Source organism: Panthera onca, chromosome B1 (assembly GCF_046562875.1).
Source record: "Panthera onca isolate mPanOnc1 chromosome B1, mPanOnc1 haplotype 2, whole genome shotgun sequence".
Lineage (NCBI taxonomy): Eukaryota > Metazoa > Chordata > Mammalia > Carnivora > Felidae > Panthera > Panthera onca.
Genome location: NC_138342.1, coordinates 207,428,441 through 207,500,529, shown reverse-complemented (window position 1 = coordinate 207,500,529; position 72,089 = coordinate 207,428,441). Strand labels below are relative to the sequence as shown.

Genomic DNA, 72,089 nt, shown 5'->3' with positions numbered 1-72,089 from the left:
AGGGCAGAGGGAGAGAGGGAGAACCTCAAGCAGGCTCCAAGCTCAGTGCCAAGCTTGATGCAGGACTCAGTCCCACAACTCTGGGATCATGACCTGAACTGAAGTCAAGCGTCAGATGCTCAACTGACTAAGCCACCCAGGCTCCCCTCTTATGAGTCTTAATAGCAATTGTTATTATGTGTTTGGGCCTAAGTTTTTGCTAAAACGTGATACTGATACTTCAGGAAAGATTTCCATACAAATATTTGCTTCAGGCACAACCAAAATACCCGTGGGCTATTGACTAAATTTGGCCCCTGGATGTGTTTCGTTTCCTCCATAAACTGAGTCAACATTTAAAATTATGACACTCATGCAGAAATCTGGATTTCAGACTTTTCTTATAGAATCATACCTGGTACTTTGAGCCCATACTATTGTTTGGTATGCATTCCAGCGGCTGACCTTTTTATATGAGGTGTGTGTGTCTCCAGTTTGCTACTGTCCCCACTTAGGTTCTTCACTTACTCGAGTCACCTACTTTGCCTCCATAAGCATTATGTTTACAATTACTGTTTTATTTTATATATATATATATATATATATATATACACACACACACACACACACACACACACACATATATTTATACACACACATATATACATATATACACACACACACACACACACACATATATATATATATATATATATATATATATATATATATATATATGACTGTGCTAATCATATCTCTTTTGGACACAAAGAAACCTTGATAATTTTTTTAAAGTTAATTTTGACAAAGAGAGAGAGAGAGAATCCCTAGGAGGCACTGGGTTTGAACTCATGAATCATGAGACCATGACTTGAGCTAAAGTCAAGAGTCAGATGCTTAACTGACTGAGCTACCCAGGCGCCTCTGTTTTACGGTCTATTTTGATAAAGATTTCAAGGTTTTCAAGGCAATCCATATTAATTTATAATATATATTTTGTATTTTATGTTAATGTCTTCGGAATAGGATTGAATTTTCCAAGTTAGACTTTCTAAGTTGTTTTTGTATTGTATTCATTTTTTTAATGTTTATTGATTTTTGAAGGAGAGAGAGCACGTGCATGAGTGGGGGAGGGGCAGAGAGAAAGGGAGACACAGAATCCCAAGCAGGCTCCAGGCTGAACTGTCAGCATAGAGCCCAATGCAGAGCTTGAACTCACAAACCATGACATCATGACCTGAACCGAAGTCGGCCTTTTAACTGACTGAGCCATCCAGGTGCCCCACAAGTTAGTTTGAAAACAAGACACTTTTTCTTTCTGTGTACTATAAATAATCGTATTCCTGGGGTGCCTGGGTGGCTCAGTCAGTTGAGCGTCTGACTTTGGCTCAGGTCATGATCTCGCTGTCTTTGAGCTTGAGCCCCTTGTGGGGTTCTGTGCTGACAGCTCAGAGACTGTAGCCTGCTTCGGATTCTGTGTCTCCCTCTCTCTCTGCCCCTTGCCCGCTCATGCTCTGTCTCTCTCTGTCAAAAATAAACATTAAAAGAAACAACATTTGAATAATCGTATTCCTATTGGAATATTTGCAAACCGTATTAGATTAATCATGGTTACAGTTGAATAGGTTATGCCTATTGCAAACAATATTCTCTTTCTCTTCAGAATTGTTCCCTAAAAATGCAAATAATGTAGTCACTTTCATTATGCTAAAAATGATCTGTATAAATCAGTGTTTGAATTTTTATTGATAAGCCATTATATTTTTATTTCCGATTTATAGTTTCCCTAAAATATAAAGTAGCTATTCCAGTGGAAACTGGAATACAACTAGAATACAAACAATTTTTTTAGAAGTAGATACGTATTAGGGTCCCAGGATTATTATAATTGACAATAAAATTTCATATGGAGCTTCCTAACAGTTAAGATAAAAATTTAGCATTTTATAATAGGAGAAAGCCCATGGGCTATTTAATATTAAGTAATCAAAGTTCATTTGAAGCTTAACTCTTGGAGTTCTGAGCCCATCTCCTTAGTGACCCATTTGGAGCAGTGATGCCTTATGTTTACATCTCGGATGTCAGTGGATCCTGATACCACTGACAGAAGACAAGCAAGTTTTATTACTTGGGGAAAAGTTTCACCTTTTCGGAAAGCTCTCCAAACTATATCCCGGAAACTCTGATTCCTCAAATGTGAATGTTTGCCACAAAAAGGATTGTCAAATGGGGACTGAGCAGTTTTAAATGGATTTCTGTAATGCCAGACATATAATGCAGCTTTATAATATTTCTCAAACATAGATGATCATGAAATCTTTCCATTGGGACATAGTACTTACCTTCTGGCAAAGTAGGTATTCTTTGGAAGATAATTTAAGAAACACTACTCCAGAGATCATCATTTAGGTTATTAATTCAGTAAAAGTACTTAAAGCATATACTGCTGTGTTTTGGAGTTTGGAGATACAGAGATAAGAAATAGCCCCTGCTCTCAAGAAGCTCTTGGTTTAGATAGGGAACAATAACTACAATATACCATGGTAAGTACTGTGATAGAAGCAACGATCTTGGAACCAGTGAGTGTTTGAAGTGATTTTGGGAGAATGACTTCATATAATCTGTTGAAGAAGGTGGAGAAGGGCTATTTTATTAAAAAGAATTTTTAATGTGTATTTCTTTTTGAGAGAGAGAGAGAAAGAGCGAGGGGAGAGAGAGAGAGAGAGAGAGAGAGAGAGAGAGTGAGAGAGAGAATCTGGAACAGTCTCCAGGCTGTGCGCTGCCAGCATAGAGCACAATGCAGGGATCGAACTCACAAACCCTGAGCTCATGACCTGAGCTGCAATTGGTCACTTAACCAACTGAGCCACCCAGGTGCCCCAGTGGAGGAGGGCTATTTTAAAGAGAAGCAGCAGCAGGTGAAAGCACAGTGGTGGGAAGGAAGAGGCCATTTTTTATTTACTTTTTGTATTATATGTTTCAGTTTAGAGGATCTTTTGTATGTTTTAAAATTCCGTATGGAAAGGTGTAATTTTGTAAATTCTAAATTGTTTTTGCTTTTTTACAGGATAACATCACACCACTTCTAGTTGCCATAAATGAAAACAAACAGCAAATAGTGGAAGTTTTAGTAGAAAAGGCAGCAAATATACATGCAGAGGATAAATTAAAAAGGTGCAGTAGTTTTCTTTTCAACCTTAGTATGGTTCTAGAGTGGTAATAATTATTCAAGTCAGGAAGATTAACTTCAGAAGAAGAATATTAATTTATAATTATATAGTGAAAAATGTCAACACATCACCAGTTAGGCAGAAAGCAATTATTCTGACTGGGCAACATGAAGAACAGGGTATAGCAGAATTCATATGCCTTGATGATGTTGACTCGTGTCATTTGCAGTGTTTATTTTTAAGTAGGTTCCATGTTCGCCGTGGAGTCCAAAGCTGGGCCTGAACTCATGACTCTGAGATCAAGACCCGACCTGAGGTCAAGCGTCTGATGCTTAACCAAATGAGTCACCCAGTTGCTCCTGCAATGGTTTTTTTTTTGTTGTTGTTTGTTTTGTTTTGTTTTGTTTTTTCTGCCACATGATTTTGTGTTAACTAAAGGGATTTCATTTTAGTTTTATAAAGGATGGACTCTCAGCTCTTAATTTACTTAATGGCACAATATTGGCCTTCTTAACCCATTTATGGTATTTTTTAAACTTCTACTTCATAGAGGGACCTGGATGGCTCAGTTGGTTAAGCATCCGACTTTGGCTCAGGTGATCATCTCATGGTTCGTGGATTGAACCCCACATCAGGCTCTGTGCTAACAGTGTAGAGCCTGCTTCGGATTCTCAATCTCTGTCTCTCTGTCTCTCTCTGTCTCTGTCTCTCTCTGTCTCTGCCCCTTGCCCACACTCTCGTGTGCACTCTCTCTCTTTCTCAAAATAAATCGTAAATAAACTAAAAAAAAAAAAAAAGAACTTCTATTTCATATACATTTTTCCTTCAAAGATGTATATTGGGGTGCCTGGGTGTCTCAGTTGGTTACGTCTATGACTTTGGCTGTGATCATGATGTCATGGTTCGTGGGTTCGAGCCCCACGCCGGGCTCTGTGCTGACACCTCGGAGCCTGGAGTTGCTTTGGATTCTGTGTATCCCGCTCTCTCTCCCTCTCCTTGCTTGAGCTCTGTCTCTCAAAAGCAAATAAATGTTAAAAAAAAAAAGATGCATCTTAAACATAAATAGGAGTTGTTGTGTCTTTTGGATGACACTTTTCTTTAAATTGCTTTTTTTTTCTTTTTTGAGTAAAACTGATGTCGTTAGGTGATCTCTAAGTGATGATTAATTACTATTACCAAGTCTCATCAGGTTTTATCCTTTTTCATGTCCAGTATATGTATTTTTGATTTTATTTTCAATTGGTAGGAGTAGAAAAATGAAAGATAACTTTAACTGTATAGACTTTTCCTTTAACGAGGATAAGTTATAGGTGGGTGATAAAGAAGGAAGAGATGTGCTTTAGATTCACACAAGACTAGGTTGATTCATAGCTTTCCTACTGGCTAAGTGTTGTGACCTTGGGAGTGTTACGTATCATCACTAAATATGTTTCCTGATATGAAAAGGAGGATAATAATATATCCTTCAAGGGTGGTTGTGCGTAAATCATATTTTATATACATAGCATTTAATTTAGTGCCTACCATATGCTTATCAGCATCGTTAACTATAATTATGCCTATTTTGTTAGCATTCGCATTAAAATATTATCATTTCAAGCCTGCAGATAGTTTTTATACTTACTTGACCTCTAGATGGCTTTGAAGTGCACTGTATCAGATGAAGAAGACATGGGGAATTATTTTTTTTTAAATCTTTACCTATTCAGATAAGTGACCTAGCATAGTTTCTTGTTTATCAAACGACTCTAAATTAGCAACTCTATAATACATTACCCAGGTGGGACAAGAAGCTTCCTTTTTGTCCCTTCATTTTAGTCTTGGAGATCATTTACACAGATGAACACTGAAACATGTAAATGGTCGATTCTGAACAGATAGGCAAGATATTAACCTGATAAAGTATATCAAATTAGCTGTTTAAATAACTCTAAATTCCTAAGAGTGAAGTTATCTCTGTTATTTTAGAACAGCCTTCATGCTTGCTGTAAATTATAACTCAACAAATGTAGTCAGGCTTCTTCTTCAGCAAGGTATTGACCCCTTTCCTCAAGATGTATATGGATGGGCTGCAGATGAATATGCTTATATTAAGGGTTTTAATCTGTAAGTGTTTGTACTAAAATGCTAGTTATTACTAAACTGAGGCTTAAAATAATTTAACTGTTAACTTCGTATGTAACAGATGGGATTTCGTAGTTTGGTCAGGCAGTTTTGGAATGGCAGTCGGTTAGTCCACAACATTAGCCAGAAATCAAGCAAAGGACTAGACTAGTTGGAAGTAGGAATGTGTGCAGGATTCTTTATCTCAGGACTTTTGAGACCTTTATCCTCCAGGAGCCTAACCTTATCCATTTCATTTCAAGTATAACCCCTCTGCATGGGACACAAATAATGTTACATCTGTGTTTTCTAACTAGTAACTTGGGTCTTGAAATGTTCAGTTTTGTAGAAGACCCTCTACTTTCCTTTGAGGGCTATCTCCTGTACTCTGTCCCTTGAATTTTCCAAGAACCTAAGGAGCACCCTAAGACCAAAGAGACAGTCCTCTTTCACAAGTCATTTGGAGGGGAAAAAAGGACATCCTGATCATTCTACAGTTTCCTTTGATTCTGTTGCTGTGGCATTGCTGTTGAAACTGGTGCTGCAGTCTGGTCGTGATTGACCTTTACTCCCAGTATTCCCTTGCTGATCCAGTTTTCAGTCTTCATGGTGTTCCACACTTAAATTTCAAAGCTACAAAGTTTCTTTGTTCACTGCACATGTACAAATGCTCAGCAGCTATCCCAAAGCACCAGCACCCTGTTTGGGCAGCTGGGCCTCCTGGCTTTTGCCATACACCCCTGTCCCTCCACACTCAAAGACCTTATGTGGAACCCATATCTTAGCCTAGACTTTCCTTATGAGTTACCCTTTGAGGATCTTGTTTGTCTTTTTTTTTTTTTTTTTTTTTTTTTTTTTTGCCAGAAGATGTTAGTTGGGACCATTCTAAGCTGTCAGAGAGGTTCAAATGATGCTGCAGGAAGAGATCGGACTTCCCTTTCTCCTTTGTTACCAGATCTGTACCCCTGCCTTTTTTTTAAGTAGGCTCCATGCCCAGCGTGGAGTCCAACATGGGTCTTGAACTCACGAGCCTGAGATCAAGACCCAAGCTGAGATCAAGAGTTGGATGCCCAACGGACTGAGCCTCCCAGGTGCCTCTGGACCACTGCTTTAAATCCTGTGGAGCATCTTTTCTGAAGTCAGGGAAGGTCTTATCTTGCCCTTCCCAGAGTAATGAGCATCACCTAAGAGGCCATGGCCTGAGAGGCCATGTTTTGGGTATAATATCTCATTAAATCCTCTTATCAACCTTGTAAAATAAGGCAGTAATTTCCCTTGTTTTATAGAGGGAGATTTTGAGCCAAAGAGAAGTGGCTTCTCCAAGAACAAATAGCTATAGGTTATAGAGCTAGAACTTCTGAGTTCCAAACACTTTCCATTCTGTCAAGCGAATTCTAATTATTCTCATTTCTATTTGATGTGTATTTACTTTTGATAGAGGGAGACGGAGTACGAGCTGGGGTGGGGGTGGTTGCAGAGAGAGAGGGAGACACAGAATCCGAAGCAGGCTCCAGGCTCTGAGCTATCAGCACAGAGCCCGACGTGGGGCTCAAAGCCATAAACCGTGAGATCATGACCTGAGCTAAAGTTGGACGCTTAACTACCCAGGTGCCCCTGGCAAGCTAGTTCTAATTTACTAAGCTAGAATGCCCTCAATTCATGACTGGTTCATCTTCCTGTTTTTTTCTTCTTTAAGTACAGACTTAATGAAAAGCTTCTAGAACGTATAAATTTGAAGTATATGGGGTAATTCAAGTTTTGATATTTGCTCTGTTATTATTTGAAATACTCTAAGAATTTGATGTATTTGGTAAATGTTTTTCATATCAGCGTTAAAATAGTAATATTATTTATCACCCTTTTTTATACATAGCAGTTAGAAAATAATTTGCCGACATAAAGAAGAAATCATGCTTAAAAATTCTTTGCAAAACAGCAATGCTGGTAAGACTTTACATAGTGAATTGCTCTTGGTGGTCCTAACATAAGTAAAGTCAGAGTAAGGGTGTTTTGATAATGAAAGAACAATGAAGAAAAGAACACCAATGTGTAAATTGCATGCATATTTTTTCTTTCTTAATTTCTTTCTTTATAGTCTAATGTTCAGAATTATTTATGAAATTAACTGTAGGTAATTGAAAATATGAGGCAGTATTATCTGAAAAGAAATTCATTATTTTAGTCATGACCCCTAAAATACCATGTGACATCTTTGTGTAATAAATATGAAAATGCTTTGTTAACTGTTTATTTAATTTTGAGAGAGAGAGAGAGAGAGAGAGAGAGAGCAGGAGAGGGACAGAGGAAGGTAGGCAGAGGACCCAAAGCAGGCTCCACCACTGACAGCAGAGAGCCCAATGTGAGGCTTGAACTCGTGAGCTGCGAGATCACGACCTGAGCCAAGGTCAGATGCTTCACCAACTGAGCCATCCAGGCGCCCAGAGGAAAAAAAGATTTTTAAGTTAGTATGTTTTATGTTTCCTCCATAAGCATATTATAACAGATTGCACTTGTTATAAAAATGGATCTTGTATAAAATGTTTACAAATGGATTATATTTAGAAAATATTGTTACCTAGTGATTTGTCTCATTAAAAAATGAACCAGCCCTAAAACTGGGAATTCTACAGTACTTTCCTGGTACCATAAAAAATTGGCAAATAATAACTACAAATCTTAGCTAGTGTGCAGCACTGCCAATGAGATTGTTTTTTACAGATAGCTTCCAGGAGTGCCGAAGAAAAGCAATGCCTTGTTGAGAGGCATATGTTATTACACATATTGTATCAACAAGGTCTCACCATTATCAACTTCACTCCTCATAAATCAAGACAGAATGAGAGGGGCGCTTGGGTGGCTGCGTCAGATAAGTGTCCAACTCTTGATTTCAGCTCAGGTCATCATCATCTCACAGTTGGTGAGTTGGAGTCCTGTGTCAGACTTCTCTGTCGGGCTCGTTGCTGACAGTTCAGAGCCTGTGTGGCATTTTCCTTTTTCTTTCTCTCTCTGCCCCTCCCCTGTACATGCATGCTCTGTATCTCTCAAAAAAATAAACATTTAAAAACAACAACAACAACAAATCCAGGATGAGATATGTTGACTTCATTAGAACAATGTTTTCTTCTGTTTGTTGGAGAATTGTCATGACACTGTAATTTTGTTAGAATAAGATAATCTGTTGCCATCAGTCAAAATTTTATCTTCATAAGTATTCAAATAGGGCAACTTGGGCTCCAGAAATTATAATAACAGCACAAAGATGTTTCACAATCACACACACACACACAAATGCTACTGTTTCTCCCTAGTTGTGGCACCTAGTGCACTGTACAATCTGAAAAGTAGGAAGAAAACTTTAACTTGGAAGACTGTTACCAAAGGACTTCTGTAGGTTAGTTTTGGAAGTTACAGGAAAGGCAAAGATAGAACAGACAGCGTTTTGATCATTAAAGTGCTCATAACAGAATAGAGCTGTCCCTGCGGTTTTTGAAACAGAAAAGTTTCTGTAGTTTTTAAAAATAATTTTCAAAGGAATTAATTTTTATTCATGTCCATTTGTTCACTTCACATGTAACTCTTAAGTGCCTGTTAGCTACTAAGTGTTATCCTGTTGTAGAATACAAACATTCAAAAACCAGTCTCTGCACCCCAGGACTTTGTTGTTACCACTGCCATTTGTATTATTTACTCTATTTAGTGCTTACTAGGTGCCAGAGTCTCGTAGAGCTTATAATTATCATTGTTATTTTGTATTGGCATTTGTTCCAGTTACCATAAGTTCACGGTGAAGAATCCGATTTTTCAAAGACGGGGTAGAATCTACAGTAAGCGTGCAGAGTGAGGAGTTCAGTTTGCCAGATAGAGAGGCAGAAGGACCAACATTTGTATGTTTGACACTGTTTGTAAACTGTCACTATTACGTGCTTGGCGGAGTACACAGCAGTGCAGAGGCGAAGGTGTACGAGTGAACTTAGCAGGATTTATGAGCAGTTGGGTTTTGCTGGTAGAAAACGTGTGCTATGGGAATGGTTGGGAATGAGGTGAATACCTAGGTAAGACAAGCTTATGGAAGTTTGTTCGTGCTATAGAAAGGAGTAGATCTTACCCGATAGGCCTTGGGAAATTTCTTCAATAGAATGCTTTTAGTGGCAAATAATAGGTGACTTCTACAGTAACTAAAACAGTAGGAACCAGAAATGTTTTGATGGTTCACTGATGTCATCAGGATGCCAGTCGTCTCTTGTTCGTTTTTGGAGTTGGTGGTATTTTTATTTCTCCTTTCCGGGGTGGCGGATTAGCAACAGCTCCAGGTATCATATTCTCACATGGCAACATCCAGTGGGTGGGAAGGACTGCTTTCCTTTAGGTGTTTCTTTTCGCTAGGAAGAGGCTTGCAGTAGACTTCCTCTAACATTGTAAAGACTAGGTTATGTCACATACTCATTCCTAAACTGGTCCCTGGTAAATCAGGTACTGTGATTAGCTTAGAATAATCTTTTCTCTTTTTGGAGCCAGGGTGAGGCCACCTTCTTTGTGTATGGAGACAGTAAATATCCAAATAAAGTTGTGATTCTCTAGCAAGAATGAAGAATACGGAATGGCTCTTAGGGAGGGAGCCAGCAGTATTTGATGCAGAGATTTTGGAGAATGAAGCAGAAGACTACTAAGATTAGATTTGAGTGGACACTCTGGTTATGGCATAAAATACAGATCACCAAGCCTTTTTCCTAAAGAGTCAGTGAATATTTTAGGTGATGTGGTCTCTTAGCTCTGCTGAGAGTATGAAAGCAGCCATAGCAATATGTAAGTGAAGACATGGGACTATGCCCCAATAAAACATTATTTACAGAACCAGATGGCAGGTTGGATTTGGCCTGTGGCCATAGTTTGCTGAACCCTCGTAAGGAGGATAGGTTATAGGAAACCACATAAAGAGACTGGGAGACAAAGGAAGCTCTTGTTTTCTTAGCCTAGTAATAGTCCTTTGTGAAACTTTCAGCTGTGTGGATTGAAAACGTCAGGGGGTTCAATTTATTCCATTAATTTCTTCTCCTAAGCCTTGTGTGTTTCTCATTTGTTTTGGTTAATTTTTTTGTTCATTTTAGAAATAACAATAATATTTGGTGGATTTTATTTTTCCCTGCGAAAATCATCAGTTAAGAACTCATGTTTGACTAGGGCAGTGGCAGGGGAAAGATAAAGCAGAGACCAAAACAGTATAGTTATTATGAATTTGTGATTCCTGAATATAAAAAGTTAGGGGGTGAGAGAGAACTCTCAGAAGATTCAGAGGTTTCCAGGTTGTGCCTCTGCATTTAAATTGGACATGAAGAATGAGTAGGACTTATCAGATGAACAGAGGAGAGCAGCAGGAATGAGGACACATTAATTATGACTTTTTGATTATTTCGGCAGTAACTGCCTTTAGTAGGTGAACTATATTTTTAATTTTCTAAGAAATTAAGGAAACGAAACAAACAGAAAACTATAATCAGTAGTATGTTTTTAAACTGGGTCTGATAGTTCTGTTTTTTCTAGAACTATCCCTGTTACTTCTTTTGATTCCGTTCTGCCAGAAAAATGAACTAAGTCCTAGTTAGTTGGAGTAAATTAAATGATTTTTCATATTTGAGAGGAACTTGTATATGGTAGAACATAGTGGCAACCAGCAGGATTCTCTTTTTTTGTTGTTGTTTCTGTGTAAAATAAGAATGATGCTTGTTTCACACTTTCTGACATCATGATTTCATCTATTCCTTTTAAACATTTCTTCAAATGGATATGTAGGAATGTAGGAATTTTCAAAGAAAATACCAAGAAAAAGAGTTTCCAGGGAAGGTATTCTGTGACATAATCTTCTGACTGTTAACCATGTGTAAGACATCAACCCAAATAATAAAAATTTCATATAACGCAGTTGTGCTAGAGCCACCCCAACGACACCCAGATTTGATTATTGACTAGAAGAGCTCACAGACCGTAGCATATAGTTGTACTCTTGCGTGTGGTTTGGTATGGGGACAGGCTAGAAAGGCCAATCAGAACAGAGAAAAGGTGCATGGGGTGAAGGCCAGAGGAGACCAAGCACACGCTTCCAGGAATCTTTTTCTATGGAGTGAGCAGGATGTGCTAAATTCCTCCAACATCATATTAGGACAGCACAAGTGAAATGTCTGCCAGTACGAAGCTTATGGATACTCAGTGCCTGAGGTTTCATCAAATGTTTATCACACAGGCATCTTCTCCTTAGCATGTCCCAAAATTCCAGGTTTCCAGAAGGAAATCAATTGTACGGCCTTAAGCACAATGATTGTACCAGCACTTAGGCAGAGTAAGCCACTCTTAACCAGCTAGGGAATGGTGGGAACCCTCCTTAAATCCAAGATCCCAGGGAACAACCAAGGGCCAGTCATTCAAGTAGGATGTTCTGAGGGTAGCCATCTTTGGCCTGCTGGATGAAACCTGTTCTGTATAGGAATTATAGCCCTGACGTCATTTTTGGTGGTGTCTTCAAATTTTATTTTACTAGCTAGTAATATGATGGTTACTATGGTACTGGTTTCAGTTTCATCATCCATATGAAGTAGGTATTTGTACAAAAATTACTAGGGCAATATTAGGTCATTATAATCTTTTTTTTAAGTGACTAAACTTTCATTATGATTCTCAGATACGATAAGCATAATGATTTTTGATTTAAAATTAGAATAAAATCTCTTGATTATATGCAAACCCAGGTTTGATTCCTATAGTGCTGAATCCCTGTTTATAGTTATAAGATATTTGATCATATTCACTAATTGTTTTCTTGCCTAAGTATACGAATAACTTTTGTATTTTTGTATTTTGCTTCATGTATTTTCATATACTTGCATATGGAAAACAGTTCCCCTATTTTGTTCCTTTGATCTCTATCTTAATTTTCAAGGTGACTGTATCACACGTTAATATATGGTAAGGGTAGCTTCAGTGGATACCGTGTTTTTTTGTTTTTGTATTTTACATTTAATGAGCCTTATTTTTTACAGCAGTTTTAAGTTCACAGCAAAATATAATAGAAAGTACAGAGAGTCTCTATATACCATACCATGCTCCCGTACACAGCTAACCTCCCCTGTTGTCAACATCTTGCATGACAGTGGTCCAATTTAATAGTATATTTTTTTCAGTTCCTTTGTCTAATTTTGAGCGAGAGAACATGCATGTGTGTGAGCAGCAAAGGGGCAGAGAGAGAGGGGAGAAAGGATCCTGTGATGTCAGCACAGAGCCTGATGCAGGACTTGATCCCATGAACTGTGAGATCATGACCTGAGCTCAGATCCAGAGTTGGACGCTGAACCAACTGAGCTACCCACACACCCTGACAACAGTGGTGCATTTTATATGGACACTAACTCATCATTTTCAGGCAAAGTCTCTAATTTGCATTAGTGTTTGGCCTTGGTGTTATACATTCTATGAGTTTTAACAAATGTGTAATGATGTGAATCCACCATTGTGGTATTGTGTGAGTTTCACTGCCTTAAAAGTCTTCTGTGCTGTGCCCCTTTATCCCTATATTCACCCCAACCCTTACCTTCATAGTCTTGCTCTTTCCAGAGTGTCATATAGTAAGAATCATACAGTGGATATCTTTGAATGTTTAGAAAATTATACTTCCTCCGTAATTGAATGTGCGCATTCAAGATATTCTTTGCCCTTTTGTTTTGTTGCTCATCAGTAGAGGATCTGATGATATATGCCTTCCATGAAAAAAAGCATGATTTCTCTAGATTTGTGTCACCTAATGGGTAGGGTTAAGAAAAATGACATCATGAACCACTACATAGCACTCACATTGGGATCATCCTCCTCTGTGATGTACTGTGGGTCTAGATAGACTCTCTAGCAATGGAAGGAGACCATCTCAAGAGGTTAGAACTTTATCAAACTGGAATGCCAAATCCTTCTTACTTACCTTGCCACTGGAAATAAGGCCAGGGAGAGTCTGTTTGCTATGGTTTGGCCATGCTGCAAAGTACAATAGCTATAGACCACACTTTGTGAGGGGGTGTTTCATCCTAAACTGAACAGTCTCTACTGAAGGGCTGGGGAAGTTCTGCCATGTGACAGCAAAATAAACATACTCTCTTTTAACTCCTCTAGGAGTGGAAGTCCAGAAACATCATGCCAGTTTCAGTTTGACATTGTCAGCTCATGATAATCATTCTCCTAACGATACCATTTTCCTCCAGTGTCATAGAGTCAATCAGTGATGGTCATTGTAAACATCAGTTCACCTGTAGGTGTCAAATTCTAATAAAACCTATTCTTGCTTTTGGTCAATAAAGAGGATAAAGTAAAATTTCTTAGTGCTTTAAGCCTACCAATCATATAATTTCCATTCAGTGTAGTGTCGTTTCCAGGTGTGGTCCCAAAGCAATATTTTTTAACAAATCATAAGCCGTACACTTGTAATTTCCTCTATTTTTCGATTGTGGATTTAACATGAATTTTGCTTTCTTCCTTAGGAGCAGATAAAAATACTGAAGAAGACTCTATAACCAGGTAGGATTTTTATGGATTTGTAAAAATGACATTTGTTGGGGCACCTGGGGGGGCTCAGTCAGTTAAGGGTGTGACTCTTAATTTCAACTCAGGTTTGTGAGTTCAAGCCCCACGTCGGGTTTTGCGCTGACAGCCTCCTTGAGATATCTTTCCCTCTTTCTGTGTGTACTCACTCTCAAAGTATAAATGAATGAAATGAAGTGAAACGGAAAATGAAAGGAAAGGAAAGGAAATGAATGAACTGAAAATTACGTGTTTCCTAAGGGAACGCAGAGAACAAAAGCAGTTGTTGAGTGTTCTACCCTGGACTAGACACTATATCCTATTCGTAACATCTGTTCAGTTATATAGTCATTGTATAACTTTGCAAAGTAGCTGTGCTATTGTAGCCTACTTTTTATTACTTTGGCAACTGTGGTTCAGGGAGGTTGATTACCCGCCCCATGATTCCATAGTTAATGAGTAGCTGACCTGGGGGTTTGCCCGTCAGCTTGTGTAGCTTCCACATCCATTCTCTGGTTCCTCAGCAGCACTGAGATGAAGATACAGATCCTAGGGCAGATCAACTCAGAATGTCAAAGGTAATGATGTCGGAACTCTAATTTAGGGTTTTCTTAAGAACCCAGGTTAGTCCAAGCACAAGGCCTCATATATTTGACCACTAGTGCTAACAAAAGTTATTAGTGCAGTGGTAACTAGTCCCTTGTTTTTACCATCCGAGATTTTAGGGTGGATGTCAGCTATGGCCATGGTGTCATGGCTTTTACATAATAAGCAAGATCTAGTCAGGCAGCACCTTAGATGTAGTGATATCCCCTCTTCTTGACACAAATGAGCATTCTGTAAGGGAAGGATATTTTATTGTAGACCATGTTATGTTAATTAAATTCAGCCTCTATTTCGAGGATATTGCTATATGATTCTGTGTTGCCTAAGTTCCCAGTCTGGTTTCCCTTTAGGCTAGTACCCTTGACAAGTTCTAGGAAGCTTTTTCTTTTTTTGGAGATTTTTTTCCCATGACTTTTCTGTACTGTGTTTTTGCCTTTTGACTTTCTTCTCTGGGTTTCTTGGTATTTCTTTTTTTTTCCATTAATTTTTCTACTTCGGCCAGCTCAGGACTCTCCATTTTTCCAGATGCCAAATCACAAGCACTTAGAATCTCAAGATTTGGGGAACCTCAGAGATTAATTCATCAAAATACCCTCTGGTACTTCAACCTATGTTTAACCTCCCTGTCCAATGGTTGTTTCCATGGAGAATTTGAAACTCAAAAGAGATTGAAGTGACCTGTTTGGATATGATAAGTGACAGAAATGAAATTAAAATTCGGGTTCTTTCTTTCTTTCTTTTCTTTCTTTGTTTTTTGTCTTCATCTTGCAGGAAAATGTTTTAATAATAGAAAGCTGGGGAGTGGGTCTAATGAATACAATGAAGGAGAGTAAGAGTCGAATTAGCAGAGGAGACCAGGTTTCAAGAAGAACATCACTGATTTGGATAGGAATAAGAGTTTTAGAAAAGATATCAGAATATGGGGGTTTATGCCAAGTGAGATAAACGTGAATGACAGGGATGAAAGACCCAGGATTAGGGGAATTGTTTAGAAAGGCATATTCAAATAGAGAGTTCAAGAGGGTCGTGACCAGGTTTCTGCTTTTGTGTGTGTTGGTTTCATTGAAGGTGCGAGCATACCTCAGATTTTCTGATGAGAGAGATTAAAAATCATTTGAGCTTCTGGGAAGAGTCTGTTTACAGCAAATAGAAATATGATACCATCTACTCCCTTCCAAACTTGGGAAGGATGACTTAGATCCTCTCAAGGAATTGGGGGTGGGGGTGGAGATTCTGAACAACAGAGATGTATGGCCCAAAGCAAGCTGTCTCCTCACTCCACCTCTTTTCCTAAATCTGTGATACCCTTCCCATGTACCTGTAGGGCTGGGCAGGGGTAGGACTGACTTGTCAAACCAGCAAGGGAGCTTCATCTGGATAGGTGATAACATGCCTATGTTGAGGTGACTGTGTGGATGACTGAGACTCCCAATTAGCTTGTTCTCCAGGAGCAAGACATGGCTGCTACCCTCGCTCATTTGAGCCCATCCTTGTTGTAGGAGTCTGTGCCTTCATAGGCTAAAGATTGAAAGGTTGGGAATGCCACAGAGCCGTGCCGAAGAGTGATGTAGGAGTGGGAGCTCATGGGGAAGAAAATATTCAGGCACCATATAGAGAAATAGAGGCTCAACTACCGGGACCATTTTGATCGCACCCTACTCCTTGGGTAGCTGAATGCCCCTCAAGGCTTGGAAAGTCTTCTGGTTATTATGGACCTAAATAAGCCAAGACCAGTGTGGGAACAAAGTTGGCCTTGGGAGCTTTTAATCTTTTAATCTCTAGTTAGTACTTCCACTCATAACATAGAAACCTTAACTTTGGTATATTTACTTAAACGGAGATCTACCTGACACACAATGTAATATGTGATGCAACAACTCTGGATGTTTCACCATGCTCGCCATAAGTGTAGCTCCCATCTGGTAATGTATAATTCTATTACGATACCACTGACTAGATTCCCTATGCTGTACCTTTGAGCCTTGTGATTCATTCATTTATAACTGGAACCCTGAACTTCCCTCTCCCCTTCACCCATTTTGTCCATCCCCCCACCTCCCTTCCCTTCTGGCAACAGTCAATTCTCTGCATTTATGCTTTTTCACTGTTTTTCATCTCAGCTTTTTCACTGTTCATTTGTTCCCCTTTTTAGATTCTACATAGAAGTGAAATCATATAGGATTTGTCTTATCTGTCTGAATTATTTCACTTAGCCTCATACCGTCTAGGTATATCCATGATGTTGCAGATGGCAACATCTCATCTGTTTTATAGCTGCATAATATTCCAGTGTGTGTGTGTGTGTGTGTGTGTGTGTGTGTGTGTGTGTATGTGCATGTGTGTGTGTGGTCTGTTCATGTATTGGTGGACACTTGGGTTGCTTCCATATCTTGTCTATTGTAAATAATGTTATAATAAAGACAGGGGTGAATATGTCTTTTCAAATTAGTATTTCCATTTCCCTTGGGTAAATAAATACCCAGTAGTTGAATTACTGGATCCTATGGTATTTGTATTTTTAATTTGTTGAGGCCCCTCCATACTGGCTTTCATTGTGGCGATACCAATTTACATCCCATGACCAGTGCACACAGGCTTTTTCTCCACACCCTGAGCAACCCTTGTTGTTTCCTGTGTGTTGAAACTGAGCCATTCTGACAGATGTGAGGTGAGAAGTCATTGTGGTAACATTTATAGATATAATTTTCAACCATTTCATAGAATTCCCTACCTGTCACACTTGGTTATGCAAACTCAGACTGGGTCTTTCCTGGAGATTTCACAGGTTAGGAGAGGTGGAGGCAAAATAGAGAACTGAAAGTTTTTTTTTTTTCAATATATGAAGTTCATTGTCATATTGGTTTCCATCCAACACCCAGAGCACATCCCCAAAGGTGCCCTCCTCAATACTCATCACCCACCCTCCCTTCCCTCCCACACCCCATCTATGCTCAGCTTGTTCTCAGTTTTTAAGAGTCTCTTATGCTTTGGCTATCTTCCACTCTAACCTCTTTTTTTCCCCTCCCCCATGGGTTTCTGTTAAGTGTCTCAGGAACCACATAAGAGTGAGACCGTATGGTATCTGTCTTTCTCTGTATGGCTAATTTCAGTTAGCATAACACTCTCCAGTTCCATCCATGTTGCTACAAAGGGCCATATTTCATTCTTTCTCATTGCCACATAGTACTCCATTGTGTATATAAACCACAATTTCTTTAACAGGGTCCAAATGTTGAAATAGCTATGCTCTGAAAACCGTAAAACACTTATGAAAGAAATTGAAGGTGACAGAAAGAGAAAGACATACGATGCTCATAGATGGGAAGAATACATATTTTTAAAGTCTCTACAGTACCCAAAGCCATCTACAGATGTAATGCAATCCCTGTCAACATACCAACAGCATTTGCCACAGAGGTAGACAAACAACCCTAAACGTTGTATAGAACCACAAAAGACCTTGAGTGGCCAAAGCAATATTGAAAAAGAGGAAACCTGGAGGTATCGCAATCTCAGATTTCAAGTTTTTTTCAAAGCTGTAGTAATTCAAACAGTATGGTGGGTACTGGCGTAAAAAATAGCCACATAGCTCAATGGAATAGAATGGAAAACCCAGAAATAAATCCACCACTGTATGGTCAGTTCATCTTCCACAAACAAGAAAGACTATCCAGTGGGGAAAAGGCAGTCTCTTCACCAAATGGTGTTGGAAAAACCGGACAACCCATATGCCAAATAATGAACCTGGACCAATTTCTTTACCATACACAGAAATAAACTCAAAATGAATTAAAGACCTAAGTGTGAGACCTTAAACCACAAAAAATCCTTGAAGAGAGCACAGGCCGTCATTTCTCTGACTTTGGCTGTAGCAACATTTTACTAGTTATGTCTCCTGAGCCAAGGGAAATAAAGCAAGAAGAAACTATGGGGACTACATTAACCTATAAAGCTTTTGCACAGTGAAGGCAACCGTCAAAACTAAAAGCAAGCTCTGGGATAGGAGAACAATTTTGGAAATGTTTTGCAAATCCAGTAAAGGGTTAGTATCCACAATGTATAAAAAATTGATACAAGTCAACATCCCCCCCCCCCCGCCAAAAAAGCCCAGTTTAAAAATGAGCAGTGGACATAACCAGACACTTTTCCAAAGACAACATGCAGATGGTCAACACACACATGTAAAGATGCTCCCCAAAACTACAACGAGATACCACGTCACAACTGTCAGAATGGCTACACTCCAAGACACAAGAAGCAAGTGTTTGCGAGGATGTGGAGACAAAGGAAACCTCTTGCACCATTGGTGGAAATGCAAATGGGGACGGCCTCTGTGGAAAACAGTATGGAGGTTCCTCAAAAAATTAAAACCAGAACTCTCCTATGATCCCGTAAATGCACTACTGGATACTACCAAGGGGAATACAAAAACACAAATTCCATGGGACACATGCACACCTGTGTTTATTGCAGCATTATTTCCAATAGCCAGTGCAAGCGTCCACTGACAAATGAGTGAATGAAGAAGAAGTCCTATATGTATGTATGTGTGTGTATATGTAATCCATACACACACACACACACACACACACACACACACACACACACACTGGAATATTACTCAACCATGAAACAATGAAATCTTGCCATTTGCAATGACCTGGATGGAGCCCGAGAGTAGTATGGTAAGCAAATTCAGGGAAAGAGAAATACCATATGATTTTATTCATGTAGCGCTTAAGAAACAACAATTGAGCAAAGAGAAAAAAAAAGGGAGAGACAAACCAAGAAATAGGCTCTTAACTGCAGAGAACAAACAGATGGTTCCCAGAGAGGAGGTGAGTGGTGGGAGGGGTGAAAGAGGTGATGGAGATGAAGGAGTGCCCTTGTCATGATGAGCCCGGGGTGAGTATGTAGTTGGTGAACCACTATATTAATAAGCTAATATAACCCTGGATCTTACTATTACTGGAATGAAAATAAAACTTAATGAAAAAATCAGAGGCCAACTTTTAATTATACCAAGAAACTTCGTTTAATAAACAGCTGAACTTTCATTTAATTTTTGAAATTTTGTTTTAAATAAATGAACATGTTTTTGTTGTGTATTTTTGCTCTAAAGGCTTTCCGACAAACCTGGTCCTGATGATTCATGGTCTACATCAGCTAGCCAAGACTTAGATTTTGGTACCAAGGTAAAGTACCCTCCTGTGAAACTCACTTTCCTGCTCTGAATTGAGTTTTCTCCCTTATTTACTCTGAAAATTTAAGAGGAGCCTGTGTATCATCATTTTATGTGTGTAATGGAAAGTTAGCAAGATCAAACCACTTTACAGATACAACACGCTTTGAATGTTTTGTTTTCTTTTGTTTTGTTTTACTTTGGTAAATCCTAGAGGTGGAGGCTGATAAAAGAATGGGCTGGAAAATATATAATGACCGTCAGATTATATTGGGAAAAGCTTTCCCATAATGGAGGAAATATGTCATTTGGTTAAGGATAAGGATTCTTACTGTGATATTAACATGACTGATAATACTCATGCCTAAATGAAACCCGATTGGGTCCAAGTATCTATTGTAGGTTGCCCCCCGCCCCGGGCAAGTTTTATTTTGGTGAGATACAGGATTTTCCTTTGGCTCTATCCTTTGTTCTACATTTAGACTAAAATCATATTAGAAAATGTAGAAATTTAGATGTTTACATTATTTCTCAATATTTACCTCACAAAGGTGTTTCCCTGTAGTTTTGAAATAACTCCAGGAAGAGTAAGTTAAAATTGTGAATCTCCCTGAAGAATATGTGTTTCTGAAAAGAGTAGCTCTATGAGCAGAGGCTCTTCATAGCCAAGTTGTTAAATTTCTAATTTCAGAAGTCTTCCATATTCTAACTTTGAAAAATATCTCCTCTTGGTCCTTGTGTCAGATTATAAAATTTAAAGTTTCAGACATCTGATATTTATTTAAATATTCATTTCAAACCCCTAAATCATTATAAGCTACTGGAGGTTAGGAAACATACTTGTTTGACTTCTGGAGCTCCTGAATAAAGTCTTGCTTGGAAGGAGCAATGTCATAGTTTTCGAATGTGAATAAATGAATAGGGAAATGGAATTCCATAGAATGGAATTTGAAAAGTAACGAAATACACATGATATATCACAATTAAATATTTGAATTTAAAAAGTAAGGCTTCAGTTTATATTCCGTTTTAGCGTTTAATACATATAAACGCAAATGAATTCTACTGAGGAAATCAGGAGTTACATAAGAAAGAAGGTTACAGTATATTTTTAGTATCCTCCCATTGTGAGCTTAGAATTGCAGAGAAAAAGTCCTCACCCTTTGTTTGTGTAACCCCATCTGTGCCCCATTACATGCATCCTTTGATGGTTCACATTTCGTCCTAGAATTCTCATTCCCAATTCTTTTTCCATAGTGAAAGTTGATGTGTTAGGAACCTCTCTTTTTCTGTTCTTTTGTTAGTCTAGTAATAATTTATAGCTTTTCGGAAGTGATAGATGCCAGTAATTGAACATTTTTTATAGTGAAAAAACTTAAATTCTTTATTACAGTGTTTATAACCAGATAACTGTAGAGTGATAAAAGTCAGTATTATTAGGGATATACTGTGAATTGAAGCCTCTGTTTCACGTATAGATTTTATATATATCTTTAAAAGGTTTAAAAGAGACTATTGTTCATAGTATATTCCCAATCCTACTTATGTACCCATTAAAAAGTGTATGTTGTTTCCACGTACCTTATTTTGCTCACATTTCACCTTTTCTTCCTTGTCCTAAGCTCATGCTTGATTGATTGGTCATGTCTTATTTTTTTTTCCTTTTTTCCTCTTCTCCCCCCATGCTTTTAAAGGTATTTTTGATGTTTTTAAAGTTTATTTATTTTGGAGCGAGAGAGAGAGACAGAGTGCAAGCATGGTAGGGGCAGAGACAGAGGGAGACACAGAATCCAAAGCAGGCTCCAGGCTCCCAGCTGTCAACACAGAGCTCAATATGGGGCTCAAACCCACAAACCTTGAGATCATGACTCATGAGCTGAGGTTGGACGCTGAACTGACTGAGCCACCTACGTGTTCCCCCCACCATGCTTTTTTTTCATGGTTTACCCCTATAATAATATTTCCTTGCAGAAAACATTTCTATAGTGTCTGTTCTTTTAGTACATCACTTTCTGTCAAATCCATTGTCAACATATTGGTTATGGAATTCTATTGTCTGTGTGTGGTTTTCATCCATGACTCATTGCCCCACAAGGTTTATTATTCTTTTTTCCTCTTTCTTGGAAGGATCTGAGCTAAATGTTTTCGTAATGTTTGTATTTCTCCTGGAAAGGGAGGGAGAGAGAGAGAGAATTAGCAAGTGCTAGTATGGAGGGGCAAACAGAGAGGGAAGGAGGGAATCTCAAGCAGGTTCTGCACTGTCAGCACAGAGCCTGATGTGTGGCTTGAACCCCACTAACCGTGAGTTCGTGACCTGAGCTGCAATCAAAAGTGGGTCACCTAACTGACTGAGCCACACAGGGGTCCTATAAGGAGCTACATTTAACAGTCATATTTGTCTTTAGTGTTTTGAGAAACAGAAGCCACTTAAACTATTTGCAATTCCAACTTACCAACATACGATACCACTGAAGAGTAAGTTTGAATATTTTCTCTTACAAGAGATAGTTCATGCCAGTATAAATCATGCAAACACTTCACAAGATAACATATTTAAATTTCTTAGTGTTAGTATTTTCAACATGCTTTCAAGTACCTAGGGTTCAATATTTATCTGAGGTTACTTCGGTAAAGCATTTACCCAATATTAATCAGTTACAGGTACGGCGAGTAACATTTTGAGACTACCTATGAGATATCTTGTAATCCTCACCACATGAGAAAATGGAGACTGGTAATAAATAGTAAACGGCATAACTGAGATGTGAATCTACATTTGAATGATTCCAAAACCTGTGTTCCTTGTGTAATGGTGCTCATTTTGTAATGGTGAATATTACAATGATTTTATTGAATTGGATTCTTGTAATCCTTAAAGCTATTAATTTTATTCTAGAATGTCCCAAAACCACGCGTAGCAAAGCTACTGCTTTCTTCTTGGCAATTTATGAAAAACATTAAGCTATTGGGAGACTTGTATTATTCACTAATTCTTGTCCATTCTTGTGTTATTCATTTATTTGAAGTTACAGATATTTTCATGTCCTCTTTACTTTGTTTTCTACTAAGTGAGGGCAAAACGTGGCACTGTGAAACCAGAAGGCGGAACCTGAGGACAACAATCCTGATTCTGAAAATTAAGATGTGGCTGAAACTCTTTCCAAACCACCAGCCAGAGTTTATGGTGATTGTCTTCCTATTTTACCATCATCTAAATCTCTTCTGAAACCTTCTCTCAAGACGTTAGCTGTCCTTGGTCTTGCAAAGGTAAGTTGTTTTGTTTTATACTGCCCCCACCCCATACCATCCTCTTGCTCCTTATAATGATGAAAAGAATCTTAGGAAGAAACGGAAGTCCTCAAGATCATAATAGAAATCAGTGTAATGACAACAGAGAGGAAGGTACAGGATTGAAATTTATAAAGTTTGGTGGGAGTAGACAATTCTCGGGTATGCCTTTATGGAAGCAAAGAAGGAGAAAGCAGCTGGAAAGAATAGCTCGATGCATATGAAGATGAGGAGGGGGGTGAAGGGGAAGAATTCATTTTAGAGGGGCGAGAGGAACTTAAAGTATGAAGAGTTGAGAGAAAGTATCATAAAATCACAGCAGCAATAGTGGGATTAAGGCAGAGCAGATGCTCTTTAAATTATAAAAATGTGGGAGAAAATATTTTAAGTGCAAGTTAAGAAAAAAAAAACCAGGTAACAAAAAAAAATGCTTAGACTCTTCTGAATGACTTACAGCTGATGTCTGTGAAGAACTGGAAGAAATTTTTGCCCTTACGTTTCAGTTTAATAAGGGTGATATCCTAGATTTAGTTTAGCAAAACCTGTTTCTAAGGAATGCAAAGTGAAATCTGTTTCAGGCCATACCAGGTTGATTGCGAATTTTCACTTTTTGGCTATTGTCTTTTTGGGGTTTCTAAGGTAACTTACTGTGTGGTATAATCTTGGTATATTTTAGGTCTTTTTGAGTAGAAAGAGAGGAAATAAACATTTATTCTTTTCATTAAGTAAAATTTCTGGTGATGTAAATAAGGTTCTTTATCTGTGAAATGAAAAACTAAATTTGAAGCTGCAACACTGAATTTGTTTTTGTTGTTGTTGTTGTTGTTTTTTAGCTTATTTATTTATTTTGAGAGAGAGAGCAAGCAGGGTAGGGACAGGGAGAGAGGGGAGAGACAGACAGAATCCCAAACAGGCTCTTCATTGTCAGCACAGAGCTCGACACATATTTCAGACTCACAAACTGGTTTGCGAGATGATGACCTGAGCCCAAATCAAGATGCTTAACTGCCTGAGACACCCAGCTGCCACTTAAGGTGCCACACTCTGAAAGAAAAAAAATATATAAAATATGTTTTCTGCATTCTGAATTATCTTTTTTTAATTTTAAGTTTTCAACTGTTTATATATTTTGAGAGAGAGAGATTGAGACGGAGAGAGAGAGAGAGAGAGAGAGAGAGAGAGAGAGAGAGAATCCTAACCAGGCTCTGTGCTGCTGGTGTCAAACCTGACACACAGCTTGAATAACCTGAGCCAAAATTAAGTTGGACGCTTAACCAGCTGAGCCACCCAGGTGCCATTCTTTTTTTAATAGTATCTGAATAGAATAGACACATGCACACATACCAAATGAATGAACTCAACATGTATAAATTTTTGTCTAATATGAACTCTTTGTCATGACAGAATCATAAGGCAGGAAAGGTTTCCAAGAGAGTATTAAAAATTCTTTATAGGAGATGATTTTTACTTTTTTGAAGATTTCCTACAATAGATACATTTTTAAAACAATATTTTTGAGAGAGATGGAGCATGAGTGGGGGAAGGGCAGAGAGAGAGGGAGACACAGAATCTGATGCAGGCTTCAGGCTCTGAGCTGTCAGCACAGAGCCTGACACGCGGGGCTCGAGCTCAGGAACCATGACATCAAGACCTGAGCCGAAGTCGGATGCTTAGCCGACTGAGTCCCCCAGGCACCCCAAGATACATTTTATGTTATTCAGGGGAAACTTTAGTATTCATAGTTGTTCAATTTAGCATGTAAATTCTTTCATGTGTAAAACTGAGAAAGACTGCTGAGTTGATTTTTTTTTTTTTTTTAGTCCCTTTCTTCTTTCCGCCTGGGAATGTTCAGTCCTGCTTGATAATCACACATGTACTTGAAGATTTTAAAATCTTCAAATTGGATGATCATAAACATATTAGTTGCTTAATGCTAGATTCCTTCTCGGGTCCTTAACTACCTTCCAATATGGTGTAGATAGGAAATTAGAGCTCTTCATATGCTGTTCCCAGTGGAATAATAAAACTATATGAAATTTTAAATCGGTTTTTATATTTATATTAGACTTCATGGTAGTTCTGGAAAATGGCTCAAAATTCTGTAATCCTGTATTTCTCTTCTATACTTTAAATCTTGCCCCTTAAGGTTAATTTTTTTATTTGTTTTACTATTTTTTTTGATTCTTGAGAGAGAGTGAGGGAGCATATGAATCGCGAGCCAACTCCATGCTTCGTGTGGACCTGACTCAGGGCTTGATCCCACGTCCTTGGGATCATGACTCGAGCTGAAACTAAGAGTTGGATGCTCAACTGACTGAGACACCCAGGTGTCCCAAGATTAATTTTTAAAAAGCAGTATTCTTATAAAATCCTGAATTAGTGTTTCACAGTTAAAACATTTTATGACTCTTAATGCCATTCATTACAGAAATGAATATTTGTCTATATTAGTAAAAGCATATTTTACATCCTTAAACTAACGTTGAAATATAGAGTTGAAATCTTGAATCTCATGTTTTTTATCCCCTTGCTTTTGTGATTGTATTATTTTTACTCTTTAAAAATATTTTTAGTGTTTGTTTATCTTTGAGGAGAGAACGTGAGGGAGAAGGGGAGGGGTAGGGAGAGGGGCACAGAGGATCCAAAGCAGGCTCTGTGCTGACAGCAGAGAGCCTGATGCAGGGCTCGAACTCATGAACCAAGAGCTCATGACGTGAGCCAAATTCAGAGACTTAACTGACTGAGCCATCCAGGCGCCCCTCCCCTGTTTTCATTATTATTCTTTATTTATTCTTTATTTTTATTATTTTACACTTTAGTGTCCAGTTAGGTAATATATAGTGTGTACAGTGTAGTCTTGGCTTCGGGAGTAGATTCCCGTGATTCATCACTTCCGGATAACCCCAGGGCTCATTCCAACATGTGCCCTCCTCAATGCCCACCATCCCTTTTTCCCACCCCTATAACTCCCCACCCCCATCAACCCTCAGCTTGTTCTCTGTCTTTTAAGAGTGTCGTATGGTTTGCCTCCCTCTAGGTATTTGTCACTATTTTTTCTTTCCCTTCCCCTATGGTCTTGTGTGAAGTTTTCAAATTCCACATATGAGTGAAAACATACGATATCATTCTCTTGACCGACTTATTTCACTTAGTATCATACCTTCCAGTTGCTTCCACAGTGTTGCAAATGGCAAGATTCCATTTTTTTTCATGGCCGAGTCGTATTATTCCATTGTAGATAGACCACCACCTCTTCTTTAGCCATTCATCGGTTGATGGACATTTGGGCCCCTTCCATAATTTGGCGATTGTTGATAGAACTGCTATCAACTCTGGGGTACATGTGCCCCTACAAATCAGCACTCCTGTATCCTTTGGATAAATGCCTAATAGTGCTGTTGCTGGGTTGTAGGGTAATTCTATTTTTAATTTTTTGAGGAACCTCCACACTGTTTTCCAGAGCGGCTGCACCAGGTTACATTGCCACCAACAGTGCAAGAGGGTTCCCATTTCGCCATATCCTCGCCAACATCTGTTATTTGCAGAATTGTGAATGTCACCACCACACTCTGACCGATTGAGGTGGTATCCCAGTGGGGATTGATTTGTATATCCTGGATGATGCGTGATGTTGAGCATCTTTGCATGTGTCCGTTGGCCATCTGGATGTCTCCTTTGGAAAAGTGTCTATTCACGTCCTCTGTCCCTTTCTTTGCTTACTTGGTTTTTGGGTGTTGAGTTTGGCAAGTTCTTTGTAGACTTTTTTATACTAACGCTTTATGTGATATGCCATTTGCAAATACATATCTTCTCCCATTCCGTCGGTTGCCTTTAAGGTTTGTTGATTGTTGCCTTTGCTGTGTGGCAGCTTTGTATCTTGATGAGGTCCCAAAAGTTCACTTTTGCTTTTATTTCCCTTGCCTTTGGAGACATGTCAAGTAAGTAATTGCTGCAGCCGAGGTCAGAGAGGTGGTTGCCTGTTTTCTCCTCTAGGATTTTGATGGTTTCCTTCTCACGGTTACCTTTTTCATGAATTGGAGTTTATGTTTGTGTAAGGTGTAAGAAAGTGGTCCAGGTTCACTCTTGTGCATGTTGCTGTCCAGTTCTCCCAGCACCATTAGCTAAAGAGACTGTCTTTTTTGCATTGGCTACTCTTTCCTGCTTTGTTGGGGCTTAGTTGGCCTCACATCTGTGGGCCCATTTCTGGGTTCTCCATTATATTCCATTGGCCTCTGTGCTTGTTTGGAGCTAATACCGTGCACTTGAGGAGTCCGCCTTTGTAGTACAGGCTAAAGTCCGGGATTGTGATGCCTCCCCCACTCTGGTTTTCTTTTTCAACCTTACTTTGATTGTTTTGGGTCTTTTGTGGTTCTCTCCACAGTTTAGGATTGTTTGCTCTAGTTCTGTGAAGAATGCTGCTGTTATTTTGATTGGGATTGCATTGAATGTACACATTGCTTTGGGTAGTATTGACATTTTAACAATGATTGTTCTTGCAACCCATGAGCATGGAATATTTTCCGGGTTCTTTGTGTGTTCTTCAGTTTCTTTCATAAATTGTCTATAGTTCTCAGCATACAAATCTTTTACCTCTTTGGTTAGGTTTAATGCTAGGTATTTTATGGTTTGGTGCAATGGTAAATGGGATCCATTCCTTGATATATTTTTCTAATGCTTCATGATTGGTGTATAGACATGCAACCTATTTGGGTGCATTGATTTTTTATCCTGCAGCTTTGCTGAATGCATGTATCCATTCTAGCAGGTTTTTTTGGTGGAGGCTTTCAGGATGTCCACATAGAGTATCGTGTCGTCTGCAAACTGTGAAATTTTGACCTCTTTGCCAACTTGGATGCCTTTTATTTCATTTTGTTGTGTGATGTCTAATGCTAGGATTTCCAACACCATATTAAACAACAGTGGTGAGAGTAGAAATCCCTTCCTGTTCCTGATCTCAGGGGAAAAGTTCTCAGTGTTTCTCCACGGAGGAGGCTATTAGCTGTGGGCCATTCATATGTGGCTTTTAGGGATTGAAGGTCTATTCCTTCTATCTGACTTTCTTGAGGGTTGTATTAAGAAAGGGTGCTGTATTTTGTCAAATGCTTTTTCTGCATCTATTGACAGGATCATATGGTTCTTATCTTTTCTTCTCTTGATGGGATGTGTCATGTTGATTGATTTGTGAATATTGAACCAGCCCTGCCGCCCAGGAATGAATCGCACTTGATCCTGGTGAATCATTCTCTTAATATACCGTTGCATTACGTTTGCTAGTATCTTGTTGAGAAGAAGAAGAAGGATTAACTCTGCTTCAAATGTCTGGTAGTATTCCCCTGAGAAGCCATCCTGCCCAGGACTCTTATTTGTTGGGAGATTTTTAATAACTGATTGAATGTCTTCACGGGTTATGGGTCTCTTCACGTTTTCTATTTCTTCCCGTTTGGCTTTTGGTAGTGTGTGGGTGTCTATGAATTTGTCCATGTCTTCCAGGTTGTCCATGTTGTTGGCATATACTTTTTCATAGTATCCTCGGATTCTTGTTGTATTTCTGTGGTTTTGGTTGTGATCTCTCGTCTTTCATTTGTGATTTTATCTGTTTGGGCCTCTCTTCTTTTTGAGAAGTGTGGCTAGGGTGTTATCAACTTTGTTTATTTAAAAAAAAAATCTCTTTTATTCACTGATGTGTGAAACTTTGTTTTTGGATTCTATAGGATTTATTTCTGCTCTACTCTTTTTTGGTTCTCTTCTTCTGCTGACGTTGGGCTTTCTTTGCTGCTGTGTTTCTAGTTTGTTTAGGAGAGAAGTTAGTTTCTGTATTTGGGACCATCCTTGCTTCTGGAGATAGGCCTGGATTGCAATGTATTTTCCTCTAAGGACTGCCTTTGCTGCATCCCAAAGGGTTTGGATTGCATGTTTTCATTTTCATTTACTTCCTTATGGTTTTTAATTTCTTCCATAATCGCCTGGTGGACCCATTCTTTCTTGAGTAGGAAGTTCTGTAACCTCCATGCATTTGGAGGCTTTCCATTTTTGTTCTTGTGGTTGATTCCAAGTGTCTGAGCATTGTGATCTGAAAATATGCATGGTATGATCTCAGTCCTTTTATATTTGTGGAGGGCTGTTTTGTGACCCAGGATGTGATCTATATTGGAGAATGTTCTATGTGCACTTAAGAAGAATGTGCATTCTACTGTTGTGAAATGAAAAGATTTCAATATATCTGTACTGATATCCATGTATATAAATGTATATATTAAGGCCAATATATATCTATGTATATATGAATACATCTGGTCCAATGATACATTGGATCTGTGTTTCCTTACTGATTTTCTGCCTTGATGATCCGCCTATGGCCATGAGAGGAGTCTTAAAGTCGTCTACAATCATGGTATTTGTATGTATACATTTATTCATGTTTGTGATTCATCGATTCATATATGTGGGCGTTTCACTTTGGGGCCATAAACATTTGGAATTGTTAGCTCCTCTTGATGGATAGACCCCTTAATTATGATCCAATGCCCTTCTGAATCTGTTACTAAAGTCTTTGGTTTAAAATCTAGTGTGTCTGGTGGAAGTATGGCGACTCCAGCTTTCTTTTGACTTCTAGTAGCATGATAGGTGGTTCCCCATACCTTCACTTTGAATCAGGAAGTGTCCTGGGGTCTAAAATCAGTGTCTTGTTGACAGCATATAGATGGATCTTGTTGTTTGGTTTTGTTTTGTGTTTTATCCATTCTGATTCCCTGTGTCCTTTGATTGGGGCATTGAATCTATTCACACTCAGAGTGATTAGTTAAAGATATGGATTTAGTGTCATTGTGTTATCTGAAGGTTTCATGCTTTTGGTGAGGCCTCTGGTCCTTTGTAGTCTCTGCTGCTTTCCACTCAAGGAGTTGCCCCTTAGGATCTCCTGCAGGACTGGTTTAGTGTTCATGAATTCAGTAAGGTTTTGCTTGTCTTGGAAAGCCTTTCTGTCACTTTCTATTCTAAATGACAGCCTTGCTGGGGAAAGGATTCTTTGCTGCATATGTTCCCATTTAGCACATTGACTGTTTCCTGCCCCTCCCTTCTGCCCTGCCAAGTTTCATTAGATAGGTCTGCTGCTACCCTTATGTGTCTTCCCTTGTCAATTAAGACCCGTTCGTCCCTAGCTGCTTTCAGAATTCCCTCTTAATCTTTGTACTTTTCCGGTTTCGCTATGACATGTCATGGTGTTGACCTGGTTTTGTTGATTTGGAAGGGAATTCTCTGTGCTGCCAGGACTTGAATGCCTGTTTCCTTCCCCAGATGAGGGAAGTTCTCAGCTATCTTTGTATCTTTTCCTATAACTGGAACCTCACAATAGGTAACTTTGTGTCTGCCTACACATTGTAAGATGGGACAGATTAATTTTTGTATTTTGTGTTTATTTGAAACAGAATTTTTCTCATTTGATATTGAAATCCCCAAAGGATTAAAAGTTGGATGTGAAAAATTAGGGCCCTTTAGTAAAATTGGTCATAACCTTGGGGTAGAGGCCCCTGTTCCTTCTGTGACACCACAGCCTGATGCCAGAGAAGACATGGTTGTTGCCCCTTTGGTGAAAGCATAAAGAAGGAAATGCAGAAAGCTGGACAGTTATACCACATAGGGGAAAAGTGTTACTCACAATCCAACACCAGAGAAACATTTCCCAGGCCTCTGTTCCCAAAATACTCCAAAGTCCATGTGTTCCTGGGATGAGGAGCAAACACATGCAGGTCCAAGGGGAGGCGACCTCCATGGGGAGCAGTTGTCAGAGATGTGGGGCATTCCTGAAAGGAATTCAGGCAAATTAAACCCTATGGGGCAGTGCTGATCGCCCTCAGATGGTGGTTTATGATCTGGGGAGCAGCAGGTCCGTTGACAACATAAGGAAACCAAGCCCCAGGAGATCCACAGTGAGACGTCCTGACCTGAAGGGGAGCAGCTCTCCAGTACCAGGAGAGTTCAGGGAGCCCAGGTCATGTGTTATTAAGAGAGATCACAGAGCCCTGGTGGTCCCATACTGGGAAAGCCTACAGAGCCCAGGGTCCTCCCTTTCCTGCCACCATGTCTGGTCCCAGGCAGATGACTCAGCTCTGCTCCCCTGAGTTCAGAGGGGCCTCATGGCAGGAGGGTGGGGTGCTCCAGGAGGTGGGATCTGAGTTCCAGAATGCTGAGATACAGGCCTGATGTTAAGACAATCGAAAGTCAAGGGTACTGGGATGCTCACATAGCTTGTTTTACTAGTCAACCCAGGCTGTGCTATTAGCCTTAGTGTCCACATCTGACTATAGGACATAACTTGGCCTTCTTGATCGGTTGTCTGTTGGACTCTGAGATATGAGGTTGAATCATTGCCCCGTGCCTACAAGACATAAAGAGCCACGTGGCAGGTTGCCACATGATCCTCTAGGGCAGGGCACTCCTGGAAGACCCTGCTCAGGTCTCTGCCTGGTTCCCACCTCCTGGGAACATTCAGCATTGTCTGAGGAGATGGAGATGATCCCGGATGTCAGCAGGTGCTACATGAAGGAAGGCCAGCCATGGGAGGAGAGCAGGACACACCCTGTGCCACCTTCTAGGGCCCAGGCTGTTACACCCTCTGACCTCAGCCCAAATAAATTCCCCTGCTGTGTGGACTTGACCTCCATCATTCACTTCTTCACTCCCTCTCTCATTACCTCCCTCATTCACTCACTTCTTCCTCATTTAGCAGGTGATCTCTGGTCCCTGCCATGTGCCCAGCACACTGACTCCATCCATGAGCATGACCCCAAGGGGTCACCACATGAGGCATCTTCCTTTGCAGAGTCTGTGCCTTCCTGCACTCTGCCTCCTTTGACGAGGCTCAAGTCTGCTGTGTGACCGTGTCCCCCTGACCAGCTCTGTCCCCAGGGCTTGAGGTCCTCAGGAAATCTGTGCTCCCAGGCTGCCAGGAGAGGATGTGCCTGTGACTGTGGGGAAGGACCGAATACTCTGGCAGAGTTCAGGGTCACAGATGCGACTCTTCTGCAGGGGCAGGTGGACTCTGGGGGCATGAGGTGTCATCAGCAGGACTGCAGTGCTGTCCTAGTGCATTGCCAGCTTCAGTTTCCCAAATCCAGGACCAAGACCCTAACAGCACCTGCCATACACCCTTGTGCTGTCAAAGTGACAGTCCCCATCCTGTGTCCCTGCTTGCAGCCTGCTCTCTTTGCATTTGATCATGTTCTGTCCTGACTTGGGGAGGTGGGGTCCTTCTTCTGTGTGATAAGATTATAAACAAGGAACATGGAGGATCCTGCCTTTGTGTAGACTTGGATTCTCAATGTTTCTCTTATCTAGAAATAGAGTGGATGCAGAACTGAATAAAAGAGTGGCTACTGTCAGGAAGGAGAAAAGAGCCCTGAGTAAGGGTCTTTGCTCTGTATTTTTAGCATCAGAAGGCTTACCAACATGATGGATGTATAGAAAGAATAAAAGGTTGATTATTAACCTATGTGTGTGAGAGAAAGGAGCTTTTTATGTTATGTGGTGTTAGGGTTTGGGTCAATATAAAAAACAAATCCTGGCATCCAGCAGATGGCTCTTCATGACAGGCATGAGACACATTGTCTGTTTATCTTAATTTGCCTACGGATTAGACAGAGAATGCTACCTCAGAGTTAAGAAGGCAGGTTTCTGTTGCTGGTTAGCTCTGCTCCAGGTGATTTCACCCTGTTGAGGCTGTATTTATCCCTCTTTACCTGTATACCTATTCTGGAGCTTCCATCTTCTGAAAGCAGCTTTCTGCTTTTGTACTATGCTGGGGGTGCTTTCGCCCTGTTTACGTAATCTTGGATGCTTTCACTCTGTGTCTTCCTATTCCTGTGTCTTTGTTCTATGTTGGGGGTGCTTTCCCCCTGCTTACCTCTTCTGGATGCTTTCATCCTGCGACTTCCTTTCGTCTGTCTTTTTCCATGCTCAGGACGCTTTTTCCCTGCTTACCTAAACTTGGATGCTTTCATCCTTAGCCTTGTTAACCCATTGGTACAAGCTCTGGGATTCCTATACTCAATTCCTACAGTCCCACCTTTTTTTTTTCTTGGTTTTCTCTAGTTTTTTGTTCACAGACCATCATGACAAGTTCCTGGTCCTTGTTTTGTTTTTGGGTGGCTTGGCGGGTGACTCTGCAAAGATATAAAAAGAGACACGGTATAAGTATTCTGCTTCCCAGAGTTATCCAGAATTTGACATGTGTGCTGGCTGTAAGTGAGAAAAGATTTAAGTCATGCCACATTGCCCACGAATCAGGCCATTCATTTCTAATTTGGTCATCTGTATATTGTAGCTGTTGGCTCAATGTCACAACCAAATTTCCTATAATGTTAGAGGCATACAAAGGAAAAAAAAACTGTAAAGGTGTGTCTGGAAAGCATCCCAGGCTTGGGAGTGACCATAAGGAATGGCAGTTATGCAAATATGCTGGTAGTTAGGGTCACGGGGCAGTGTAGAGTGGAGGAACAAGGCCTTTTTCCAATAAACTCCACTGCAGCTTCAAAAGCTTCAAGGCAGGCCAAAGCTTGTCTATCAATAGAAATTTGGTTTATTAATTTTTTGGTAGTATTGACCACAAATTTAACGAGGACATGGGCTGTTTGATGCAGGCTGATTCCAGTGACAGTGGCAGAGGGGGTAATGCTTACTGCTGCTAAGGTGCCCATGATTAAATGGCCAACAAATCATTTTTGCCTTAAAGCTGAATACCAGTGTTTAACAAGCTTGGAAAGTGAGCCTCGTCCTGATGGATGCATACAGGGCTCAGAGCTATTAAAAGGAACCCAGGCTGAGACACACTAAGAACTAATAAAGAGGAGAAATTTAATTGGTAGATGTTATATTTATTTACTCAGGACATAAACCCACCCATGGTGGTAGAAATGTTATACTTATTTTCTATTGGTTGGGTTTGTAAAGGGAGGTAATAAAGAGAATGTAGGGAGAAGGAATGCAAATAGTGGCTCATGCATGTTGGTCATTGTGCCAGGAGGCCCATGTTTTGTTAATATGCTTATTTATATAAATTTCATCATGGCTAACACTATGAGTCAAGAAGGGAAGGCCTAGGGCTCAAAGATTAACAACCATTTTACATTTTCCTTTATGAGTAGAAATATAGGGCCAGACCAACCTCTGTCCTTCCAAAAAAAAAATATATTTTTCTTACTAGATTGGTCGAAGGATATGGTCTTATTCGAATATTTTGTTTCAAGGTGGCCTCTGGGACCCCAGTCAATTAAAGTCCAAGTGACCTAGCGAATATTATGCTCAGTCTCTCCGTACCAGGTTGTCCAAGGAATATTATTCCAGCGGTGGTATGAATACTTGAGACTAGAGCAAGCTAGAGGATTAGGAGTGTGAGATAAGTTTGTTTTTGAGGTATATCAAAATTTGTGGCTGAGAAAAATTTTAAATTGTCTGGCCTTGGAGAGGTTTTGGGCTATACATGTAAATGTCAGTTGATTCTTCATTTGAGACAGGCATATAAGTTGCTCAGTTTAGTAACACACTGAAGGAGGTTCTGAAGTAAGCCACCATTGTGGTCTGGGCATATAAATCCAATACCCTTGTTCAGCTTGGAAGGGTGGGTTAAGCTTGGCTCCTCCCATGATCTCCATGTCATTATTGCTAATAGGTATATCCCCATCTAGGAGTGTTAAGCTTGTCACATATAGGTGTGTTATGTAGATGAGCATAATCTAAATATTGAGCTTGGCCTGGACAAATGAGGGCAAGGAGAAGAATCAGGGTTACCTGTATCGAATTCCTGTCAGTGATTGAGATCATGGCTATCAGATGCATTTCAGAAGTATATGCAATACCATTGTGTTGTAAGAGGATGCTTGCCTGGTTAGACAGACATTTGAGGCTTCCCAATGTTATATCAGGGACAAAGACTTGCATTTGCGAAGTGGCTTCAGGGTGAAGAGTCAATGAAGAGGGTTCTTCCAAAAAGGGGGGCGTGGTTTCCCATTGAGACTCATTTTCTGGAAGTCCTGGTCATTTGGAAGATATGGTGGTCTCCACCATGCCAAGGTACTGCTTTACCAACTGAGAGGGAACCCACAGAAGTCCAAGAAAGAACACAGTCCTAAAAGAACACAAGCATATCCTCACCCCAGGTGGAAGTTTAGTGGGCCCAGTCTGTGTGGGCCCCCCTCCAGGGGTTTTGTATAGCACCATAGGATGAGAAGGTTTCTCTGATTTTGAAGAATGTGGCATAGCTGTGGTTAGTCCTTGAGGATTAAGATTTTAAAAGTTAAGAATAATCACAGCAGAAAAAGGAGCTGAGGTTGTTATGCAGACAGCCAAGGTATCCCCCCCCTTTTTTTGACATATATTTGAGCTTATTATGTTCTCATTTTACAATTGCTTCGCCTTATAGATTAAAAGGAATGCATAATTCTGACCAAGCCTTAAGTAAACAACTCAAAAGGGCATGCTATTCTGTTTTTTTAAACCCTATTTGTTAAGATCGTGTTTGTTTGTTTGTTTATTTATTTATTTTTATTTATATCTTTAACAAAAATATGTTTTTATTTTCATATCCATTTTTACATATCTCTTAGTCTTTTATACACAGAATGACTTTCTTTATTTACATTAGCCTAATTACATTTAGCAGAATTTTAAAGCTTAGAGACTTAGTCTCTAGTGAAAACTTAGCAGTAACATTTGTGAACTCTGCTATATCAGAAATTTTGTAGGTGGCAGACTTATGAAGCACAAATTATATTTTTAATACATTGTAATAACCTTAGGTTGTTTTTTTTTTTTGCCATAGAAACCCATAGCACAAATCTATATTTACTAAGCAATGCTTCAGCATTCTATTTGTTGTGGTAGAGACCTCAATGTCCAATGGACTTAACTTAATTTATCATTTAAGTAAAAATTAACGTGTAAGCATACCAAAGTCCCTGAAGGGCATTTAAACAATTACCCATGAAAAGTATAGATAGACAAAGTTAAACACTGCTTTACGTTATCCTTTTGGTAACAAATTGGAACACAGATATCATGAGCTAATTTGACCTTCAGTAAAACTTAGTAGAATGAATGTTTATTATTCAATTCTGATCATTTAAAAGAAATGAGCCCTGGGTGTTGTCTGCAAATCAATTTATCAATCAATTATATTAAAATAAATAAAATGAACGTCTATCCTAATTTTATTTCATTTGTGTCCTCTTAAAAGTTTACCATTGTCATTTTTTCCTGTGGAACCAGTGAGGAAATCTGAAGTGGGTGGTGAAAGTCAAAGGGGGAAATTTTTTGCTCTTTGACAATGTGGAGGTAGTAGGTAATGCTGCCTGAGACACTGAAGAGCCAGATATGCAGACCTCACCCCAGGTGGTGCAGAAATTGTAAGAGGGGGAAGGGAAGGCAGCAAAAGTGAGGTGCCACCAAGTAGCCTGGAGGCAGACAAAGGTAGAGAAAGAGTTCTCATGGTCCCAAAGCCTGTCACCTCAGATACATGAGCAGGTACAGATTTTTGTTTTGTTTTGTTTATTTGGTTTTTCACTAGTGGTTAGGCAGTCCATGTCAGGCCAGAGAAGACAGGGACATTCCCCAAAGAAAAAGGAGTTTCGGCGGCTGCTAGGGAATATTCCGTAAAGTCTCCATCCTGAGGTACACTAATCAGAGACAACTGGCTCTATTCATTATAGTCATTGGCCCAGGAAATGAATGAAAGAGAAGCTCCCACATAAAGTTAGATATTGGGAGAAACGGTGAGAGACAGTTAGAGTCCCCTTCAATAGGGATGGCCTGTGTAGAATATGACACACTATTTTAGTGCATTGTTGTTTGACAATTATTCGAAGCTGGGCTAGCTGCCTTAGTTGGGAATAGTGTCCTGGGCCAGAAAATTGTTCAAAAGACACCAGGATAGCAGCATCAAAGTTAAGCATGACATGAGTCACACAAGCATATAAAACACTTGGGCATACACAGCATGGACGGCTGGGCTCAAAATGATTTTCATAAGAGAGCCCCCATCACAGGCAGACATGGAATAAGTGCCACAAATAGGTTCTAAACTGATGATTTTAAAAGGGCCGTGGAGACCATTCAACTGAACTGATTTCTGCAATTCTTTTACTATTTGGCAGAGCAGGACTTGATGGACATATTGCCCATTTTGCCTGACAGTGTGAAATGGCTGGAAGTCACCGGCCTTGTGAGCATCCTTAATGTACTTTTGCATTGGGGTGAGGACTTTATCAGAACTAGTCAGTGAGGTTTCTGGACGCTCAATATCTTCTAACCCTTTTGAGTGGGGGGAGGAGTATCTTTTGGCTATAAAGGCACCAAAGGCACAGGCTGACTATAAAAGCTTAGTTTATTTCCCCTCTCTTTTGGGTAATTCTACATCTTCATATACATCGTCTGAACTCAAGGGGAGAAGGGCAGAATGGACAAGGGACTCAGTGAGGATTACCTCAGGGTTGGGGCATTAGCCTCCTCAGAATGTTGAGCTTTTAATGTTTTCTGTACTCATTCCCAGATATCCAGATCATAAGTTCCTTGTTTGGGGAACCAAGTGCATTGTTGCTTGTTAATCATTTATAACTTAAGGAGTGCTCTCTGATTGAGTATATTGGTGAACCTATCCCAATGATTGTAAAATATGAATATTATTTCTGCTCTGGGGATAGGAAGTCTCCCATAAAAATTCTCCCAAAAGTCCCATGGCAGCAAATCCTAATATAGTTTCACTTTTCTCTGACATCATCAGGGATTGAGGTCTGATGCATTTTTTTTTGTAGAGATCTTTAGTCATTCTGCAGAGTTCTGCTGTTCTTGAGTTGTGTCAGCTTCTGGCTATGTTCACTTCTAATCACGTTGACTTCTAGTCACATCAGGGTCACCATCTGTCACAGACTTTGAGTCTGGAGTTCTCTCTTGTCCTAAATTTTCCCTCCTCTTTTTTCTTTCTTTCTTTTTTTACTTTCTTTATTTATTATGAATAGAGAGAGAGAGAAGGAGTGGGGTGGGGCAGAGAGAGACGCAGATAGAGGACCCTACGTGGGCTCTGTGCTGACAGCAGAGAGCCCAATGCGAGGCTCAAACCTATAAACCACGAGATCATGATCTGAGTTGAAGTCAAATGCCCAATGCAATGAGCGCCCCAGGCAACCCTAAATTTTCTCTCAGTAAATAATCAACATTACTTTAGGATACAATTACTTCTTTTTTTCCTCAAGAAAAAGTACATCTTCTTTTCTTTTACTGAAAGCAAAGGTTGTGTCCTGGTGATGAAATGACAATTCAACACTTCAGGATATTTTGTCGGTGTGGCCAAGATTGTTTACATTAATAACTCCTTTTTTCTGGAAAACTCAATGGAAGCCACAGGCACAAAATCAGTGATTTGCAGAGACAACAGTGGGGAAGGAAAGCAGGAACAAAAAATCAAGTTAATTCTGACTCAGCAACAAGCCACCTGCTCCCTCTGCCCACTGTGCCTGCACCATAACCCCAGATGACGTGTTTGCTTTTCAAGGTGTCAGGAGAAAGGGACTGGGTTTTCATTTAGTAGTTAATTCTGGGGACCTCAGTCCAAGGACACCTTGTGCCTTGTGCCAGCAGTGCATGGTTGAGTGTGAGGAAGAGACAGGCTTAAAGCTAAGGTCCTAAATTTGTGATGCTCCTCCATGATCCTTCTCCTCATGCGTGCTTGGCCGTGGTGGGATTACGGTTCTGAAAGCTCAGAACTGTTAGAGCCCTGAGGAAGCCATGGGTTCCCTGGAGCCCTGGTCATGGCCAAATATCTTTCATCCTGAGGATGGAGTCTCCATGATGGTGGACAGGTCGAGAGCTGTCACCACACCCCATCTCCAAATCCTATTTCCTGAGATTTCCTTTGGCCCCTTCACTGACTGCACTGAGGGCAAGGAGTCCAGGTCCTGGTGCTGATGCTGCCTGTGCTGTAAATTCCACAAGGACCGTTCTGGGTGTGTTAGGGGGTGCTGTAGGTGGAGGAGTGATGAGGGGCAAAGGACAAACCTGGTTTTAGGCGTGTGAGCCTCTTATTTTGGCTCAGTGCTGCCACAACCCCTTTCTTCTAGAAGAGGACAGCAGGAGCCAGAGGCTACAGTGCAGATCTTAGTATGTGAGCAGGCTGCCCCGCCCCAGAAACCCCTCACTTACAGCTGCATAGTTGCCTGGTCTCAGCCCCACTGAGGCTGCAGAGCCACAAGGCATCCAAGACGTTTCTTAAATGATCACTTGGTTGAAGAGATGTAGGAGCAGATATGGGGACAGGGAGGGAAAATTCAACTTGTATAAAAAAAGGCACTGGAGTAGTTAAAATAAGTACCTGTTGATTTCAGAAGTTGAGAAGCCAGTTAACCTACCATTCCACCCACTTTTATCCCGAGCTCTTTATGCTCAGTGGCTTACGTTGGAGGAAGCTGAATGCCTGCGGCATGGGGACATGCCTGCTCCTGGGCTGTCTTGTCTGGAGACAGAGACTTCTCCAACCTCATGTTGTGTCTTCAGTATTCTCACAGCCATCCTGGCTGGAAGAACTTCCCTTACAGCTTCCAAATCCACCTGCAAAGCAAAGAGGTTGTGTCCTGTATGGTCACCATGTGCTCCGCAGAATTTTGGGCAGAAGTAATTCCTATATCCCCCAAGGCCAGCCACACAGAGGTTCAGGGTGCCCTGGGGGTGACCTATCTGGTAAGCACTTCTGCCCCTGAACCAGTGGCCTAAGTGAGCCATTATGCAGAGTAGTCCATACAGAAGGCTGAAGTCGCTCAGGATGCAGAAGCTGAAGGTTGGGAAACAGAGCCCAAAGTGGGACCCAAGGATACCAGTGACCAGAACACCTCACCTGTTGCCCTAAGGAGCATGGGCTGGTAGGTGCCCATGGGCAGTGCCTACTTGATGGCTGTGTGAGGAACCCGAAGTCTGAAATGTGCCCCATATATGTGGTCCTGGGCCTTTCAGAGCTGTGGCTTTACTCCCCACCCCCTACCATGGTCCTCACCTGAGGCTCCATCTGCCCTGAGTCTCATATCCATTTGGATTTAATGCATGGTTTACCCAACAACAAATCAATCCCACTCTGGGTTCAGGGTAGTTCTCTATCCTGTTCACAAGGACAATGCGTGAAGGCATTTAATAAAGATTGTGAGGTTAGTGGAGCCCTTGAATGAAGAGCTACTGTTCAGATATTACTCCATATTGCATAGAACTAGATTCTATTAGACTGTATCTTTCAATTATAGCTCAGGGGCTGAATGTAGAGTGCTAAGTGATGGATTAGTTTGTGGAGGGAGACCTACCCTGAGCGGCTTACTAGGGAATGTGAATGTCCCAAGCACATGGATGTGGTGAGGAGCACTCCAGGGGAAATAGTGACAGAGTGGGTGACTGCAGGATTGGGGGACCCTGTTGGGTAGGGTCATACAAGTAACACGTGTCTTGGAATCCACATGGCCACGGTTCAGGGCCAGGGTGGAATACATGGGATTTTCTCAGCTTTCACTCAGGCTACCACAGGGAGAACAGCTGCACAGGCAGAGAGAAAGCCAGGGACATGAGTGTGTGCAGGAAGGTTGTCTATGAAGACACATTGGTTGTGAGCATGAGCAGGCAGAATGGGGCCATTTGATGAATTGGAGTTGGGATGACCATCACCACGAATTTGTATAGCAACTCCCCACAGTGCTTTCTTCATTTTCACAGCAGAAAACAGGGGTCTACAGAGGCTTATACAAGTTGAGGTGGAGCCATGCTCTGCTTCAACTTGACTGTCTTGTGATATTCTCACAACCCTGTTTCTGGTGAGTCTACCTGGAGCAGCCCTGCACCTGTGCCTGGATCAGCCCCTCCATCCCTCCATCCTGAAGTACAGACTTCCCACTGTTGCTACACTCAGGAGTACAGCATGAACAAGCTGAAGTACTCTTCAGTTTTCCCGTGTGGAATTGAAGTGTCTGACTTTGAAAAGTGGTTAAGGACCTCACTTCAACTTTGGTGAGCATATGCCCCGTCATAACAGCTTTTTGGTATCATTTGAATAAATCCCTAGTAGTGTAATTGATGGGCCATAAGGTAGTTCTATTTTTAATATTCTAAGGAAACTGTATACTGTTTATCAGAGTACTGCATCAGTTTCCCTTCCCACCAACAGTGCAAAAAGATTCCCCTTTCTCTCCCACCTTGACAACATCTGTTGTTTCCTGAGTTGTTAATTTAAGACTTTTGTTTAGGTGTGACATGATATCTTATTGTGGTTTCGATTTGTATTTCCTTGATGATGAATGATGTTGAGCTTCTTTGCACGTGAGCATTAGCTCTCTGGATGTCTTCTTTGGGTAAGTGTTTATCTATGTCTTCTACCCATTTGTTCAATGGATTGTTGTGTTTTTATTGTTTTTTTGTTTGTTTGTTTGTTTTAATTTAGGTGGGTGTCTAATAAGTTCTTTATAGATTTTTGGATACAAACTCTTTATCAGATGTGTTATTTCCAAAGATCTTGTCCCATTTCTTCAGTTTACTTTTAGTTTTGCTGATTGTTTCCTTTGTTGTGCAGAAGCTTTTAATCTTGATGAAGTCCCAATAAGTTCATTTTTGCTTTTATTTTCTTTGCTTCCAGTGACATGTCTAGTAAGGAGTTGCTGTAGGAGAGGTCAGAGACATTGCTGCATGTGTTCTCCTCTAGGATTTTGGTGGTTTCCTGTCTCAAAATTTGTTTTTTCATCCATTTTGAATTTATTTTTGTGCATGGTGTAAGAAAGTGATCCAGTTTCATTTTTCTGCATTTCACTGTACAGTTTTCTCAAAAATATTTGTTGAAGAGATTTTTTTAATCTTTATTTATTTTTGAGAGAGAGGGACAGAGCATAAGTGGGGGAGGGACACAGAGCCATAGAGACAGAATCTGAAACAGGCTCAGGGCTCTGATCTGTCAGCACAGAGGCCGATATGGGGCTGGAACTCACAAAAGGTGAGTTCATGACCTGAGCCAGTGTCAGATTCATAAATGATTGAGTCACCAAGGCACCCAAGACTGTTTTTTTTCTTCCATTAGATAATCTTTCCTGCTTTCTTGAAGATGAGCTTATTATATAGTTGAGGGTCCATATCTGAGTGTTGTATTCAGTTTCAGTAATTAGTCTGTGTTTATTTTTGTTCGAGTACCATACTGTTTTCATGACTTCAGCTTTGGAATATAGCTTGAGATCCAGAATTGTGATGCCTCCAGTTTTCTTTTTCTTTTTCAGGATTGCTTTGGCTATTCAGGGTCTTTTGTGGTTCCATACAAACTAGGATTGTGTGATCTAGCTCTGCATAGAATGCTGGTGGTATTTTGTTAAGGATAGCATGAATGTGTACCTTGATTTCGGTAGTCTTTTTCAGATTGATTTGGGTGGTAGTGTTCAGAGTATATACCTCTTTAGTTAGGTGTATTCCTAAGAATAATATGTTTTGTGGTGTAATTGTAAATGGGATTGATTCCTAGATTTATTTTTCTGTTGTTTTGTTACATTGTATAGAATTGCAACAAATTTCTGCACACTGATTTTATATCTTGCAACTTTGCTGAATTTATGGATTTGTTCTAGAAATTTTTTTGTGGAGATCTTTTGTGTTTTGAACATAGAGTAGCATGTCATTCACACATACTGGAATTTTGACTTCTTCCTTGCCAATTTGTATGACCCTTATTTCTTCTTGTTGTCTGATTGCTGAGGTTAAGGTTTCTACTACTTATTAATTACTAATGGTGAGAGTGGGCACCCTTATCTTGTTCCTGACCATAGGGGAAAAGCTCTGGGTTTTTCCTCAATGAAAGTGAAATTAGCTGAGGGTCTTTCATTTATGGTCTTTGTGATGTTGAGGGATTTTTCATCTGCCCCTACTTTGTTGTTGTTGTTGTTGTTGTTGTTGTTGTTGTTTTTAATCAGGAATGGATGCTGTACTTTGTCAAATGCTTTTTCTGCATCTATTGACAGGATAATATCATTTTATTCTTCCTTTTATTACTGTGGTTCTATCACATTCATTGATTTGCAAATATTGAACCAGCCCTGCAGTCCAGGAATAAATCCCTGATCATCGTGAATAATTATTTTAATGTACTCGAATTCAATTTTCTAGTATCTTGCTGAGAATATTTCCATACATGTTTATCAGGGATATTGGCCTGTAATTCTTCTTTTTAATGGGGCCTTTGTCTGCCTTTGTAATCAAGATCATATTGGATTTATATAATGAGTTTGAAAGTTTTCTTTCTGTTTCTATTTTTTAAGAAAACCCTTTTTTAATATGAAATTTATTGTTAAATTGGTTTCCATACAACAGCCAGTACTCATCCCAAAATGTGCCCTCCTCAATACCCATCAATTACGCTTCTATTTTTATGGAATAGTTTGAGAAGGAGAGGATTTATATATATATATATATATATATATATATATATATATATATATATGGCAGAGTTCCCCTGGGAATTGATCGGGCCCAGGACTCTTGTTTGTCGAGAAGTTTTTGATACTGATTCAATTTCCTTGCTGGTTGTGGGTTTACTTAAATTTATGATTCCTTACTGTTTCAGTTTGGAAGTTGGTAAGTGTCTAGGAATTTGTTCATTTCTTCCACATTGCCCAGTTTTTTGGCATATTCTTTTTCAGAGCATACCCTTACAATTATAACAACTTTTTTTAAAATTAACTTTAAACTTTATCCTTGTCATACCTGCATGTAAGTTTCTGTATCATACACCATCTGTTACTTCAGTGGTGACTTTTTTCCTGTAAACAGCCAAAGAGGCTGCATATGCATGACTTGTACTCTAAGACATTCTGTAAATATCAAAATTGCAGAGAAAATTAAAAGATCAATGATTGCCCCATTTACAAGAAGAAACAGTGTTGAATATTTGGAATACAGGGGACTTTTAGGACAATGGTGACACTGTGTATGATTCCAAAATGGTGCATACAAACAAATATCCATTTCTCCAAATCCACACAATGTGCAACACCAGAAGGGAACAATAATGTAAACTCTGGAATTTCGGTGATTATGATGTGCCAATGTATGTTCATCAATTGTAACAGATTGTACTACTCCAGTAGAGGATGGGTACATGGAGGAGGCAATGCATGTGTGGAAACAGAGTATATCTGTAGCTTTATCTCAAATTTTCTGCAAAAAAATAATTTGGAAATTTGAAATGTTTACAAAACATAAGATTTACTACATAAGCAAAGTGAACAAAGTCTATTTGCACCACTTGCCACCTAATCATAAACAATGCCACCAATGACAGTCCCAGAATTTTCTGGTTGCAAAATTTAAAAAAAAAATCCATGATCTAGAAAGACAAACTAAGAAAAAAATTTAAACTATTAATGAATTCAAGAGCAGGTTCTTTAAACAGATTTTCAAAAATGATGAATCAATTGGAAAATAGATAAAACTCAGAAAATGTGCTAGACTTCTCAAAAAAAAGAGAAGACAAATAAATGAAACCATAAATGAATGAGGAGAAATAAGAATCAACAACATACAACAAATGGGAGAATTATAAGACAATATTATTAAAAATTATATGCAAACAAATTGAACAATATGGAATAAACTGATAAATTATGAGAAACATACAATCTTCCAAACTGAATCAGGAAAAATAAAACATTTGAACAGACCAATAATTTGTAATAAAATTGAATCATTAAACAAAAAAAAAATCTCCCGAGAAACAAACTCCAGGGATTTCATTAGCTATAACGTCCATCACGTTTGCAGGCCTTCTGATCCTAATAAATACAGAGCGAGGACCCTTACTCGTGTTCTTTTCTCCTCCTGGACATTAGATGCTCTTGAATTCAATTGTGGGTCCGCTCTCTTGATTGACAAAGAACAATCTCCAGAATCCAAATCTGTGAAAGAGTAAGACCTCCCTATTCCTTGTTTACAACCCTGTCACACAGAAGGTGGCCCCCAACCTGTCAAGTCAGGACAGATGATAATCAAATGCAAACAGAGCAGACTACAAGCAGCACAGTGACACATATGGGGACTGTCACTTTGACCGCACAACGGTGTGCGTCAGGTGCTGTTAGAATCTTTGTCTTGGATGTGCGAAACTGAAGCCAACGATGTGCTGCATTCTCGCTGATGACTCCTCATGGCCCCGCAGTCCAACTACCTAAGCGGAAGAATAGCATCTGTGACCCTGAGGTCGGCCAGATGGCTCAGTCCTTCCTCACAGTAGCAACCTCTCCTGGCAGCTTGGGAGCATGGACACCCTGAGGACCTCGAGGCCTGGGAACACAGTTGGTCTGGGGGACATGGTCACCCTGCAGACCTGAGCCTTGTCAGAGGGGAAATAGCACAGGAATGTACAGACTCTGCAAAGGAAGATGCCACATGTGGGGACCCCGTTGGGTCACTGATGGAGTCACCTTGCAGGGCACATGACAGGGACCGGAGGTCACTGACTGAATTAGGAGAGGGGTGAGTGAATGAGGGAGTGAATGGGAGAGACAGTGAGGAAGTGAATGAGGGAGGGTCAGGTCCACACAGCAGGAGACTTTATGTCGGGTGAGGTCATAGTATGTAATCCCCGGGTCCTGGAAATTGGCACAGGATGTGTCCTGCTCTCCTCCCATGGCTGACCCTCCTTCACATGGGAACTGCTGACATCCTGGATCATCTCCATCTCCTCAGGCAATGCTGAATGTTCCCAGAATCTGGGTACTAGGCAGAGGCCCGAACAGGGTCTTCAAGAGCCTGTTCCCTGGATAATCCAGTGACAGCCTGCCATGTGGCTCTTTTGTCCTCCAGGCACCAGGCAATGATATCACCTCATCTCTCAGAGATTCCAACAAGCAACCCATCAAGAAGGCCAAGTTATGTCCTCTGGTCACAAATGGGTAAACTGAGGCTAATGCACAGCCTGGGGTCACTAGTAAGACAAGCTAGGTGAGACTCCCCACTCTCCTTTGGAGTGTCCTAACTCCACTTTGGATTTGTCCTAACCTCAGGCCTGCACCTCATCATTCTGGAACTCAGGTCCCTCTTCCTTGGGCACCCCATCCTCCTGCCATAAGGTCCCTCTGAACACAGGGGAGCAGAGCTAACCCATCTGCCTGGGACCTGACATGGTGGCTGGGGAAGGGAGGACACTGGGCTCTGTAGGCTATCTGTGTACTGGGCCACCTGGACTCTGTGGTCTCTCCCAGCAACAGACTGGCTGGGCTCCATGGAGTCTCCTGGTACTGGACAGCTGCTCCCCTCAGGTCAGGACTTCTCACTGTGGATCTCCTGGGGCTTGGTTTCCTTATTTTGTCACCTGGGCTACTGTCCCCAGACCATAAACCTGACCATCTGAGGGTGACCAGCACTGCCCCCTTAGGGTTTCATTTTCCTGAAGTCCTGCCAGGAACATCCCACATCTCTGACAACTGCTCCACATGGAGTTTGCCTCCCCTTGGACTTGCATGTATTTGCTCTTCATCCCAGGAACACCATGACTTTGGAGTATTTTGGGAACAGAGGCCTGTGAAACCTTTCTCTGGACTTGGGCTGTGAGGAATGCTTTTCCCCTCTGTGGTGTCACTGCCCAGCTTTCTGCATTCCTCTCTTTCTGTTTTTGCCATAGGAGGAACAGCCATGTTCTGTCTGGCATCAGGCTGTGGTGTCACAGGAGGAACATGGGTCTGTACCCCAAGGTTATGACCATTCATACCAAAGGAGTCTCATTTTTGCACATCCAATTTTAAATCCATTGTGGATTTCAATATCAAATGAGTAAAAAATCTATTTCAAATATACACAAAATACAAAAATTAATCTCTCCCATCTTAGAATGTGTGGGCGGAGACAAAGACATCTATTGCGAGGTTCCAGGTATAGGAAATATCCAGAGTAGCTAAGGAAAAGAGAGAGAATGTAGATTAGTGGTTCCCAGAGGCTGTATGGGGAGGGGGCAAAGGGGAATGACAGCTCTGGGTACATGGTGTCCCTTGGGGACTGAGATATTCTGCAACAATATTGTGTGCTGTGGTGGCAGAGGGTTGTGAGTGTACTCAATGCCCAGGAATTGTACAATTTCAATCATGTAAACAACTTTTTAAATTAATAATAAAGACTATACAAAACACCAAATGATAAAATAATAGTTGAAATATAGCAGAAGGAAAGCACAAATGGGGAGTGGAAGAAGCATTCTGCTGGGGTGTTGGGCAGGGGCAAGGCAAGGACAGGACCAAGGGCAGGGGCAGGAGTAATGACACAAACAGGGGCAGGAGCAAGGTCAGGGGCAGGGGCTGTGGGAGGGCTGGGGACAGGAGCATGAACAGGGACAGGGGCAGAACAATGGCAGGGGTAGGAAGAGGAAGAGGGGCAGAGGCAGTGGCAGGGGCAGGAGCTGGAATAGGAGCAGGAACAGTGGAAGCAGCAGAGGCAGGAGCAGGAAGAGTGTCAGGAGCAAAAACACTGCCAGGAGCAGGGGCAGGATCAGGAACAGTGTCAGGAGCAGGAGCTGGAATAGGAGCAGGAATAGGGTCAGGAGCAGAGGCAGGAGCAGAGGCAAAATACGGAGCAGGAGCTGGTTCATTCTGCACAGTTGCTGGCTGTCCCTGCACAGGTGCCAGGCCATCTTCTGGCTTCTGGACTCCTGCAGGAGTCCCTCCAAAGAGTGCCTCTCCCTACAGAGCTGCTGATGCCAGAGATGGCGTTGCCTCAAGCTCTGGAGACACAGTGGCTTCTGCTCCTGCAGCTGACTCTTCAGTATAAAACAGAGTGAAATTTGTAGAAAGTCTACGTCCCCAGCTGAGAGATGAGAAAGATCACCCCCATGCCTGCCTCTCCAGGTCCCTTTGCAGGCACAGAACACACCCCTGAGCCTCCCAGAGAAGCTGCAGCCAGGAACACGCACCAGGACCTCTTTCCTCCTGCAATCCACAGCTGGGTACTCTGAGGTCAGTTTTTGCTCCTATCCCCCACCACAACCTGGGGGGCTCTTCCCTGGGTGACCAATCTCTGACTGGCCCCATACACCACCATCACCCACCCTCAGCCTTCTCACCCTCTGGCTCTGCCTACGTGGGCTCTAGCTCCTGGACCAGCATCTGGTGGACCATTGTCCTCTGCAGTGGTCTAGACTGTGACCACTCCAGGCAATCTCCAGGCCGTGTTTCTAGAGACTTCCCATTGGTCACTTTCTCCCTGTGTCCAGGGTGGCCTTCCTGGGTGGACACATGGGCACCTCAACAGGGTAGACAGCATGGGTCTGCCAGCCACCTCCTCATCTCATCTGTAGTCTTCTGTAAAGGCTTTGAAGAGCAACTGGCCCAGAGGTATCACAGACCTGCTCGAACATCTTCAGGGTCCTTCTGCCTTCTCCCACTGCTGCTCCCAGATTGAACACTGACCTCTGCACAGCCCTGCACCCAGAATGCAGTTACATACAACTTCAGGGCTCAGGATGAACTTTGGGGACAAGAGTAGTCCCTAGAACACCCTGGCCCCCTCAGCCAGGCTTGACATGGGTTGTGAGCATGATGGCCCACTGGGCATCTGACCCCTCTTCAGACTGCACCTGCTCAGGTGGGCCCTCCACACATGACCCTTCCTTACACACATACACATACACATAGGGAGGGGAAGTGGGGCCACACAGATAAGTAAGAAAGGTAACAGGTTTGACTGGTCAGAACTGGGACTCCCTATGTTACCTTTGGGTCTTTCCAAGCTAGAATCCAGAGGCGCCCAGTATGAGACGTGACACAGTGTCACCAGGATCGGGAAACAGTGTCACTGTTGGCCCTCCTGAGCCATTAGCCTCGTGTCCTGGGCACACAGCAGGAGAGCATGTTGCTTATGTGCAGGTTTCCAGACAAATAAGCCCAGCAGGACGCTGTCTCCAGAATGTGGGTGCCTGGTTACCGGGTTCTGAATTCTGTTCTGCTCTGCTCTCAAGGAAGTGAGGTCACTGCCTGGGGTCCCCTTGCTGGGCTTCCTCCTCATACAAGAGCCACTCCCTCAGGCTGAAAAAGGGCTCCACTCCACCCCATGCCCTGTCCATACAGGGACACCAACACAACTCCCTCAAAGCCGCCAGGAGGCCTGGGTGCAGCCAGTACGCCAGCTTTGAGGATACAGTGCTGGCTTGAGGCCAGGCTCCTTCTCCCAAGCAGAAGTGTGACCCTGCACAAATTCCGTCCTTCTCAGGGCCTCCCCAGTCTCGCCATCTCCACTGTGTGGTCATTCTGGCATCTACTTCTAGGGACACCACCAGGGGATCTGCCTATAGAGATGCCCCATACCTGCTATCACATGAGGCTCATGCACACACTTAGCCATGGAAAGGTGAGAAAGAGGTGGACACAGCACGGAACACACTCAAAAGGGCCTGGGTCTGCTCTGGGGTCTAGATATAGCCATCATTTCCTGCCTGGTTCCCAGGCCCGGTTGGAAAGTTGAAATGAACTCGTTCAGGTCTTGTCTCCACCTGACACACACTTACATGGTCTCTCCCATGATATTTGGACTCAAGTCCCAGTGCCTCCTCTGGGCCAATGTTATGGGCAGTCCCTATAGTGTCTCCTAGCATTCCTGAATCCTGGTCACACCTTCCTGTCATGCCCTCCCCTCCTGGGTGGGTGGCCCATGTGACTTGGTTCTAAGGGATAGAAGAGAATGGTGGGGTGTCATTTCCAAGTTGCTTTATGCGGGTCTGTGGTTTTTCCTGGTTTCCTCTCTCCTGGGTCCATGCTTTGTCTCTACCTCAGACTGTCTCTGCATCTCCACATGAACAGAGCCTGGGGGATTCAGGTTCCATGTGAGAATTCTCAGAATCCTTCCTGGTGCCCTGTCTCCCACCCCTGTCCTGGTGTTTAGGTTACTCATGAGGTATACTCCTGCATTCAGCCCTGCCTTGGAAACACTTCCTAAGGAGGAGCTGAGACTCCAGCAAGGAGGCTCGTGACCTTGGTCCCCACACTGACATCCACTGCTCTGCCACAATCTGCAAACCAAGGTCCTCAGTCCTCCAAGATCCGGGTTGTCCTCTGCTCATGACTTTTAGGGAGTAGAAAGCATTTTCATAGGATGGGATATATGCACTATATTCTCTAGATCCATCCTGTTATTGCAAATGGCAAGATTTCCTTCTTCTTTAAACAGTATAATGCTAAGAAAAATAACCCAGAAAAGGCAAATTCCATTTTATTTCACTCATATGCAGAATTTAAGAAACCAAGCAAATTAATAAAAGGAGGAAAGGAGAAACAGTCCAAGAAACAGACTTAACTCTCGGAAACAAACTGTTGGGACACCAGAGAAGAGGTGGGTGGGAGATTGGATAATATGGGTGATGGGGATTAAGACTATATATATTTTGAACACTTTTGGAATCTGAAATATTTTGTAATTAATGTTGAAAATGTAAAAATTAAATGTATATTTCCTTCACTTCTAATTGCTTAGAGGAAAAAAATTCTCTAGAAACAGCAAGTAAAGGATGATGGAAGTTTAATGTCAGAGAGCGGATATTTACAAACACAGCAACTGAAAGTGTATACTTATATTTATTTTCAAATGACAATACCTTCTTATAATCTACCTAAGACTCCTTCTCTTTCAGTGTAACTTAAATCCAAAAATCATTCACCATCATGTGTCTTGAACCTGTGAGGGTGTGAGAAGCCCAATTAAAATGTTTTAAATTGTGTTCAGTGAAAATTTCCTTTTAGATGGTAACATAATACCATTTAAACAAACAAACAAACAACAGAATAATGACAAATGACACAAACAAATGGGAAGTTATACGATCCTCATGAATGGAAGAATTAATATTGATAAAATATACATATGACCAGAGTAACCTAGAGATACAATGGACTCCGTATCAAAATGCTAATAGCGTTTTTTTTTTCACAAAAGTAGAATAAAGAATACTAATATTTGAATGGAATTACAAACAAATCCAAATAGAAAGCAATTTCGAAAAAAAAAAAAGAACAAAGCTGGCGGCATCACAATCTCAGATTTCAAGGTACACTACAATGATAAAAAACACAAAACATCATGGTATTGGCACAGTTATATAGATCAATGAAACTGAATAGAGACCCACACTTGTATGGTCAATATATTTACATCATTAGAAAATTGAAAAGATGCATGCAAAAGAAAGCACCTTCGTTATTTCTTAATTATATATAAAATAACATCAAAATGTACTTAAGACCTAAATGTGAGACCTGAAAACCATTTATATATTTTTTAATTTTTATTTAAATTCCAGTTAGTTTACATATAGTGAAATATAGTTTCATACATACCATATAATGACTCAAGATTTCCATGCATCACACAGTGATCATTCCGAGTTCACTTCTTAATCCCCATCACCTATTTACTCCATTCCCCACTGACCTCCCTCTTGGTAACCATCAGTTTGTTGTCAATACTTAGAGTCTGTGTTTGGATTTGCCTCTTTCTCTTTTTCATCATTTTCCTAATTGGTTTTCTTTCTTGAATTCCACATATGAGTGAAATCACATGGTGTTTGTCTTTTTTTCTCACTGGCTTCTTTCGCTTAGCCTCATACCCTCTAGCTCAGTCATATGACCTTGCTAATAGCAAGAATGCATTGTTGTTGTTGTTATTTGTTTTATTTTCATGGTGCAGTAATATTCCATTGTATATGATACCTATATATGCATTTCTTTGTCCATGCATTGGTCAATGGACACTTAAGTTGTTTGCAAATTTGGCTATTATAGGTAATGCAGCTATAAACATCTGGGTGCCCTTATTCCTCTGAAATACTATTTTTGTGTTCCTTGGGTAAATACCTAGTAATGCAATCGCTGAGTCACAGGGTACTTATATTTTTAAAGTTTTTGAAGAAACTCCATACTGTTTCCCAGAGTGGAGGTACCAGTTTGCATTCCCACCAACAGTGTAAGAGGGTTCCTCCTTCTCTACATCCACACTAACACATGTCATTTCCTGTGTTGTTGATTTTAGCCTTTCTGACAGGGGTGAGGTGATATCTCATTGTAGTTTGAATTTGCATTTCCCTGATGATCATCATACTGAGAATTTTTTTTAATTTTTGTTATATTAAAAAAAAACAATTTTTTTAACGTTTATTTATTTTTGAGACAGAGAGACAGAGCATGAACCGGTGAGGGTCAGAGAGAGGGAGACACAGAATCTGAAACAGGCTTCAGGCTCTGAGATGTCAGCACAGAGCCCGACGCGGGGCTTGAACTCACGGACCGCGAAATCATGACCTGAGCTGAAGTCGGCCGCTTAACCGACTGAGCCACCCAGGAGACCCCATATTGAGAATTTTTTAAAGGGTCTCTTGGCCATCTGTATGTCTTCTTTGAAAAAATATCTTTCTACATCTTCTGCCCGTTTTTAATTATATTAATCAATTTTTGCGTATTGAGTTTTATAAGTTCTTTATATATTTTGGATATTAACACTTACCAGATATGTCATTTGAAACTATCTTCTCCCATTCTGTAAGTCGCCTTTTAGTTTATTTGATCGTTTCCTTCGCTGTGCAGAAGCTTTTCCTTTTGATGAAGTCCTAAAAATTTATTTTTTACTTTTGATTCCCTTGCTTCAAGACACATATCAACAAAGAACTTGCTGCAGCTAAACTCAAAGACGTTATTTCCTGTGTTATTTTCTAGGATTTTTATGGTTTCAGGTCTCACATTTACATTTTTAATCAATTTTGATTTTAATTTTGTGTATGGTGTAAGAAAGTGATAGAGTTTCATTCTCTCAGAGGTCACTATCCACTTTCCCAGCAGTATTTTTGTGAAGAGACTGTCTTCTGCATAGGATATTCTTTCCTTTTTTGTCAAGGATTATTTGACTTATGTGCGGGTTCATTCCTGAGTTTTCTCTTCTGTTCTACTGGTCTGTGTGTCTATCTTTTATGCCAGTAGTGTACTGTTTGATTACTCCAGCATTTATTTTATTTATTTATTTATTTATTTATTTATTTACTTATTTATTTTAAATTTACTTTTTTAATTCAAGTTAGTTAACATACAGTGGAGTATTGACATCAGGAGTAGAACTCAGTGATTCATCATTTGCATATAACACCCAGAGATCAACCTATCAAGTGTCCTTCTTCATGCCTACTACTATTTAGCCCATCGTACTATCCCACTATCCACCTCCTGTTGGTTCTCTGTATTTAATAGTCTTTTATTGTTTCCTTGTTCTCTGTTTTTATCGTATTTTTCCTTCCCTTCCCCATTTCATCTGTTGTGCTTCTTAAATTTCACATATGAGGAATTCATATGATACCTGTTCATCTCTGGCTGACATATTTGGCTTAGCTTAATACATTCTATTTCCATACACATTCTTCATATAGCAAGATTTCATTCCTTTTCCTTGCCAAGGAATATATGCCACATTTTCTTTATCCATTCATCAGTTGATGGGCATGTAGGCTCTTTCTCTAATTTGTCTGTTTCTAATACTGCTTCTATGAATATTGTGGGTGTATGTGGCCTTCAAATCAGCATGTTTGCATCCTTTGTATAAATACCTAGTAGTGCAATTGCTAGCTCATAGCATAGTTCTATTTTTAATTACTTCCGAAACCTCTGTACTGTTTTCCAGAGTGGCTGCACCAAGAAGACCTAACAATTCTAAATATTTATCATCCCAGCATAGGAGCGCCCAAATATATATCAATTAATCACAACCACAAAGAAATTTACTGAAAACAATGTTGTAATAGTAGGTGACTTTAATACCCCACTTACAACATTGGGTCACTCCACCTTTGTAATATAACTTGAAGACTGGTGTTGTGATACTTCCAGCTTTGCTTTGCTTTTTCAAGGTTGCTTTGGCTATTCAGTGTCTTTGGTGTTTTCGTATTAATTTTAGGATTGTATAATCTCTCTGTGTCAAAAATGGTGTTGGTATTTTGAGAGGGATTGCATTAAATGTATAGACTGTTTTGGATAGTATAGCCTTTTTAACAATATATGCTCTTTCATCCACAAACATGGGATATTTTCCCATTTCTCTGTGTCATCTTCCATTACTTTAATCAGAGTTTTATGGTTTTCAGAGTACAGGTCTTTCACCTCTGTCCTTTTTAAATTTTGGTTTATTTTAAAATATCTGGTGCAATTGCAAATGGAATTGATTGCTTATTTTCTCTTCCGCCTGCTTCATTACCATTGTATAGAAATGTAATGGATTTCTGTACATTGATTTTGTGTTCTGCAAGGTTAATGAATTTGTGTGTCAGTTCTGGCAGTGTTTTGGAGGGTCTTTTAGGTTTAGTACAGATATTATCCTGTTATTTGCAAAAAGAGTACCTGGTATTTTTCCATGAAATTTGGATTTTTTAATTTTTTATTTAATTTTAGTTTTTATTTTTTCTGATTGCTATGGGTATGACTTCCATACTATGTTAAGTAACAGTTGTGAGAACTCACATCCCTACTTCTCTGTGAACATAGAGGAAAAGCTCTCAGTTTTTTTTTTCCCATTGAGGATAATATTAGCTGTGGGTTTCTCATAGATGGCTTTTATTATGTTGAGGTATGATCCCTCTACACATGCTTTAATGAGGGCTTTTAAACTAAATGGATGCTTGTCAACTATTTTTTGTCTATTGAATTGATTAGATTGTTCTTATCATTTTTCTTATTGATATGATGTATCATGTTGATTGATTTGTAATATTGAACCACCCTTGCAGCCCAGGAGTAAATCTCACTTGATCATGGTGAATCAATTTTTAAATGTATTGTTGGATTACTACTATTTCCTTGAGAATTTTGCAACTCTGCTCATCAAGGATATTGGTCTGTAGTTCTCTTTCTTAGTGGAGTACTGATCTGGTTTTGATATCTGTGTAATTCTGGACTCATAGAGTAAATTTGCAAATGTTCCATCCTTTTCTATATTTTAGGAAAATTTTAGAAGGATGGGTATTAATTCTTGCCAAAATGTGTGATAGAATGTTTCTGTGAAGACATCTGGCCCTAGATTTGTGTTTTCGGGAGATTTTTCATTACTTACTCACTTTCTCTGCTGGGCATCGGTCTGTTAACGTTTTCTACTACTTCCTCTGTCAGTTTTTGTAGTTTATATGTTTCTAGGAATTTATCCATTTCTCCAGTTGTCCAATTTGTTGGCATATCATTTTTCTTTATATTATCATAAAATTGGTGGCAGTTTTGTGGTGTTGGCTGTTATTCATCCTCTCATTGGTGGTTTTATTTATTTTGGTCATTTCTATTTTCTTTGTGATGTTATGACTAGAAGTTTATCAGTATTATTATTTTTTCCACAAAACTAGCTCCAGGTTTCATCGATCCGTTCTCTTTTTTGTTTGATTGTTTGTTTTTTAGTGTCTATATTGTTTATTTCTGGTCTCCTCTATATAATGTCCTTCCTTTGGCTGGTTTCATTTGTTGTTTGCTTTCTAGCTCTTTTAGGTGTAAAGTGGGGTTGTTTATTTGAGCTGTTTCTAGCTTCTTGAGGTAGATCTGTATTGCTATATGCTTCTCTCTTATGCCCACTCTTCTTGGATACCAAAGGTTTGTACCATTGTATTTTCCTTTTAATTTGCTTCCATGCATTTCTAAAATCCCTACTTTGATTTCCTGGTTCATTCATTATTGTTGAGTAGCATGTTTTTTGACCTCCATGTACTTGTGGACTTTAGAATTATTTTCTAGTGATAGACTTCTAGTTTCTTAGTGTTGTCAGAAAATATGCACAGTACGATTTCCATCTTTTGTATATGTTGAGGCATGTTTTGTTACTAGTATGTAATGTATTCTGAAGAATGTTCCCTGTGTGCACTTTATAAGAATGTGTAGCATGCTTACATGAGCAAGCTCATTTAAGATGAAATGTTCTGAATGTATCTGTTATCCAGTGTATCATTCAAATCCATTGTTTCTTTGTTTATTTTCTGTTCAGATGATCTTTCCATTGAAGTAAGTGGGGTTTTAAAATTCCTAAACTTACTTTAGTACAATGGATTAGTTACTTTATGTTTGCTATTAATAATTTTATATATTTGTGTGTTACCATGTTGGCTGCATAAACATTTACAATTACTATGTCTTCTTCTTGCATTGACACTTTTATTATTTTGTACTGCCATTCTTCATCTCTTGTTTTAATGTCTTTGTTTTAATGTCTAGTTTCTCTATGTAAACTTTGATACTCTAGCTTTCTTTTGATATTCATTTACATGATTCACCCTTCTCAATCCCCTCACTTTCAAAATGCAGGTGACTGTAGGTCGAAAATTCATCTCTTCTAGGCCCCTTTCAGGTGGATCTGGTATCCTTATCCATTCTGAAACCCTTTACCTTTTGACTGGAGCATTAAACCCATTTTCATTCAAGCAAATTATTGATAGATATTTGTTGATAGTTTATATTTGTTGATAGATATTTATTGATAGTTATTGTTTCTGGAATTTTTCTCTGATACTTTCTTGTCATTGTCACTTCGATCTCTTTTGTTGTCTCAAACAGTTCCTTCTATTATGTCTTTCAGGACTGGTGTAGTGGTCAGAAACTCATTCAGTTTTCATTTGTCTGGGAAACTCTTTATCTCTCCTTCTACTCTGAATGATACCCATTCTGTATAGTGTATACTTGGTAGCAGATTTTTCCCAATGAGCACTTTGAATATATCATACCACTCAGTTCTGACTTGTCAAGATTTTGTTGAGAAATCTACAGCTAGCCTATAGGCTTTACCTTGTAAGTCAATGACTTCTCTTGTTTTCCTGCTTTTAAGATGTTGTTTTTCTCAATGTAATTTGTAAATCTATTGACCACATATCTTGATTTGGGTCTGCTGTTATTGATTAAGTTTGGGGCTATCTGTGCCTCCTGAGTCTGGTATCTGTTTATCTTTCCAAATTAGAAATTTTTTCAGCTATCATTTCTTAAGGTAAATTTTCCACTTCTTTCCACTTCTCTTCAGTCACTCCTATAATACATGTTATTATGTTGGATGGAGTCACTGAGGTCCCAAGTCTATTGCAATTTTGCATAATTCTTTTCCCTTTTTGTTCAGTTCATTACCTTCCAGTACTGTCTTCTATGTCATTAATTCATTCGTATGTTTCTTCCATCCTACTTTTACTCCTTCAAGCATGTTTCTCATTAAGTTAAGTTTCAAAACTTAAATTTTAGGGATTCTCTCAGAAGGGACTTCTGCTGCTTCTTGCGGGAGGGTCTGGCCATGCTTTTGCTGGCCTTTGCAAAACAAACAAATGAATGAACAAAGCAAACAAAACAATCGCATGACTAAGCGACTGTTCAGTTTCACGCATAACAGAGCAGAAAGCAGGCACCCCTGCTTGTAGCCCTCAGCTGGAGCAAGTCCCCTCTCTTATGTCTCGAAATAGCACAGCACTTTGGCATGATCTATGTTTCTTGTGACCCAAGGTACCCTCAGACCACACTTCACTCCTGGGATTCCATCGTGCTTCACCACTTGAGCCCCTTAACCATGCACTTCCCCCACTGTGACAAACTGCTGAAAGGTTAAGATTTTGCACTATGTTCCTTACACTACTTTGCTGTAACTTCTGTAAGCAGGCTCCCTCCTGGTGGCTGGACTCAGAGGAATATGTCCTCAGGGGAACTCTCTGCATCTCTTACCTTCCAAATGGTGGTCCCTTTTCTACATGAAGTCTTGAGTATTTGTTCATTTCAGACTCTGATTGATTTCTTTGTCATTCAGAATTATTTGATAACTATCTAGCTGTGTTCAAAGCATGAGACAAGCTTAGGGTCTCCCTACTTCTAAACCATTGTAACTCCTGCCCCCATCGCCATACATAGTTATATTTTCTGTGTGTGTGATGAGAATTGTTAAAAGGTACCTCTAGCAACGTTCAAGTATGCAATACAATATTATTAACTGTATCATATATTCTTATGACATTATTTTATAACTGGGCATTAGGACCTTTTTCCCCCATTACCCCTTTTGATCATTTTCATACTCCCACCTCTGGCAACCACCAGTCTATTCTCTGTATTTATGAGCTCTATTTTTTTTAAGATTCCACATATAAATATTTCATGTGGTAGTTGTATTTCTCTGTCTGATTTATTTCACATAGAATATTGCCCATAAGACCCATCTATCCATGCTGTTCTAAAAGGCAAGTTTGCTTTTTGACGGAATAATAGTCCCTTCATATTTGCACTACATTTTCTTTGTCCATGTATCTATTTGATGGACACAAGTTGTTTTCATATTTTGGCTACAGTAAATAATGCTGCAATGCACATGAAGATGTGTGTATATTTATTAGTGTTTATACTCTTTCTCAGTATATACTCAGAAGTGAAATTGCTGGATCATGTCTTAGTTTTATTTTTAATTTTTTAAAGAAACCTTTATACTGTTTCCCATAGTGGCTCCATGAATTTACATTCCCACCAATAGTACTTAAGTGTTCCCTTTTCTTTTTTCTTTTTTTTTTTTTAAATTTTTTTTTTTCAACGTTTTTTATTTATTTTTGGGACAGAGAGAGACAGAGCATGAACGGGGGAGGGGCAGAGAGAGAGGGAGACACAGAATCAGAAACAGGCTCCAGGCTCCGAGCCATCAGCCCAGAGCCTGACGCGGGGCTCGAACTCACAGACCGCGAGATCGTGACCTGGCTGAAGTCGGATGCTTAACCGACTGCGCCACCCAGGCGCCCCCCCTTTTCTTTTTTCTATAAACACACCAACTCTTTTTTATTTCTTGGTTTTTGATAATCGCCATTCTAATTGGTATAAGGTAATGGCTCCTCATTTTCATTTTCATTTCTTGGATAATTCCTGGTCAAAACCGCAGTCCTTTGGAAGTATGGGGCTGGAGAAAACAGTCGCATCTGAGACAAAACTTGGGGGAAAGGTACTGCCTGGGGCCTGGTCACGGAGAGTGAAAACATAGGGAGTGGAGGAAAGCTGAAGACAGGGGACAGGTGCATGTTTGCTGATCCAGGAGAACAGGCTGGATAGCTAGATGGAGCCATTTTCACTGCTCCCGCACATGCCTATAAGCACCCATGAGCTCTGCAAAAATCCACCTTAGTAGGCTAGCAGCGCCATCTAGTGGAGAATGGAGTTCTTACACTGATCCCCACCCAACTGGGACAACTTCATTCCCAAGAACTCAAGTCTTACTGCCAGCTTAGTGTATGGACTCTAAAGCGCTACTTTAGAATGACTAGACTTCTAGTCTAGAATGACTTCTAGGGGAGGACCAAGTAATTTCAATCATACTTCAATCTGTTAGCAGGTCCATCAAATCAATTTTCTTTTTTTTTTTATTTTTTTTCTCTCTTTCACACTTCTTTTCTTTTTCTTGAATACTGGAAGAAAAAAAATCATTTTTATTTTCAATTTTTATTAAAAATAGTTTTCTTTAATTTTTATTACTATATATTTATTTTTACTTTTGAGTAAATTTTTTCAAATTATTTTTTACTTCCATCATTTTATTTTAGTCTACTTCAGTGTATTCACCTTTTCAAATTTTCAAACAATTTCCTTTTTATTTCTTTCTTTTTCTATTTTTTAATTTTTCGTTTGTTATCTTTTTCTTGAATTCAGAAAGAGAAAAATTTCATTTTTACTTTCAATTTGTATTAAATTTTTTTCTTTAATTTTTTACTATATTTTTTGCCTTTATGTATTTTTTTTCAAATTCTATTGACTTCCATCATTTTATTTTGGTCTACTACAGGGTATCTACATTTTATAATTTTCAAAATATTTCCTTTTTCCTTCTTTCTTCTTTCAATCTTTTTAAAATCTTTTTTCTCTTTTTCTTTCCTTTTCTTTTCCTTGAATACAGGAAAGGAAAAGATTCAAATTTATGTTTCATTTTCATTAATTTTCTTTTTTTTTTACTTTATTCTTTACATTTGTGTAGTTTTTTCAAATTCTATTTTACTACCATCATCTCATTTTAGTCTTCTTCAGTGTATTCATTTTTTCCAATTCTCAAATGAGTTCCCTTTTTTGTCTCTCCCTCTCTTTTTGCTATAATCTGTCACACTGCTTTCAACACCCACACCAAACACACAGAATTTAGCATCATTTATTCAATTTTTGTGTATGTGTGTTTAATTTTTTAAATTTTAATATTTTTAAATTTTATTTTTTTTCAATCTTAACTTTCTACCTCATTCATTCCTTTTCTTCCTTCAAAATGATAAAACGAAAGAATTCACCCCAAAAGAAAGAGCATGAAGAAACGACAGCCAGGGATTTAACCAACACAGATACAAGCAAGATTTCTGAACCAGAATTTAGAATCACGACAATAAGAATACTATCTGGAGTCAAAAATACATGAGAATCCCTTTCTGCAGAGATAAAAGAAGTAAAAAATAGAATGAAATTAAAAATGCTATAAATGAGCTGCCCTCATGATGGATGCAGAGGTGGCAAGGGTGGATGATGCAGAACAGAGAATCAGTGATATATAGGACAAACTTATAGAGAATAACAAAGCAGAAAAAAAAGAGAGAGATTAAGGCAAAAGAGCAGGATATAAGAATTAGAGAAATCAGTGACTCATTAAAAAGGAACAATGTCATAATCATAGGGGTCCCAGAAGAGCAAGAGAGAGACGTAGGGGTAGAAGGGTTATGTGAGCAAATACTAGCAGAAAACTTTCCTAATCTGTGGAAAGACACAGGCATAAAAAAATTCAGGAAGCACAGAGGACTTCCATTAAGTTCAACAAAAACTGACCATCAACAAGGCATATCACAGTCAAATTCACAAAATACTCAGGCAAGGAGAGAATCGTGAAAGCAGCAAGGGAAAAAAAATTCCCTAACCTACAAGGGAAGAAATATCAAGTTTTCAGCAGACCTATCAACAGAAACTTGGCAGGCCAGAGTGGCAAGATATATACAGTGTGCTGAATCAGAAAAAAAAAATGCAGCCAAGAATTCTTTATCCAGCTAGGCTGTCATCCAAAATAGAAGGACAGATAAAAAGTTTCCCAGACACACAAAAATGGAAGGAGTTTGTGACCACTAAACCAGCCCTGCAAGAAATTTTAAGGGGGTCTCTCTGAGGGGAGAAAAGATGAAAAATATATGGTATTTTTGGTATATATACCAAAAGCACCAAAGATTAGAAAGTACAAGAGAACACCAGCAGAAACTCCAACTCTACAAGCATCATAATGGCAATGAATTCATATCTTTCAGTACTCACTCTAAAGGTCAAAGGACTCCATGCTCCAATCAAAAGACATAGGGTAGGGGTACCTGGGTGGCTCAGTCGGTTCAGTGTCCAACTTCAGCTCAGGTCATGATCTCATGGTCTGCGAGTTTGAGCCCCATGTTGGGCTCTGTGCTGACAGCTTGGACCCTGCTTCAGATTCTGTGTCTCCTTCCCTCTCTGCCCCTTGCCTATTCATGCTCTCTCTCTCTAAGTCTCAAAGATTAAAAAAAAAACATTAAAACAATAAAAAAAGACATAGGGTAACAGAATTGCTAAGAAATCAAGATCCATATATATGCTGTTTACAAGATACCCACTTTAGACCTAAAGACATCTTCAGATTGAAAGTAAGGGATGGAGAACCATCTATCATGCTAATGGTCAACAAAAGAAAGCTGGAGTAGCCATACTTATGTCAGACAATCTAGAATTTGAAATACAGACTGTATCATGAGATGCGGAAGGGCATTATATCATAACTATGGGGTCATCCACCAAGAAGACCTAACAATTGTAAACATTTATGTGCCAAATGTGACAGCACCCAAGTATATAAGTCAATTAATCACTAACATAAAGAAACTCACTGATAGTAATACCATAATAGTAGGAGACATCAACACCCCACTCACAACAATGGACAGATCACCTAATCCGAAAATCAACAAGGAAACAATGGCTTTGAGTGACATGCTGAGCCAGATGGACTTAACAGATTTATTCAGAACATTTCCTCCTAAATCAGCAGAATATACATTCTTCTCCAGTGCACATGGAATGGTCTCCAGGATAGACCATATCCTGGACAACAAATCAGCCCTAAGTGAGAACAAAAATTGAGATCATACTATGCATGTTTTCAGACCACTACGTTATGAAACTCGAAACCAACCACAAGAAAAAAATTTGGAAAAGTAACAAATACTTGGAGACTGAAGAACATCCTACTAAAGAATGAATGGGATAACCAAGCAGTTAAAGAGGAAATTAAAAAGTATATGGAAGTCAATAAAAATGATAACACCACAACCCCAAACCTCTGGGACGCAGCAAAGGCGGTCATAAATGGAAAGTATACAGCAATCCAGGCCTTCCTACAGAAGGAGGAAAGTTCTGAGATACACAACCTAACCTTACACCTTAAGGCGCTAGAAAAAGAACAGCAAATAGAACCCAAAACCAGCAGAAGACAGGAAATAACAAAGACTAGTGCAGAAATTAATGCTATTGAAACCAAAAACAAAACAAAAACAAAAACAAAAACAAAACAGTAGAATAGATCAATGAGACCAGATGCTGGTTCTTTGAAAGAATTAATAAAATTGATAAACCACTAGCCAGTTTGACCAAAAAGAAAAAGAAAAGGACACAATAAAAAAATAAAGAATGAAAGAGGAGAGATCACAGCCAACACAGCAGAAATAAAAACAATAATAAGAGAATATTATGAGCAATTACATGCCAATAAAATGGACAATCTGTAAGAAATGGACAACTTCCTAGAAACATATACACTCCCAAACCTGAAACAGGAAGAAATAGAAAATTTGAACAGACCCAAAACTAGTAATGAAATAGAATTAGTGGTCCTGGCCGGAAGATGGCGGCGTAGGAGGACGCGGGGCTCACAGCGCGTCCTGCCGATCACTTAGATTCCACCTACACCTGCCTAAAGAACCCAGAAAACCGCCAGAGGATTAGCAGAAGGGAGTCTCCGGAGTCAAGCACAGACTAGAGGCCCACGGAAGAGGGTAGGAAGGGCGGCGAGGCGGTGCGCGCTCCACGGACTGGCGGGAGGGAGCCGGGGCGGAGGGGTGGCTCGCCGGCCAAGCAGAGCCCCCGAGTCGGGCTGGCAAAAGCGGAGGGGCCGGGCGGACTGTGTTCCGACAGCAAGCGCGACTTAGCGTCTGGGAGGTCATAAGTGAACAGCTCTGCTCGGAAAGCGGGAAGGCTGGAGGACAAAGGGAGGGAGAGCTGCTGAGCCCCCGGACGGCAGAGCTCAGCTTGGCGGGGAACAAAGGCACCAGCGCCATCTCCCCCGCCCATCCCCCAGCCAAAATTCCCAAAGGGAACCAGTTCCTGCCAGGGAACTTGCTCGCTCCGCGCAAACACCCAACTCTGTGCTTCTGTGGAGCCAAACCTCCGGCAGCGGATCTGACTCCCTCCCGCTGCCACAGGGCTCCTCCTGAAGTGGATCACCTAAGGAGAAGCGAGCTAAGCCTGCCCCTCCAGCCCCCGTGCACCTTGCCTACCCACCCCAGCTAATACGCCAGATCCCCAGCAACACAAACCTGGCAGTGTGCAAGTAGCCCAGACGGGACACGCCACCCCACAGTGAATCCCGCCCCTAGGAGAGGGGAAGAGAAGGCACACACCAGTCTGACTGTGGCCCCAGCAGTGGGCTGGGGGCAGACATCGGGTCGGACTGCGGCCCCGCACACTAACTCCAGTTATACACCACAGCACAGGGGAAGTGCACTGCAGGTCCTCACCACGCCAGGGACTCTCCAAAATGACCAAACGGAAGAATTCCCCTCAGAAGAATCTCCAGGAAATAACAACAGCTAATGAACTGATCAAAAAGGATTTAAATAATATAACAGAAAGTGAATTTAGAATAATAGTCATAAAATTAATCGCTGGGCTTGAAAACAGTATACAGGACAGCAGAGAATCTCTTGCCACAAAGATCGAGGGACTAAGGAACAGTCACGAGGAGTTGAAAAACGCTTTAAACGAATTGCAAAACAAAATGGAATCCACGATCGCTCGGCTGGAAGAGGCAGAGGAGAGAATAGGTGAACTAGAAGATAAAGTTATGGAGAAAGAGGAAGCTGAAAGAAAGAGGGATAAAAAAATCCAGGAGTATGAGGGGAAAATTAGAGAACTAAGTGATACACTAAAAAAAAATAATATACGCATAATTGGTATCCCAGAGGAGGAAGAGAGAGGGAAGGGTGCTGAAGGGGTACTTGAACAAATTATAGCTGAGAACTTCCCTGAACTGGGGAAGGAAAAAGGCATTGAAATCCAAGAGGCACAGAGAACTCCCTTCAGACGTAACTTGAATCGATCTTCTGCACGACATATCATAGTGAAACTGGCAAAATACAAGGATAAAGAGAAAATTCTGAAAGCAGCAAGGGATAAACGTGCCCTCACATATAAAGGGAGACCTATAAGACTCGTGACTGATCTCTCCTTTGAAACTTGGCAGGCCAGAAAGGCTTGGCACGATATCTACAGTGTGCTAAACAGAAAAAATATGCAGCCGAGAATCCTTTATCCAGCAAGTCTGTCATTTAGAATAGAAGGAGAGATAAAGGTCTTCCCAAACAAACAAAAACTGAAGGAATTTGTCACCACGAAACCAGCCCTACAAGAGATCCTAAGGGGGATCCTGTGAGACAAAGTACCAGAGACATCACTACAAGCATAAAGCATACAGACATCACAATGACTCTAAACCCATATCTTTCTATAATAACACTGAATGTAAATGGATTAAATGCGCCAACTAAAAGACATAGGGTATCAGAATGGATAAAAAAACAAGACCCATCTATTTGCTGTCTACAAGAGACTCATTTTAGATCTGAGGACACCTTTAGATTGAGAGTGAGGGGATGGAGAACTATTTATCATGCTCCTGGAAGCCAAAAGAAAGCTGGAGTAGCCATACTTATATCAGACAAACTAGACTTTAAATTAAAGGCTGTAACAAGAGATGAAGAAGGGCATTATATAATAATCACAGGGTCTATCCACCAGGAAGAGCTAACAATTATAAATGTCTATGCGCCAAATACCCGAGCCCCCAGATATATAAAACAATTACTCATAAACATAAGCAACCTCATTGATAAGAATGTGGTCATTGCAGGGGACTTTAACACCCCACTTACAGAAATGGATAGATCATCTAGACACACAGTCAATAAAGAAACAAGGGCCCTGAATGATACATTGGATCAGATGGACTTGACAGATATATTTAGAACTCTGCATCCCAAAGCAACAGAATATACTTTCTTCTCGAGTGCACGTGGAACATTCTCCAAGATAGATCATATACTGGGTCACAAAACAGCCCTTCATAAGTTTACAAGAATTGAAATTATACCATGCATACTTTCAGACCACAATGCTATGAAGCTTGAAATCAACCACAGGAAAAAGTCTGGAAAACCTCCAAAAGCATGGAGGTTAAAGAACACCCTACTAACGAATGAGTGGGTCAACCAGGCAATTAGAGAAGAAATTAAAACATATATGGAAACAAACGAAAATGAAAATACAACAATCCAAACGCTCTGGGATGCAGCGAAGGCAGTCCTGAGAGGAAAATACATTGCAATCCAGGCCTATCTCAAGAAACAAGAAAAATCCCAAATACAAAATCTAACAGCACACCTAAAGGAAATAGAAGCAGAACAGCAAAGGCAGCCTAAACCCAGCAGAAGAAGAGAAATAATAAAGATCAGAGCAGAAATAAACAATATAGAATCTAAAAAAACTGTAGAGCAGATCAACGAAACCAAGAGTTGGTTTTTTGAAAAAATAAACAAAATTGACAAACCTCTAGCCAGGCTTCTCAAAAAGAAAAGGGAGATGACCCAAATAGATAAAATCATGAATGAAAATGGAATGATTACAACCAATCCCTCAGAGATACAAACAATTATCAGGGAATACTATGAAAAATTATATGCCAGCAAATTGGACAACCTGGAAGAAATGGACAAATTTCTAAACACCCACACTCTTCCAAAACTCAATCAGGAGGAAATAGAAAGCTTGAACAGACCCATAACCAGCGAAGAAATTGAATCGGTTATCAAAAATCTCCCAACAAATAAGAGTCCAGGACCAGATGGCTTCCCAGGGGAGTTCTACCAGACATTTAAAGCAGAGATAATACCTATCCTTCTCAAGCTATTCCAAGAAATAGAAAGGGAAGGAAAACTTCCAGACTCATTCTATGAAGCCAGTATTACTTTGATTCCTAAACCAGACAGAGAGCCAGTAAAAAAAGAGAACTACAGGCCAATATCCCTGATGAATATGGATGCAAAAATTCTTAATAAGATACTAGCTAATCGAATTCAACAGCATATAAAAAGTATTATTCACCATGATCAAGTGGGATTCATTCCTGGGATGCAGGGCTGGTTCAACATTCGCAAATCGATCAACGTGATACATCACATTAACAAAAAAAAAGAGAAGAACCATATGATCCTGTCAATCGATGCAGAAAAGGCCTTTGACAAAATCCAGCACCCTTTCTTAATAAAAACCCTTGAGAAAGTCGGGATAGAAGGAACATACTTAAAGATCATAAAGGCCATTTATGAAAAGCCCACAGCTAACATCATCCTCAACGGGGAAAAACTGAGAGCTTTTTCCCTGAGATCAGGAACACGACAGGGATGCCCACTGTCACCGCTGCTGTTTAATATAGTGCTGGAAGTTCTAGCATCAGCAATCAGACAACAAAAGGAAATCAAAGGCATCCAAATTGGCAAAGATGAAGTCAAGCTTTCGCTTTTTGCAGATGACATGATATTATACATGGAAAATCCGATAGACTCCACCAAAAGTCTGCTAGAACTGATACATGAATTCAGCAAAGTTGCAGGATACAAAATCAATGTACAGAAATCAGTTGCATTCTTATACACTAACAATGAAGCAACAGAAAGACAAATGAAGAAACTGATCCCATTCACAATTGCACCAAGAAGCATAAAATACCTCGGAATAAATCTAACCAAAGATGTAAAAGATCTGTATGCTGAAAACTATAGAAAGCTTATGCAGGTAATTGAAGAAGATATAAAGAAATGGAAAGACATTCCCTGCTCATGGATTGGAAGAATAAATATTGTCAAAATGTCAATACTACCCAAAGCTATCTACACATTCAATGCAATCCCTATCAAAATTGCACCAGCATTCTTCTCGAAACTAGAACAAGCAATCCTAAAATTCATATGGAACCACAAAAGGCCCCGAATAGCCAAAGTAATTTTGAAGAAGAAGACCAAAGCAGGAGGCATCACAATCCCAGACTTTAGCCTCTACTACAAAGCTGTCATCATCAAGACAGCATGGTATTGGCACAAAAACAGACACATAGACCAATGGAATAGAATAGAAACCCCAGAACTAGACCCACAAACGTATGGCCAACTCATCTTTGACAAAGCAGGAAAGAACATCCAATGGAAAAAAGACAGTCTCTTTAACAAATGGTGCTGGGAGAACTGGACAGCAACATGCAGAAGGTTGAAACTAGACCACTTTCTCACACCATTCACAAAAATAAACTCAAAATGGATAAAGGACCTGAATGTGAGACAGGAAACCATCAAAACCTTAGAGGAGAAAGCAGGAAAAGACCTCTCTGACCTCAGCCGTAGCAATCTCTTACTCGGCACATCCCCAAAGGCAAGGGAATTAAAAGCAAAAGTGAATTACTGGGACCTTATGAAGATAAAAAGCTTCTGCACAGCAAAGGAAACAACCAACAAAACTAAAAGGCAACCAACGGAATGGGAAAAGATATTTGCAAATGACACATCAGACAAAGGGCTAGTATCCAAAATCTATAAAGAGCTCATCAAACTCCACACCCGAAAAACAAATAACCCAGTGAAGAAATGGGCAGAAAACATGAATAGACACTTCTCTAAAGAAGACATCCGGATGGCCAACAGGCACATGAAAAGATGTTCAACGTCGCTCCTTATCAGGGAAATACAAATCAAAACCACACTCAGATACCACCTCACGCCAGTCAGAGTGGCCAAAATGAAGAAATCAGGAGACTATAGATGCTGGAGAGGATGTGGAGAAACAGGAACCCTCTTGCACTGTTGGTGGGAATGCAAATTGGTGCAGCCGCTCTGGAAAGCAGTGTGGAGGTTCCTCAGAAAATTAAAAATAGACCTACCCTATGACCCAGCAATAGCACTGCTAGGAATTTATCCAAGGGATACAGGAGTACTGATGCATAGGGGCACCTGTACCCCAATGTTTATAGCGGCACTCTCAACAATAGCCAAATTATGGAAAGAGCCTAAATGTCCATCAACTGATGAATGGATAAAGAAATTGTGGTTTATATACACAATGGAATACTACGTGGCAATGAGAAAAAATGAAATATGGCCTTTTGTAGCAACATGGATGGAACTGGAGAGTGTGATGCTAAGTGAAATAAGCCATACAGAGAAAGACAGATACCATATGGTTTCACTCTTATGTGGATCCTGAGAAACATAACAGAAACCCATGGGGGAGGGGAAGGAAAAAAAAAAAAAGAGGTTAGAGTGGGAGAGAGCCAAAGCATTAGAGACTGTTAAAAACTGAGAACAAACTGAGGGTTGATGGGGGGTGGGAGGGAGGGCAGGGTGGGAGGGAGGGCAGGGTAGGTGATGGGTATTGAGGAGGGCACCTTTTGGGATGAGCACTGGGTGTTGTATGGAAACCAATTTGACAGTAAATTTCATATATTAAAAAATAAAATAAAAAAAAAATTAAAAAAAAATGAAATAGAATTAGTAATCAAAAATCTGCCAAAAACCAAGAGTCCAGGGTCAGATGGCTTCCCAGGGTAAGTCTACCAAACATTTAAGGAAGAGTTAACATCTATTCTCTTGAAAATGTTCCAGAAAATAGAAATGGAAGGAAAACTTCCAAACTCTTTCTATGAAGTCAGCATTACCTTGATTCCAAAACTGGACAGAGACCCAACTAAAAAGGAGAACTCTAGACCAATTTCCCTGATGAACATGGATGCAAAAATCCTCAACAGGATATCAGCCAACTGGATGCAACAATACATTAAAAAAATATTCACCATGACCAAGTGGGATTTATACCTGGGATGCAGAGTTGGTTCAATATCTCCAAAACAATTAATGTGATTCATCACATCAGAAAAAGAAAAGACAAGAACCATATGATCCTCTCAATAGATGCAGAGAATGCATTTGACAAAATACAGCATCCTTTCTTGATAAAAACCCTCAAGAAAGTATGGATAGAAGGATCATACCTCCAGATCATAAAAGCCATATATGAATGACCCAACACTAACATCATGGTCAATGGGGAAAAACTGAGAGCTTTCCCCCAAGGTCAGGAATGAGACAGAGATGTTCACTCTCGCCACTGTTATTCAACATAGTATTAGAAGTCTTAGCCTCTGCAATCAGAAAACACAAAGAAATAAAAGGCATCCAGATCAGCCAGAAGGTCAAACTTTCACTCTTCGCAGATGACATGCTACTCTATATGGAAACCCCAAAATATTCTACCAAAAAATTTCTAGACTTGATTCATGAATTCAGCAAAGTTGCAGGATATAAAATCAACACACATAAATCAGTTTCATTTCTATACACCAACAATGAAGCTACAAAAAGAGAAATCAGTGAATTGATCCCATTTGCAGTTGCACCAAAAACCATAAAATACCTAGGAATAAATCCAACCAAAGAGGTAAAAAACCTATACAATGAAACTATAGAAAGCTTATGGAAGAAATTGAAGAAGACACAAAAAAATAGAAAAAGATTCCATGCTCCTGGGTAGGAAGAACAAATATTGTAAAAATGTCAATACTACCCAAAGCAATCTACATGTTCAATGCAATCCCTATCAAAGTAACATCAGCATTTTTCACAGAGCTAGAATAAATAATCCTAAAATTTATGTGGGACCAGAAAAGACCCCAAATAGCCAAAGCGATCTTGAAAAAGAAAACAAAAGCAGCGGGCACCACAATTACTTACTTCAAGCTATACTGCAAAGCTGTGATCATCAAAACAATATGGTACTGGCACAAGAACAGACACTCAGATCAATGGAACAGAATAGAGAACCCAGAAAAGGACCCACAAGTGTATGGCCAACTAATCTTTGACAAAGCATGAAAGTATATCCAATGGAATAAAAGTCTCTTCAGCAAGTGGTGCTATGAAAACTGGACAGCGACATGCAGAAGAATGAAACTGGACCACTTTCTTACATCATACACAAAAATTAACTCAGAATGGATGAAAGACCTCATACATTGAGGTATGTATGTATGTACATAAAATGTATGACAAGAAGCCATCAAAATCCTCGAGGAGAAAGCAGGCAGAAACCTCTTTGATCTTGCCTGCAGCAACTTCTTACTGAACACGTCTCTGGAGGCAAGGGATACAAAAGAAAAAATGAACTATTGGGACCTCACCAAAATAAAAAGCTTCTGCACAGCAAAGGAAACAATCAACAAAACTAAAAGGCAACCGACAGCATAGAAGAAGGTATTTGCAAATGACATATCAGATAAAGAGTTAGTATCCAAAATCTATAAAGAACTTATCAAACTCAACACCAAAAAAAAGAAGACAAAAACAAAAACCAAAACAAATAATCCAGTGAAGAAATGGGCGAAAGTCATGAATAGACACTTCTCCAAAGAAGACATCCAGATAAATTCTCCACATCACTCATCATCAGGAAAATATAGATCAAAACCACAATGAGATCCCACCTGACACCTGTCAGAATGGCTAACATTAACAACTTAGGCACCAACAGATGTTGGCAAGGATGGGGAGAAAAAAGATCTCTTTTGGATTGTTGGTGGGAATGCAAGCTGGTTCAGCCACTCTGGGAAACAGTATGGAGGTTCCTCAAGAAACTAAAAATAGATCTACCCTACAACCCAGCAATTGCATTACTAGATATTTATCCAAGGGATACAGGTGTGCTGTGCTGCTTCGAAGGGACACATGCACCCCTACGTTTATAGCAGCCCTATTAACAATAGCCAAAGTATGGAAAGAGCCCAAAAGTCCATCGACGGATAAATGGATAAAGAAGTGTCGTATATATACTATACAATGGAGTATTACTCAGCGATCAAAAAGAATGAAATCTTGTCATTTGCAACTATGTGGATGGAACTGGAGGGTATTACGCTAAGTGGAATTAGTCAGAGAAAGACAAAAATTATATGACTTCACTCATATGAGGACTTTAAGAGACATAACATATGAACATAAGGGAAGGGAAACAAAAATAATATAAAAACCGGGAAAGGGACAAAGCAGAAGAGACTCACAAATATGGAGAACAAACTGATGGTTACTTGAGGGGTTGTGGGAGGGGGAATGGGTCAAATGGGTAAGGGGCACTAAGGAATCTGCTCCTGAAATCATTGTTGCACTATATACTAACCAATTAGGATGTAAATTTTAAAAAATAAAAAAAAAAATAAATTAAAAAATAAAATAAAATAAAATAAAATAAAATAATATTTCATATATACACTTACTAAGTAATTATACATGTATATTAGTGGCCATCACCCAAATGTGGCTTTACTGACACTGCAATATAATGCCTACAATTTGGATATCATTGTGCCTTTAAGTCAGTAGAGCCTAATAGATAAGTTCTAGTCTCTAGGGCCTAATAGGACAGCATAACCCAAGTGCTCTGTGGTACAGATATATATTTGTGGCAACAGTTAGTTTTTTGTTTCTGACTTTTTGATAAATTTCTCACATAATAATTATTTGGTAACATAGTTACAGCCATTTAATCAAATGCATAATTACTGCATTATAAAATCCCATATATCAGGTGATTATAGAGCAATTTTTTACCCCAGCAATTTTATAGAGCAAGTGATATTCTGAATTTCAGCCAAGAACATTCACTCTCAAAATTTCTTCACTGAAAACAAAGGTGAGTACTCTCTCATTTCAATAGAAGAATAAATGAAATATGTATACAGCTAAATATTCTTATCACGTTAATTGAGTAAAATAATTATGCCTACATATAGGACAAATACCATGATAAGATAATTGCAAAAGCGTTCAATGACATTTTACAAAGTATTCTGATATT

General features: G+C 39.9%; 1 protein-coding gene and 2 long non-coding RNA genes across 3 annotated transcripts in view; 2 read left to right on the top strand and 1 right to left on the bottom strand.

Annotated features, from left to right (window-relative positions):
• LOC144614960 (putative ankyrin repeat domain-containing protein 26-like protein) overlaps positions 1-3,770 on the top strand; it is a 12,836-nt gene extending 9,066 nt beyond the window's left edge. Inside the window, exon 4 of the mRNA XM_078441395.2 lies at positions 3,047-3,770. Coding sequence (XP_078297521.1) covers positions 3,047-3,199 — 153 coding nt within the window. The 3' untranslated portion in view covers positions 3,200-3,770. The remainder of the gene's footprint in view (positions 1-3,046) is intronic.
• A 9,990-nt stretch (positions 3,771-13,760) lies between these two features.
• LOC144614898 (uncharacterized) lies at positions 13,761-47,410 on the top strand. Its single transcript, XR_014137665.1, has 4 exons — positions 13,761-13,799; positions 19,531-19,603; positions 22,660-22,857; positions 45,718-47,410. It is a non-coding gene; the product is annotated as an uncharacterized LOC144614898 (long non-coding RNA).
• Positions 46,990-48,787, bottom strand: LOC132676127 (uncharacterized). Its single transcript, XR_009608959.2, has 2 exons — positions 48,612-48,787; positions 46,990-47,659 (listed from the first exon to the last, which is right to left on the bottom strand). It is a non-coding gene; the product is annotated as an uncharacterized LOC132676127 (long non-coding RNA).
• Positions 48,788-72,089: the final 23,302 nt, after the last annotated feature.